The sequence below is a fragment of the Oncorhynchus tshawytscha genome, linkage group LG08 (genome assembly GCF_018296145.1).
Source record: "Oncorhynchus tshawytscha isolate Ot180627B linkage group LG08, Otsh_v2.0, whole genome shotgun sequence".
Lineage (NCBI taxonomy): Eukaryota > Metazoa > Chordata > Actinopteri > Salmoniformes > Salmonidae > Oncorhynchus > Oncorhynchus tshawytscha.
In genome coordinates, this window is record NC_056436.1 from 43277413 (window position 1) to 43349501 (window position 72089).

At 42.3% G+C, this 72089-nt stretch overlaps 2 protein-coding genes across 3 annotated transcripts; one reads left to right on the forward strand and one right to left on the reverse strand.

Annotated features, from left to right (window-relative positions):
* Positions 1-992: 992 nt before the first annotated feature.
* Positions 993-34222, forward strand: wdr25 (WD repeat domain 25). 2 transcript variants are annotated; one of them, XM_024429711.2, is made up of 7 exons: positions 993-1129; positions 13998-14648; positions 25453-25600; positions 30115-30245; positions 30909-31079; positions 32652-32792; positions 33619-34222. In XM_024429711.2, the coding sequence occupies exons 2-7, from the start codon at positions 14016-14018 to the stop codon at positions 33838-33840; spliced, it is 1446 nt and encodes a 481-aa protein (XP_024285479.1). In that variant the 5' UTR covers positions 993-1129; positions 13998-14015; the 3' UTR covers positions 33841-34222. The 2 variants fall into 2 exon arrangements, with proteins under 2 accessions (XP_024285479.1, XP_024285480.1); XM_024429712.2 differs by lacking the exon at positions 993-1129 and adding an exon at positions 12475-12864.
* A 6741-nt stretch (positions 34223-40963) lies between these two features.
* LOC112255722 (brain-enriched guanylate kinase-associated protein-like) lies at positions 40964-54312 on the reverse strand. Its single transcript, XM_042326289.1, has 4 exons — positions 53743-54312; positions 48576-48683; positions 45794-45877; positions 40964-43338 (listed from the first exon to the last, which is right to left on the reverse strand). Exons 1-4 carry the CDS (start codon positions 54310-54312, stop codon positions 41839-41841), a joined length of 2262 nt encoding a protein of 753 aa, XP_042182223.1. The 3' UTR covers positions 40964-41838.
* Positions 54313-72089: the final 17777 nt, after the last annotated feature.

A 72089-nucleotide genomic window follows, 5' to 3' on the forward strand; every position in this document is an offset into this window, starting at 1 on the left:
TGGTGCTCCGTGTTAAATGAATGGGGGCAAGAAATGTGAATTGTTTCACTCTCAAGAAAATGGCGCCATTGAAAGGAGTGATTACTGGGGTAGCAGTAAATGTTAAAAGTTTACCAACTGAAGGGGAAGATTCCCGGTGTTTGTGATGCTCATTGTTTTTTGTGACGCAGATAGGGTGGTGAAACATCTTTTGAGTTTTGATGTTGAGTCTTTGCCAGACAAAGTGATGTTAGGATATATACGTTATCCTGTACAAGCTTTTGTGCTGAATACATTATGTTGTTATAGGTGTCAAGCTTAAGGGGGTGTGGCAGCAGTGTGTTGGAGCAAGGTTCCTAAGTGTGAGAAATATGCAGAAGGGCATGAAACAAAGGAATGTGTAGCATTGGGGAGAGTAGTGGTATGTGGTAATTGTAGGGGTGCCCATGGGGCTGGGGATCAGAAATGTCCCGTGCGAGAGAGGCAGGTTGAGGTTTCCAAGGTTAGAGTAGGTCAGAAGTTGTCATGCTGAGGCAATGAAGAAAGTATAGGAAGATGGGTCAATGGGGAGGGATCCTGTGAGGAGTGGTGTGTGTAGTAGATCTGTACCAGCACAGAGGGGTAGGCCAACAAGTGATATATGTGTCAGTAATGGACTTTTAGCATTTATAGCAATGTTATCAACTGTACTGCAGGGTTGGGACATAAGTCGCAGAAAATTGAGGTTGTGGTGGCAGCTGCAGAGAGATAATTAGGTGTGCGAGACTTGACATCAGAAGAGTTACAGGGTGTGTTAAGTGGTGATGTCCCATTCTTTCAGGTTGTTGACATGAGGTAGGGTTGAATATATTTAAATAGTGGAATAGGGTGGTGTTATTATATATATTCAAAATATATATATATATGTGAGTGTAGTGTCAGATGGTAGAGTCATATGTTATCGTTTAAATTTTTTCAAGCGAAGTATAAGGGAGTTGTACTCCAGTCTAGTAGGTGGCGGTAATGCAACATATTGGATGTCAACCGCCGTTAATCCTCATATCAAAGAAGAAGTTAAACTCCATCGAAGAAGAAGGCATCCAACATTTTTAGCTGGACGCATTGGTTACATGCATTTACTCTACTTTCTCCTTAACTACTTCACTGAATCGTAAGTAACGTTAGCTACAGCTACCATTCCCGTAACGGTATATCTGTTATAGATACAGGAATATGGATATTGCTAGGCAGCTTCTTGCTAGCTAGTTAATGACTGTGTGACTAATGTTATGCGATTGTCTCTGACTTCAGCACATAGCTATCCAATTTGCCCATGTAATGGACTAATAGCCAGCTACCCCATTCATTGACCCTAACTGCTTTAGCAGATAAAACTGCCCCGGTCAGAAGATACTAAGACCCCCGAAGCTTGCTCTAAACTTTAAGACGCGTCCCTTGCGGTATGGTTTTGGAAACATAAGACACGTATCATTCATATTAGATAAATACTTAAAAAAATAAATAAAAAGTTAAAATTACTACACTTTTAAATGATTACGGTTCGGTACACCGCCATATATGTCCATGTTTACAGCGAAGACGGAAGCCAGTAATAATGACTGTAGGCTGCAACTGTGTTAAACCGGGTCACTCAGTGTACAGTAAGTGGTGTGTTTTACATTTGTGATGTGAAAGTAGAGGGATGTATGTTTCTAGGACCGTTACCGCAATTGAGAATCGTTTCACGTTTAGATGGAGTACGTTTTGGTTTCCAGAGAAAATTATCCTTTAAACAGAACATGGAAGGGCCTTGGACTAAAATTAGTACAGTAACGTTAGGCTCCTTTAGTCCGTTATTGGGCTAATAGCCGTCTAGTGAATGGTGCAAAACGCATTTCCTCATGGGTGGGTATAATTTGTGGAACGTTCCAACAGGAATAGGTTCCAAAAACTTCGTAAAACACGTATACAACTTTGTATAGCGGCAGAGTAAGATACCAGGTAGGGAGTGAGCAATTTTGTTGTTTTTTCCACGAAAAAAAGTCTGTCCTCACACCGGTAGCCTATGGACAAGCATTAAGAATAAGCTACGTGGTGAGTTGATGCCTATTCGGCAGCTAGTTAGTTAGGTGAATTGATCATGCTACGTTGTATGCATTGTTTGTTGACATCCTTGTTATTTATGTAGTTTTGGGAACATATTCCTGTTGGAACGATCACAGGGCCCAATGTGTTGGCAGGATTTGTAACAAAGCAACATTTGAAACATTGCTACCAGTGACATTATGATTAGACCTACTCTGACAGAAAGCTAATAAATATCTATTGCTAATAATGTCTATAAGAGGACCAATTACTAGAACTGTTGTGCACTTTTAAGTGTTTAAATTTAGGAGCACCACTGCACTTAGAGCATAGAATCATGACCAAAAAAACTGCTTGTTACATTAAATTTGTCATTGTGCTCCTACATTTCTTTGTGTGCTCCTACATTTTTCAACTTAAACAAACACATGTGCTCCATGTAACAAAGTTCAGTGTAGAGCCCTGTTAGGCTAGCAGCTTTTCAGCTGCCAAGATAGCTACAGATTGTAACACCAAGTAATGTTATTTGGTGTTAAAAATTGTTTTTTAATCAAATCAAATCAATTTTTATTTGTCACATACACATGGTTAGCAGATGTTAATGCGAGTGTAGCGAAATGCTTGTGCTTCTAGTTCCGACAATGCAGTAATAACGAGCAAGTAATCTAACTAACAATTCCAAAAAAAACTACTGTCATACACAGTGTAAGGGGATAAAGAATATGTACATAAGGATATATGAATGAGTGATGGTACAGAGCAGCATAGGCAAGATACAGTAGATGATATCGAGTACAGTATATACATATGAGATAAGTATGTAAACCAAGTGGCATAGTTAAAGTGGCTAGTGATACATGTATTACATAAGGATGCAGTCGATGATATAGAGTACAGTATCAACGTATGCATATGAGATGAACAATGTAGGGTAAGTAACATTATATAAGGTAGCATTGTTTAAAGTGGCTAGCGATACATTTACATCATTTCCCATCAATTCCCATGATTAAAGTGGCTGGAGTAGAGTCAGTGTCATTGACAGTGTGTTGGCAGTAGCCACTCAATGTTAGTGGTGGCTGTTTAACAGTCTGATGGCCTTGAGATAGAAGCTGTTTTTCAGTCTCTCGGTCCCAGCTTTGATGCACCTGTACTGACCTCGCCTTCTGGATGGCAGCGGGGTGAACAGGCAGTGGCTCGGGTGGTTGATGTCCTTGATGATCTTTATGGCCTTCCTGTAGCATCGGGTGGTGTAGGTGTCCTGGAGGGCAGGTAGTTTGCCCCCGGTGATGCGTTGTGCAGACCTCACTACCCTCTGGAGAGCCTTATGGTTGAGGGCGGTGCAGTTGCCATACCAGGCGGTGATACAGCCCGCCAGGATGCTCTCGATTGTGCATCTGTAGAAGTTTGTGAGTGCTTTTGGTGACAAGCCGAATTTCTTCAGCCTCCTGAGGTTGAAGAGGCGCTGCTGCGCCTTCCTCACGATGCTGTCTGTGTGAGTGGACCAATTCAGTTTGTCTGTGATGTGTATGCCGAGGAACTTAAAACTTGCTACCCTCTCCACTACTGTTCCATCGATGTGGATGGGGGTGTTCCCTCTGCTGTTTCCTGAAGTCCACAATCATCTCCTTAGTTTTGTTGACGTTGAGTGTGAGGTTATTTTCCTGACACCACACTCCGAGGGCCCTCACCTCCTCCCTGTAGGCCGTCTCGTCGTTGTTGGTAATCAAGCCTACCACTGTTGTGTCGTCCGCAAACTTGATGATTGAGTTGGAGGCGTGCATGGCCACGCAGTCGTGGGTGAACAGGGAGTACAGGAGAGGGCTCAGAACGCACCCTTGTGGGGCCCCAGTGTTGAGGATCAGCGGGGAGGAGATGTTGTTGCCTACCCTCACCACCTGGGGGCGGCCCGTCAGGAAGTCCAGTACCCAGTTGCACAGGGCGGGGTCGAGACCCAGGGTCTCGAGCTTGATGACGAGCTTGGAGGGTACTATGGTGTTGAATGCCGAGCTGTAGTCGATGAACAGCATTCTCACATAGGTATTCCTCTTGTCCAGATGGGTTAGGGCAGTGTGCAGTGTGGTTGAGATTGCATCGTCTGTGGACCTATTTGGGCGGTAAGCAAATTGGAGTGGGTCAAGGGTGTCAGGTAGGGTGGAGGTGATATGGTCCTTGACTAGTCTCTCAAAGCACTTCATGATGACTTAGCTTTCTTGGGAACAGGAACAATGGTGGCCCTCTTGAAGCATGTGGGAACAGCAGACTGGTATAGGGATTGATTGAATATGTCCGTAAACACACCGGCCAGCTGGTCTGCGCATGCTCTGAGGGCGCGGCTGGGGATGCCGTCTGGGCCTGCAGCCTTGTGAGGGTTAACACGTCTAAATGTCTTACTCACTTCGGCTGCAGTGAAGGAGAGACTGCATGTTTCCGTTGCAGGCCGTGTCAGTGGCACTGTATTGTCCTCAAAGCGGGCAAAAAGTTATTTAGTCTGCCTGGGAGCAAGACATCCTGGTCCGTGACTGGGCTGGGTTTCTTCCTGTAGTCCGTGATTGACTGTAGACCCTGCCACATACCTCTTGTGTCTGAGCCGTTGAATTGAGATTCTACTTTCTCTGTACTGGCGCTTAGCTTGTTTGATAGCCTTGCGGAGGGAATAGCTGCACTGTTTGTATTCAGTCATGTTACCAGACACCTTGCCCTGATTAAAAGCAGTGGTTCGTGCCTTCAGTTTCACACGAATGCTGCCATCAATCCACGGTTTCTGGTTAGGGAATGTTTTAATCGTTGCTATGGGAACGACATCTTCAACGCACGTTCTAATGAACTCGCACACCGTATCAGCGTATTCGTCAATGTTGTTGTCTGACGCAATACGAAACATCTCCCAGTCCACGTGATGGAAGCAGTCTTGGAGTGTGGAGTCAGCTTGGTCGGACCAGCGTTGGACAGACCTCAGCGTGGGAGCTTCTTGTTTTAGTTTCTGTCTGTAGGCAGGGATCAACAAAATGGAGTCGTGGTCAGCTTTTCCGAAAGGGGGCGGGGCAGGGCCTTATATGCGTCGCGGAAGTTAGAGTAACAATGATCCAGGGTCTTTCCACCCCTGGTTGCGCAATCGATATGCTGATAAAATTTAGGGAGTCTTGTTTTCAGATTAGCCTTGTTAAAATCCCCAGCTACAATGAATGCAGCCTCCGGATAAATCGTTTCCAGTTTGCAGAGAGTTAAATAAAGTTCGTTCAGAGCCATCGATGTGTCTGCTTGGGGGATATATACGGCTGTGATTATAATCGAAGAGAATTCTCTTGGTAGATAATGCGGTCTACATTTGATTGTGAGGAATTCTAAATCAGGTGAACAGAAGGATTTGAGTTCCTGTATGTTTCTTTCATCACACCATGTCACGTTAGTCATAAGGCATACGCCCCCGCCCCTCTTCTTACCAGAAAGATGTTTGTTTCTGTCGGCGCGATGCGTGGAGAAACCCGTTGGCTGCACCGCTTCGGATTGCGTCCCTCCAGTTAGCCATGTTTCCGTGAAGCAAAGAACGTTACAGTCTCTGATGTCCCTCTGGAATGCTACCCTTGCTCGGATTTCATCAACCTTGTTGTCAAGAGACTGGACATTGGCAAGAAGAATGCTAGGGAGTGGTGCACGATGTGCCCGTCTCCGGAGTCTGACCAGAAGACCACTTCGTTTCCCTCTTTTTCTGAGTCGTTTTTTTTTTTTGGTCGCTGCATGTGATCCACTCGGTTACACTGGTTGTAAGGCAGAACACAGGATCCGCATCGCGAAAAACATATTCTTGGTCGTACTGATGGTGAGTTGACGCTGATCTTATATTCAGTAGTTCTTCTCGGCTGTATGTAAAGAAACCTAAGATGACCTGGGGTACTAGTGTAAGAAATAACACGTAAAAAAACAAAAAACTGCATAGTTTCCTAGGAACGCGAAGCGAGGCGGCCATCTCTGTCGGCGCCGGAAGTACTAGTAAATATACTGTAAATAATAATGTAAATATACATTATACTGGGAGTTACTCTCGAGGGGCGCAGCGGTCTAAGGCACTGCATCTCAGTGCTAGAGGTGTCACTACAGACACCCTGGTTTGAATCCAGGCTGTATCACAACCGGCTGTGATTCGGAGTCCCATAGGGCGGCGCACAATTGTCCCAGCGTCGTCCGGTGTAGGCCGTCATTGTCAATAAAAATGTGTTCTTAAGTGACTTGCCTAGTTAAATAAAGGTTAAAAAGTTACAGGTTTCCATTAGGTACAGTTTGCTGTAGCACAGATCATTTTTCGACCAACCTTAGCGATACCGTATTCTAACTTGATTTGTGGAAACCGGAGTCTCGTAAAATGGACTGGTCCAGTTGTAGGGGTTCCGTTTGAATTTAGAAAATGCTCCGTTTATTATTATTATTTTTTTGCTCAATGAAGTAATCCAACAATTATGCTGCCATCTTGTCTATTTCAAGTTTTCTTTCATAGATTGAGACGTGGGTCCACCCTGAACTAGAATTCGTCCTTCCAGGAGACGTTGAATATGCCAATTCTACTTTAAGCCCAGGAAGCAGCCATTCAACTTGCCATTCACCAACTTGTCAAGCTTAATAATGTCAAAATACATTAGGTACTTATCAAATAATGAAGTTTCCCTGAGCAACTGTCGTCATTTCTGTTGTCACAGCCGGTGTACTTCCAAAAAAGGTCTAAATAAAAAGTTACATTGGACGGTAGCCTAGTGGTTAAGAGCGTTGGGCCAGCAACCGAAAGGTCACTAGTTTGAGTCTCTGAGCTGTCTAAGTGAGAAATCCTCCGTCTGTGTCCTTGAGCAAGGCACTTAACTCAAATTGCTCTTGTAGTTCACACTGGATAAGAGCGTCTGCTAAATCACTGAAATATAAAGTAAGAGTTGTTCTTCTGGCCTGGCTGGTCTAGCGGTATTGCTGCAGCCTCCGGCACGCGTCTACAGTGTTATAGGTTCGAATCCGGCCTACTTTCCTTTGACACAACCGCGGTCATCTTCTCTCTAATCCCTGAAACACATTTTGGTTTTTGTATTTTTTATTTTTTTTGTACCGTGCGGTTGTCTGGGTGGCCCATATTATGCCTACTCATGAAAAAAAAAAAAAACATGTTCAATCTCTATTGAAAGTGCTCTTTAGCCCAGGAGTAGATTGTGATCTGATGTAGACTGCAAATGATGTAGATTGTAGTGTGGTCTGCAACACTTCAATCCAGCCGATGTCACTAGTATCTCTTATGAAGTGAATTGTTATGCAGAGTGGATGGAAGTGGAGAGGGAATTGCATATGGACAGAGCTTAAGCCTCAATGTAATAGACAAAGGGTGTGTTCAGTTCACGTCAATGTTTATGTAGCATGATTGTTTTTACTGAAACTGGCACCGTTCTTCAACAGCCTTTGTGGTACGCATTAGAAAAAAAGGAAGGGAAGCACTCCTAAGGTACACGATAGGTCTTTGTAGATAGGAGCTCTTTGGTAAATTGGTCATCAAAAAGGAAGGAAGACCAAGGCACTCTTCATATAATTAACTAATGTCTTTATTTGTATGGCATGTTCAATTGAACAAATCTTTTTAAAACGGTTTTGTTTCGGCTGCATGGCCTTTGTCAGGGAGTACAAAGATACTTTGTTCAAAAGACATTGTATTTTCCCCAATCAATGCGGATTGAAGAGGGGATGGTTACAGAGTAGTTGGTCAATATTCATGAGACAACACCTAGTAACAATATTGTACATTCAAAAGTGAAATGGATAAGTTATAAAAATGAATATTAAAGTTAGAAGTATTAGAAAAGTAGTTCTAGCCTTGAATAGGAGTGGGTGTAGGAGAGCTATACATTTCATAGTGCACTAGATGACAGCAAACATGGACCACAGCTTTCCAAACAGAGGGTAGTTGGGCAATATGTCCACTAGATGACAGCAAAGGGACCACTAAGACCCTACAGGAATGGGGAGAAATCGATATCTTCATTTTTAACCAGGGTACTTAGTGGCCTGCAGTTTGTAAGACCAAAAATGTTCCCTTTGGTTTAGTGGTTTAAGGCGGTCCCCTCTTCTGATTGAGGCCGGTACATGATCAATACCCATAGCTTGTAGGGAGGCAGGGTTACCATGGTGTAAGGACCTGTAGTGCCTTGCCATGGGGTAGTCTTAGTTGCCTACTCTTTTGGGGCACTTGTCTTCTGTTAGGCTGCTGGTTTTACAGTTAATTAAATGTTTGACTTGATATTCTGTGTCAACAAAATACTTTTTCCCTGCAATATTTCTACAATGGTTGCATTTGAAAGAGCCAGCTGGGTTTGTGGTTTAGTCTTTTGAGAGTCACCAGGAAGGTAGCTGTGGATGAGTTTGTCTCTTAAAGCTTATGACTGGTGGCTCTGGGAAGACTTTGCGTATTAGCGTATCACTTTGGATGATTCCCCAATTCTCTTTTAAAGACTAATGTTCTGTGCTATATTTAATCAACAAGGCCCGAAGGGGTGTGGTTTATGGCCATTATACCACGGCTAAGGGCTGTTCTTACGCACGACGCAACAAGGAGTGCTTGGATACAGCCCTTAGCCGTGGTATGTTTGCAATATACCACAAACCCAAGGTGCCTTATTGCTATTATAAACTGGTTGCTAATGTAATTAGAAGAGTAAAAATAATTGTTTTGTCATACCCAAGGTATATGGTCTGATATACCACGGCTTTCAGCCAATCAGCATTCGGGGCTCGAACCACCCAGTTTATAATTTGTAAAAAAGTACACGCTCTCTTGTGCATCACAAGGAACTCCCCTCCCCAACAAGTCCTCTCTGTCAAGTCATCCGGCCCTTTTAGAATTTTGAACCCCGACTCAAGAAGCGATTCTCCAATACAGCAAATTTGACACTGTAGTCTGTTTTCTGATTGCAAATTCTGCAGGCTCTTTAGAATTGGCTATAAGGAATTTTCTATTTTAGCCTTTTGGGATGGAAACTGTGTGCCCTCAATGGTATACCCATCTGTAGGCTTCTTAAAGTTGTAGGTGTGCAAAAAGCCTTTGTCATTTTTACTGATGTCAAGATCCCAAAAAATGTAGGTTCTCTTTGGTGTACTCAATTGTCAGTTTGATGTTAGGGTTAAGGTGTTGGTGGAAGGAAATAAGTGAATCTTCTGAGCCAGACCAGAACAGGCAGACATCAATATAGCACCCCCACCATATAATCTGGTAAAATATTTTAAATTTTTTTTTTTTAGAAGGATCCAGAAAGAAGTCATTTTCCCATTTATCGAAGTACAATCCAACGTAGTAAGGGCTGTAGCAAGCTCCAATGGCACATGCTTTGACTTGTTTAAAGATGAGGTTCTGGAAGACAACATTTCTATTATTTAGAGTCCACTCAGTCAGTGAGAATGAATTCTGAGGGAGGCGTGTCAGGCCGAGTACTCAAGAATGGTGCATAGCTGCCAATCCTTCATATTCAATGGTGGTGTACAAAGACTCCACATCCAAGGTGACTGAAAAGGAAGCTGTGCCTCTGAAACTGTGCCTCAATTCCTTGATTTTATTCAACACATCTGTGGTGTCTTGAAGAAAGGCTAGAAGTGATGGCAGAAAAGGCTTAATAAAGTAATCAATGTACTTGAAGATGAGTTCTATCAGGCTTTCTGCCTAAGGGGGCTCTCTTATCTGAACTCATTATCTGAAATATAACTCTGTGAGGACCCCTTTCAATTGGGGCGGCAGGTAGCCTAGTGGTTAGAGTGTTGGACTAGTATCCAAAAGGTTGCAAGATCGAATCCCCGAGCTGACAAAGGTACAAATCTGTTCTCCCCCTGCACAAGGCAGTTAACCCACTGTTCCTAGGCCGTCATTGAAAATAAGAATTTGTTCGTAACTGACTTGCCTAGTTAAATAAAGGTAATAACAATCTGATTTTAGGGCCTCTAAGGATGAAAGTAAGAGATTGGTAGAATTCATCATTGTATAATTGACGGTAGGCTTCTGTCACATTTTGTTCTTACCCCACACTACTGTAGCACCACTGTCTGCTTTTTTTAACCACATTCTGTTCATTTTTGGACAAGGATTCAATTGCATCCCGCTCTGTCTTTGAAAGGTTACATTTTGTTTTTATTATGGATCCCATTCAGCTACTCTTCCTGGGGTCCAGCAAAATTAAGCCAATTTTAAAACATTACAATACATTCACAGATTTCACAACCCGCTGTGTGCCCTCAGGCCCCTACTCCACCACTTCCACGTATCTACATTACTAAATCCATGTGTATGTATTAGAGGTCGACCGATTATGATTTTTCAACGCCGATACCGATTATTGGAGGACAAAAAAGCCGATACGATTAATCGGCCGATTTTTGAAATGTTTTTGTAATTATGACAATTACAACAATACTGAATGAAGACTTATTTTAACTTAATATAATACATCAATAAAATCAATTTAGCCTCAAATAAATAATTAAACATGTTCAATTTGGTTTAAATAATGCAAAAACAAAGTGTTGGAGAAGTAAAAATGCAATATGTGCCATGTAAGAAAGCTAACGTTTAATTTCCTTGCTCAGAACATGAGAACATATGAAAGCTGGTGGTTCCTTTTAACATGAGTCTTCAATATTCCCAGGTAAGAAGTTTTAGGTTGTAGTTATTATAGGACTATTTCTCTCTATACCATTTTTTTTCATATACCTTTGACTATTAGATGTTCTTATAGGCACTTTAGTATTTCCAGTGTAACAGTATAGCTTCCGTCCCTCTCCTCGCTCCTACCTGGGCTCGAACCAGGAACACAACGACAACAGCCACCCTCGAAGCAACGTTACCCATGCAGAGCAAGGGGAACAACTACTCCAAGTCTCAGAGCGAGTGACGTTCAAAACGCTATTAGCGCACACCCCGCTAACTAGCTAGCCATTTCACATCACATCGTTACACCAGCCTAATCTCGGGAGTTGATAGGCTTGAATTCATAAACAGCAGAGCTGCAGGCAAAACGCATGGAAGTGCTGTTTGAATGAATGCTTATGAGCCTGCTGGTGCCCACCATCGCTCAGTCAGACTGCTCTATCAAATCATAGACTTAATTATAACATAATAACACACAGAAATACGAGTCTTAGTTCATTAATATGGTAAAATCCGGAAACGATCATCTCAAACCCCAAAAAATTATTTCAGTGAAATATGGAACAGTTCCGTATTTTATCTTATCGGTGGCATCCATCAGTCTAAATATTCCTGTTACATTGCACAACCTTCAATGTTATGTCATAATTACGTAAAATTCTGGCAAATTAGTTCGCAATGAGCCAGGCGGCCCAAACTGTTGCATATAGCCTGACTCTGCGTGCAACGAACGCAAGAGAAGTGACACAATTTCACCAGGTTAATATTGCCTGCTAACCTGGATTCCTTTTAGCTAAATATGCATGTTTAAAAATATATACTTCTGTGTATTGATTTTAAGAAAGGCATTGGTGTTTATGGTTAGGTACACGTTGGAGCAACAACAGTCCTTTTTCGCGAATGCGCACTGCATCGATTATATGCAACGCAGGACACGCTAGATAAACTAGTAATATCATCAACCATGTGTAGTTATAACTAGTGATTATGATTAAGCTTAATGCTAGCTAGCAACTTACCTTGGCTTCTTACTGCATTCGCGTAACAGGTGGGCTCCTCGTGAGGCAGGTGGTTAGAGCGTTGGACTAGTTAACTGTAAGGTTGCAAGATTGAATCCCTGAGCTGACAAGGTAAAAATCTGTCGTTCTGCCCCTGAACAAGGCAGTTAACCCACCATTCCTAGGACGTCATTGAAAATAAGAACGTGTTCTTAAATTACTTGCCTAAAGATAATCGGCAAAATCGGCGTCCAAAATTACAGATTTCCGATTGTTATGAAAACTTGAAATCAGGTGTAAGGTCAGTCAGTTTTTGTGGCCTCAAACACATTTTAAGCCTAAATCCACTTTGTCCAGAATGCAACAAAACAAATGTACACATTTTGATGTGGAGAACCCGTTTAAAGGGTAAAAGTGACACAAACCAAACATAATGTCTTAACACTATCAACAAGGCAGGTCCTACAGGCCCTAGTTTTGTCGCACCTTGACTACTGTTCAGTCGTGTGGTCAGGTGCCACAAAAAAGAACTTAAGAAAATTGTAATGGGCTCAGAACAGGGCAGGACAGCTGGTCCTTTGATGTACACAGAGAGCTAATATTAATAGTATGCATGTCAATGTCTCCTGGCTGAAAGTGGAGGAGAGATTGATTTCATCACTACTTTTTATTTATGAGAGGTATTGACATGGGGAGGCATACAGTACTACATAGAGCCATGACTACATGGAACTCTATTCCACATCAAGTAACTTGACCAAGCAGTAAAATTAGATTTAAAAATAAATAAATAAATAAAACATTGGCACAAAGCAACACAAACATTAGCACAGATACATGCATATGAGTTAAGTTAATTAGTTGAGTATGTGGGAGCAAAAGACATTCGTTTAGACGACCCTTACACTGTCATCAGAAAGGGGTTCTCCAGAAATGTTGATCACAGCCTTGTTCTGGTCCTGCTCCATGTGGTTGGATAATCTTGCATTCTTCCTTCTCCTCTGTGTTGGCCTCTTCCGCATCCTCTCCTCTTTGTGAACCTTGCGTGGCTCGTCTTTCTGGCCTAAAAAATCTTGGGAGGAGCCGGCCTCGCAGAGTGTCTTGGATGATCCTCATCGTCACTGCTCGTAAAGTTGAAAGAAACAGATGTGGGTGTGATCTGAATTCTTGCAGGTTGGTTTTCTCCAGGAAAATACCTTGCCATCTCTGTAGTTGACTTCACCTCTTCTAAACTTCCTTAGCTTGTCCAGCTTCAATTTAAGAGTGAATGTGTCTATGTTGAGGTATTACGCTTGCTCCAGTTTGGTGGGTGTGGTGAATTGTGGCCTGAATCAATATGGGTGTAGCCATTTTTTAAATCGCAAAACTTGTGCAGCACACTATACGGTAAGCACGATCTGGGCAACCATAATCAACTTTTTTCCCAGCTGGTAAATCAGTACTGTTTCTGTTAATTCAATGTTACACACTTTTGTCAAATGTTCTGTTGAACTGAACACAACCCAGGATTGTTACTAAAGCACCTTATACCATCCACCACTGCGACCTGTATGCTCTAGTCGGCTGGCCCTCGCTACATATTCGTCGCCAGACCCACTGGTTCCAGGTCATCTACAAGTCCATGCTAGGTAAAGCTCCGCCTTATTTCAGTTCACTGGTCACGATGGCAACACACACCCGTAGCACGAGCTCCTGTGGGTGTATCTCACTGATCATCCCTAAGGCCAACACCTCATTTGGCCCCCTTTCCTTCCAGTTCTCTGCTGCCTGCGACTGGAACGAATTGCAAAAATCGCTGAAGTTGGAGACTTTTATCTCCCTCACCAACTTCAAACATCTGCTATCTGAGCAGCTAACTGATCGCTGCAGCTGTACATAGTCTGTAACATGGGTCCATCGGTAAATAGCCCACCCATTTTACCTACCTCATCCCCATACTGTTTTTATTTATTTATTTTCTGCTCTTTTGCACACCAGTATCTCTATCTGCACATGACCATCTGGTCATTTATCACTCCAGTGTTAATCTGCTAAATTGTAATTATTTGCCTACCTCATGCTTTTTGCACACAATGTATATAGACTTTTTTTTTCCTTTTCTGTGCTATTGACTTGTTTACTCCATGTGTAACTCTGTTGTCTGTTCACACTGCTATGCTTTATCTTGGCCAGGTCACAGTTGTAAATGAGAACTTGTTCTCAACTAGCCTACCTGGTTAAATAAAGGTTAATTAAAAAATAAAATAAAAAATTGAACACTGCTTTAAACCTGTCTCAATAAATCGTCTTTAATTGACATCCCACAGGGTTCTGGGGAAAGGACAATGACCTCGTTAGTGGCCTATGATGATTCTGACCAGGAGGATGATGACGGAGCACTCCCTCTTCTTGCCAACTGTCCCATGGATGATATCAGGCAGTCCCAAGGAAACCAGAAATGGTTGGATTCTAACTTCTATGGACCATTATTACCCAGTCCCCATTACAAACAACTGGAAATAGGACAATGTGGTGATGGTAGAACAGTGTCTGAACCTCACAGGGAGATTTATCCCCTTCCATTGGGTCTCTCAGGGGTTGTGGAGAACAGCTCAAACTCAAAACCATACTCTGCTCCACAATACTGTGTTAATTTGACCACAGCGAAGAGGCATCCGGCTGCACCACCTGGTGTCTCGCCATACATTCCTAAGAGACAGAGGTTGGCCACACAAGGAACGAGAGAAGAACCAACCTCTTTGGAAACGAATGATAAGTCCACTGTCTCCAGGCTGCTGACCGAGGTCTCTGAGCGGGTGCGTCCGTACCTGGGGCCCAGGCCTGGCAGGGCAGCGGTGCCCAGGTGCATGCAGCTCAGCCTCCAGGCCCACCAGGCTCCAATCAACATGATCCAGTGGTGCCCAGTGCCCCAGCTCAGCCATCTCCTACTGTCTGCCTCCATGGACAAGACTGTCAAGGTAACCATGATGATGTGTGTGAGCCATTGAGTGCTCCATGTTTTCGGTCATGCATGTCGTAGGGTAAATCATAGCATACACACAGGCATACTTTTACACTTGTCAGTCCTAGGGACAGGTAAGTGGGTAATTAGTGTACAGATCTGACGTTCAATGTAAGTGGCTCACCAGGTTAGACAGAGTGAGACATGCTGCCTTTTGAAACACCTGTGTCACTGTCAGAGCAATGTGTGTCAGAACCCATGGGATTTCCTTTCCTCCAATACTACTTACTATTGTTGTCACGATACCAGATTTTTGACTTAGATACCATGTTCAGTATCACAATACTCGATACCATCACGATACTACATACCAAAACAATGCCCAAATGATACCACAGCAACAACAAAAAAAGAATGCGTATTAGCCAAAGTCACAGGATGGCACTTGATCCAGATATCTTTTGAGTTCAATATAATTCCATAGATTTTTGAATGTATGCTTTAATTAATAAATGATACAATCATACAATTAGTTTTTTTTTTACCAGTCTAACTACATAACAGCATAATGGTAATCATTTATTTGAATGGTAAATCTCTATTGATAGACTGGGTAAATCAAGATGTAGCCTAGGCCTGTTCACAATACACGTGAATGCATTGAGCTTGTTTTTCATGAGGCTACAGATGGAAAACAATCTGTTTTACCTTCCATTTGGGACATATTTTACTGATCAACAACATTTACATAGAAGCAGACTCTTCTTTTATAAAAGTGCCATGATGTCATTCACACACAAAGAAACTCCCAGTGGTGAGCACATTTGCATGCACGCAAATAATTTGATATTACATTGATTTACGGCAGTAAGCAGAGTATGGAAATTGTCATGTAAACATCTTACTCTGCTTATCTTAAGGTCAAAATCAAAGTAGGCATAGCATACATACACCAATTAAAATCCCTGGTTTTCAGAGCAATCTTTCAAATTATTAGGGCATGTAAGCGGCTTAATCTGCACATGTGCCAGCAGCAAGCCTCCCTGTTATGCTGAGTGAAGAGTTCAGGAAACACCTGTAAGTATGCATCTTAGAAATAGTTTCGCATACAAACTTTAAATGTCTGAATTCTGAATCAAATTGAATTCGATTGACATGGTCTCTGATAGAATGTTTATTTTTATGGCCTGATTTCAGATGTGAACAGGATTATTAGGGAAAATGTTTTAAACTATTTATATGAATTCTGTGCAACTTCAGACGCGCGTTTACTGTGAACACTGAAGCTGTACCCGCTTTAATTTACTGTTTTAACAGTGACCAACTAGGCTACTGTGGCTATTTGATTAAAATGTAGGCCTACCATGAGAAAATGCATCAACATTTTAACATGGAAATAGCAGTTCTATCATTGTCTACAGTAGCGGCCAATGTGTGGTGTTCAATGTAGGCCTACATTCCATGAGACTTTTGGAAGAAGAAAAAAAACACGCAGGGTCTGACATTAACCTGTTTATCCACTTGTCCTTCAGACAAGAAGGTGACTGAACATTTTGTTTTGGTGTTTAATGTAAGAAACCACTTTCATTATTCCCATTACAGAGAATCAGACAAATTATAATACCCCCTGCCTATTGGCTACTTAGCTTATTCAAGCCTGTCTCAAAATACAACCCTGACCTTTTTTTTAAGACATAAAAAAAAAATCTCTGTACCAGACTTGCTTTTCAAAGATCGCTTCAAATGTACACACTTTGCTCTTGTTGGAAGCAATCACTCCCACATTGCTGACTACAAAGTAGCTATAGCTCGGCCAATAACGCACTAACTAGCAAAGAATATGAACAAATGTGCACACGTGGCTACATGCAGCGCCCGCTTTGATCTCAAAACAATTGTGTAATAATCGTGACTGCTCATGCTGTAAAATAGTCCAGTTCAAAGTGAATGGCATATCCATATATGGCAAGGGTCTATTTGCATATAGGTCTACTGCAGCTCTGATTGGTTATGGCTCACCGGTCTGTACTCTGTGTAGAGTACTGGCCTGAGTCATGCCTGTCAATGCAATAAAATCTGATGCTCTATGCCTACAACTAAATCTCTTGCATAGTTTTACATAAGTCTTGCATAGTTAGTTTTGTTTCGGTATGTTGCATTGAAAGTGGTTAATATTGCATTGATTTGATCACATAATCCCACAGTAAAGGGAAACGTTGATGGTGTTAACTACCGGGGGGAAACTCCTCAACTTTCTAATCTCCTGCTTCTCTGTGCTGGCTGTTATTTCTTCTGCAAGGCTGTCCTGGCAGAGCTGCACCCACAAACAGCTTAAATGGAACATTTATATGTAACCGTGCTCAGTGTTTCCTCATGGCAGGCTAGAGTTAGCAATGAGTGCGCTATGGGAATATCAGCTGTGCTGAAAGACAGACTTGATCCTCTCTCAATCAGTAGATGACATGGGACACATTTGACAGAAGTACCCAAAAGTATGTTCTAGTATCGAGAAAGTACTGACGTTTCGGTGTACCATGTAACACTACTACCTACCACATTTCACCAGGGTCGTATGGCACCAAATGCAAGAAAATTGAATGAAACTGTGAGGGACTACCTTAACTTGCCAGATAAGAATTTGTTTTAATTTTCTGTTGCAAAATGTTTTGCTACGGTGTGCCCCAATTAAAACGACCCAGGAAGACCTAAATTTACCCAATGTAACCTAGGTTCTATGATATGAGTGATGTCTCTCACTTTGGGTAACACCTCTTAGGGATGGAGTCTAGGAAGGTCCAATCACACAACGTCTGTCGGACAGGCACAATAACCAATAGTGGACCAACCCACTTTCCATATAAGGAGCCGTAGTCTGCTCCCATCTTCACTTCTAAGTACGTTCATCTTCCTTACGCAAAGCATGAAGAGTAATGCGGTGAGAGACCTCACTCATAATATCATAGAACCGGGGTTACATTAGGTAACCTAAAGTTCTATTTCAATTACTCGTTCGGTCACTTTGGGGATATAGCCAAACCGAGTAGCGCTCATATACTCTCCGAAGCCATGTCTGGATCGGATCAACACTCAGAAGTCCGGACAATAAGCACTATATGCTCTAACGAGGGTGTAGTGACGTCCAGTTCGTAGAACCTCACAAATGTATGGGGGGTACCCCAGCATGCCACATTATAGATATCTTGAACAGAGATGCCTTGGAACAATGTCCATGATTTAGACAAGATTCCACTATACAATGGGATAAAGCACTACTAACACAAGGGACAAACCTTGGATATCTCTGGGGCAAATCATAGGTAGTTGTGGCCTGACGGTGCATGCAGCTCTCCAACCTGTTTTGCTAATGCAATGCTTGCTTGAAACTGCTTTACCTTTAGCCAATCTAAATTTCACGCTTTCCAGTGACTCGAACTGCAGCTGTGAAATGGACTCAAGCACCACAACGATTGTAGGATGGGTCTAGCTGTTTGGGTACTGAGCGTAGACTACGCTAAAATGTGAGGTTGTCGTACTTGGGATCAGCTAGCCACTGTTCACCCAGGAGATTACTATTCTGACTCAGGCTTCCACCATGTTATCCGGGGCGAGCATTGTTGCGCCTCATTTGACCGTAGTGCTGTGCGGTGTAAGTGGTCAGTTTTAGCAGTAGCTAGCTAATAATTCCAGGTATCTGAGTGCTTGGTTTAGTTCGTCCAGTACGGGGAAAACAATAGCCATAATGCTGAGCGAGAAGGTTCTGGCAGCTGGTTTATATGTGAGCTACTCAAAGCCTGGCCGTGGGTTCTGTACAACTCACCTAGCTAAACACATAGCTGTAGTTAGCCGCAGAACACTATTGCTCTTTACAGGCTGAAACATCTCCCACGACCATAGTACCAAGGAACAACTGGTCAACCTAGCCAGCGAGGGCGCTGGTAAGCTACATAAGGGGGAAAGTAACACTACCCAGTGTAGGTATAAGAGCTAGCTCAAAGTGTGTACTGGCGGACGGTAGCTGTGGTGCTAGCCCTGGTATTAGCTGGCTGGCAATTGCCTAGCTATTGCTTGCACACTGATAGCTGAAGAACGTGAATGGCATACTTCTTAGTGAGCTTCGCCTAGTAGTGTTGCGTGGGCTAACTGCATCACAACAGGGGACTCGCCCTGTGCAGTGGTAAAAGTAGCCATATCTCTGGTATGGAGACCCGGGCTATGCATCTGCTATTCGAAGCTTAGCTGTATAGCTAGCGAGTCCGTTCGCCCAGTGGGTCAGTAGTCTAGTTATATCAAGCATACTTCCCGGGGAGGGAGATCTTCACCAATACTTAGCTGTGCAGCCAGTGTTCCCTGGCGTTTAGCTTAGCTAACTTAGTGTTCACGTCGAGGGTTAGTAGCCTCGTCCCTAAAATAGGAAGCTTGGGGAAGTTCCATGGCAGAAATTAGCTGAAGAAGGGTCGTTTAGTGCCGTAGGAGCAACAGTGTGCGAGGGCTGAAAATGTCAACAAAATGAGCACTTGGTGACCTTTTAGAACTAGACATTTTTTGAAGGCCAAAAAAATAGCTAGCCACAGTGAGGTTCATTTTGAGAATTCGCCTAACCTTGAAGACAACCTAGTTAACTAGCTAGCTGCTTCTCAAAACAAACATTGTGGCTAGCTATTTTTTTTTTTTTTTTTTTTTTTTTTGGGGGGGGTCTTGAAATGTAACATCCAATCAAAATCTCCAGACCTCCAAGGGAGTACGTGATTTGAGGTATGGGAACGCGAGAGACTAGTAGCCTAGCTATAGCAAGCACACCACTAACTGAAGAATGTGCGTTCTTTCTTAGCAAGCAAGGTTAGTTTATAGTCTGGCTAACCGAAATCTCGAGTATATTTCCTTTCTTCCACTTTGGTGGGAATAAGCAACACGAAGCAGGTATCTGGGCTGGTAAGGCGAGAGCTGTCATGTGAGGGCAATCCTCAGCACGAAGCTTCTGTCCTGCGCTTGGCGGCCCCGTGAAGAAGACGAAAGAAGTTAAGATACTACGACCCCTTATATGGGAAGTCGATTGTTTCTCTATTGGCGGTTGCACCCGTCTATGACCGACTTTGTGTGACTGGATATTCCTAGACTCCGCCCCTAACAAGGCGTTACCCAAAGTGAGACACTGAAAGAGTGATTTTAAATAGAACCACCAGCTAGCTATTCATCTCATCCATAGGTCAATTGGTGCAGAAAGCGAAATATTTTGATCCAGAGCAAAAGTGCGTTTCCTGCACAGCGCCAGAGAGCATTAGCTACCTGCTACCAATGGGCTCGGTATAATTAACAATTTAAATATTCATGATGAAATTTGCCTATTCATGCAGGAGTGCAAGTGTACTGCTGCTAGGCTCCCTCTGTCACTTGGCAGACTAACTCAGACGGCAGGGCTTGTGAGTTAGTTGTCTGTTGCTGGGGATTAGATCAGTTAGTAACATTAGATTCATAATTGTTTTCCTCATCCAATTACTTAAATAAAACCTATTTGAGGATGCAAATTAATTGAGCCCTTAACAATATTTATTGTTTGTATAATAATCTGTCTAAAGTCGATCAATCTCACAAATAATTTGAATGGTCCACCCAATTGGAATATGCAATGCAAAGTTAATCCAGGGAAACCCAAATAAAAATTAGTGCCAAGCTGAGGAAGGGGTGACAGGTCAGTAGGGGACACGGGTAGGTCAGAAGAGGACCCTATGTCCCTGGCCAGCCCTGGTCTTTTGTAGGCTACTATTTGTCATTTAGCTGCAGTAGAGAGATGTTTGTAGCTGTACACAGTCACCATGGTTACAGCAGGTGTCTCGCAATAGTGTTTATGTTGATAACATGAATACAATTTTTACATTTTTTGTTACTTAGAAACATTTAAGAGGCTGATTTTCATTTGCGTGGACTTTAAGTGACCAGTGAAATGGAAAATGTTGCAAACATTCATTTTCTACATTAGGCCTACACATTTTACAGCCTACTGTCAGAATTTTTCCTTTAGAGGGCAGTGTTGCTCTTACAATGATTATTTAGCTGAACTTGTTTAGATGTTGCTGTTGTTCATGATAGACGGAAATAGTATTGTACAGTTCACCTACTCCAGTATATTTAATTTTCAGCTCTTTTTTTGTTGTGTTGCTCTGGCATTCCCTCAAATGTCTTCACTGCTTTACATTTCCAAAATATTTGCCTCTAAGCTTCTAGGGGATTCTGTTTGGTACAGAGCAGCGAAGAAAGAGCTTGTTCCTGAATTGACATGTCACACATTCCTGTCGACTCTCTGTGGAGTATGGGGGCTGTCATACTTCTCCATGCTCTTTCATGCTCCGTGCAGTACAGTGTTCAATAATGAAATAGAGGGAGACGGATCTGGCTCACAGATCTTCAAAGACCCTCTGTGGGTCTGGATATGCTATGGCATAGAAACTTCTCATCATTAGTTTTGGCCTTCACACATGAGACCACCCACTCAATTTCCGACGTTTCCTGAGGAGACTTTTCCAAAGGGAGTGGCAGACGCTTTCTTTTGACACTGAGATGTCTCCCATGGCACCAACAGTAGGCACCATTGCCACCTACTTGAATCAGGGTTTGTCAGGTTCAGCAAGCCTCTAATCTCCAAAGGGTGAAATTGACTTATTTCTGTTGTCATTGGGCTGTTTTTGCAGCCTTCTTCTTGTCAAGTAGTAGAAACTACCTAATCACACTCGTGACAGGCTGGTGCACTATTCCTTTGTTTCTTCACGACTAGGATCAGAGAAGCCTGCATTCAAATCACAAAATCATTCAGCTATTTCTTGCTTGAGATCGATTTATGGCACTCCAAGTTAATTAGCTAGATAAATTAATTAGCGAGTGCTGTCTTGCTTTTTTTAAACCCTCAAAATAAGCCCTAATCTACAACTGAATTAAAGCCAATTTTTCAGTAAATAAAATAAAACGCCTTTAAAGGTCCAATACAGGATCAAATCATTTCTGGGTGACAATTAAGTACTTTATTGTGATTTGTATTCAATGTAAATTGTAAAAAAAAATGAGCAAAGAGCAATTTCTCACGAACTTCGCTAGTGCTGTCAAGGGAGTGGTCTGAGAGGGGGGCAACTGAAAACTAGCTGTTATTGCCAAAGAGGTTTGGAACTCTCTCTCTTATTGGTCTATGAACTCGGGAGGCTAAAACTCCCTCCCACCAAAACAGGCTAACAATTCTGTCGGCCTTCTCAGACAGCCATTACACTAAAAGGGCATCATTTTCACAGTATTATTCCAACCTCAGTGTGGAAATATACGTGGAACAAAAATATAAATGCAACACGTCAAGTGTTGGTCCCATGTTTCATGAGCTCAAATAAGAGCCAAAACATTTTTCCATATCCACAAAAACTTATTTCTCTCAAAGTTTGCACAAATTTGCTTATCCCTGTTAGTGAGCATTTCTCCCTTTTCCAAGATAATCCATCCACTTGACAGGTGTGGCATATCAAGATGGTGATTTAAACAGCATGATCATTACACAGGTGCACCTTGTGCTGGGGGAAATTAGAAGGCCACACTAAAATGTGCAGTTTTGAGAATGCCAAGAGTGTGCAAAACTGTCGTCAAGGCAAAGGGCTACTTTGAAGAATCTCACATATACAATTTATTTAGATTTTGTTTAACACTTTTAAAAATATTTTTTATTGGTTACTACATGATTTCACGCGTTGTTTTGATGTCTTCATTCTTCTACAATGTAGAAAATAGTATAAAGAAAAACCCAGGAATGAGTAGGTGTGTTCAATCTATTGACTGGTACCCTGTATATATAAAAGACAGAGAAATCATGTTTTTTACTGCACTGGGACTTTTTAAAGGGATAGTTGACTAAAATGTTTAAAAAATCCAGTAACAAGGAGAGACTGCAATCCAGACCTACGTTCATGACGAGTACCATTTTAAATCTTTACTTCCATATTACTTTTTGTGTTTGCTGGCTCCTCTATGGGAGGAGTTTGCAGTTTTGCAACTAATCTATTATTTCCATTTCGCTAGGGCAGCTCAATCTCTCCCAACTAAACTTTTTGAAATGATTTCAAATAGTTGTTGACCCAAGGTCTGCTGCAATCCATTAATTTTCTGTGTTAACCTAGACACTGTCTTCAACCGCTAAAGTTGTTAGTATGTTCTAAGTTCTATGCCCAAATTAATGCAAGCATATCAGTTTTTGGTGCATATGCACTTGTTTCCCAGCCAAAGTGAGAGGTGAACACAGAGCCTCAGATTACCGTTTCTCCCCCCTCAAAAGTAATTCAATGCCATCCTAAAGGACTGTGTGGCTGCCAGGGGCCCCAATGTGGGTGGCAGCAAATAGTATGTGAGATTGTTTACACGTACAGCAGCCCAGGGATTTTACTCTGGTTTCAATTTCGCCGCCAGATCATTATCTCAGCGTGATCCTACTAGTAGATATGGATTGCCGGCTTTACCTCAATTGCCTTGTCACATTGACATTTATTCACACAGTCTGAAAATAGCATTCCTGTTGGCTCTGGAGGTGACTGTAGAGCACCAGGATGTATTCGACCAGTGGCCCTGTCATCATGTCACAGGCTCTGTCTCACTCAGGGGAGAGTGAAATATCCTTCACAAATAGCTCTAGTTCTCCACCAAAGCCATTGATCTAGGCGGACATGTTTTGTAGTTTGAGTGTTTGCTTGTGGACTTAATTTAGCACAAACCCTTGATCCAATGTGCTATTGGATGCAAAATACTTTTTTAAATTAAAGATGTTTGATCTACAGTTAAAATAAAAAATAAAAAAAAGATCCCTCCTGCATACACTTAGCAATATGATAGTGGGGGAGGCAACTTTTTTTATTTAGGCTAATTTATTTGAATTGAGGAACCGTGAAAGAAACCGATGAGTATCTTTTCCCCTGTAATCTATAGGGAAATTGTCCAATTTGAAACGCCCCATATTACCAATTTTACTTAGGCGAAGTGTGAGTGTAGCACCCTCTTAAAGAACCATACTTTTTTCTGATACAGAATAAGCCTCTGTGCTCTCTCTGGGGTGTATGAGAATTCCCATTACAACCTTTAAAGTTCCTCAAAACATGACTCTGTAATTAACTGCTGCACTGTATCCAGGGGTCTATTCACTAGGAACCAAACAGAAGCAAATGGGATGAAATGGGGAGCAAACTACCTGAATTTGTTTGCACTAGGGGTGCGCAGGTCAGCTGTTTGTTCACCTGCAATTGCTAATAACCCGTCCGTAACCACCTGACTATGTGAATCTGAGGCCCGCACCCGACCGACCCTAACTCGCAAATATAGACTAGTAGACTAGATGTTTTTTGTGAGCTGAAGCTCCAGTGCAGCTGGACAGTGATCCAAAACACATAATCAAGTCTACATGAAAATGTCTTAAAAGTAACATTTGAAGTTTTGGAATGGCCTAGTCAAAGTCCACATCTAATCGCACTTGAGATGTTGTGTGCAAAACTCACATTTTGCAGAGTTAAAGCAGTTTTGCATGCAAGAGTGGGCAAAAATTCCTCCACGGGGATGTGATACTAATCAAAATGACAGGAAGCATTTGGTTGGAGTCATTGCATCTACAGGTGGCACAACCAGTTTTTGAGTGTAAGGGGGCAATCGCTTTTTCACAAGGGAATTGGGCGTTGCATAACTTTGTTAATAAAATAAATAGAATAAGTAAAAACAATAAGATTACACTTGTAAACTCGGGTTCCCTTTTATCTAATATTAGGTGTTGAAAATCTGATAACATTCAGTATAAAAAAAACACATTTTAAAGTGTAAAAATAGAGAATCAGAAAGGGAGCAAATACTTTTTCACAGCAGCTTCTCTTCTGTCATATGTTGCCTTAAAAGACACAATTAACCCTTGCTCACCAAAATATCATAAATCGTTAGACTGAATGCTTCAATCTATTTGAAGCATCGGTAAAGTTTCATCTCTTCTTTCGCGTTCGCAAAGACATTTAGGGATGGGAGAAAGTGCAATAAGAAAATAAAAAACTGAGATATAATATTGTTTTGACCATTTGTAAGGAAATAGAAAGCTTTGAAAACAACCCAACATGTTTCTGTTAAGATTTCAGTTCAGCTTGGATGTGGATGCATATTTTGTGGTTTAAATACTATCAGCTTTGATGCTAATAATGATGGCACCTCTACAGATGGTATCTAACTGAGCATTTGCATTCTCTCAAGATGCTGAAAGAAAGTAATCATATTTCTCAACACTTTGCCTACATTTGGCATATGACTTTACTGCAAGAAATGCTTTAATTCTGCAGGAGTTAATATGAAGGCTGTGAGAGGTTATGGACCTAAAGTCAGTGTCCAGATTTCAGTTTCCATTTAACCCATCTGAACAGGAGGCTACAGTGCCCTTGACGTGCCATAGGCCTATTTGAAGACCTCATCTTGTGACTGTCAAATTTATATAGATCTTCACAACATCCTCATTTACCACTTCACAATTTTTTTCCCGAAACATTACTTTTCTTGCCATCCGTCTCCTTACTTTCAACTCTCCTTTTGCGCGTTTTCTTCCTGTTACCAAAAGCATTTGGCAATTGACGCACGAACAGTTAGGCCATGAAGGTATAGTTATACATTTCACAAGAATAATATATTTGGATTTTAAGATATTGTTCTCTCTTTATTCAACCCGCATGCCACCTTTCATCCACATAATATTTAATGACCCTAAACCTGTCCACCCCACTGAGACTGTGGGTTCTGAGTCAACCCGCATCACTAGTTTGCCCTAATGAATACACCCTGTTTTGCAGATTTGGGATGGTGCAGAGAGTGGGCAGTGCCTGCAGGTATACTCCTCCCACTCGGGGGCGGTGCGAGATGCCTGTTGGTCCCCCTGTGGGCGACGCCTCCTCACCGGCTCCTTTGACAACACGGCCATGGTGACGGATGTGGAGACAGGTGAGCAACACTCTCTGGAACAATCCAAGTCACTTGTATTTCATATTGGTGACCAAAAATGTTTTGTGTGTTTTCTTGATTAGTTTAGGTCTGCTAGTATCCCTTTTACATGTATTTCAAATCAGCTTTAATTGGCCACATACACATGGTTAGCAGATGTTAATGCGAGTGTGTAGCGAAATGCTTGTGCTTCTAGTTCCGACAGTGCAGCAATATCTAACAAGTAATCTAACAATTCCACAACAACTACCTAATACACACATCTAAAGGGATGAAATAAGAATATGTACATGTAAATATATGGATGAGCGATGACCGAGCGGCATAGGAAAGATACAATAGATGGTATAAAATACAGTATATACATATGAGATGAGTAATATAAGATATGTGAACATTATTAAAGTGCCATTATTTAAAGTGACTTCTCCAAGATTTGAAAAATGCCATATGTAGAAAACTATGGATAATCGTTGAGACAAATAGCATTTGATATAAGGCTGATTGTGCCCTTAAACTGGCATAGCCAACGTAAGTGAAAAATCTTGTAAAGTCCGTCCCCTTAATCCTCCTGTAATGCATATCCTATTTTCTTAAGTGTTTTTTTCCAACCGTAAACACATGTAAGTACGTGCGTTGATTTAAAGCTCTCAGTGGCTCTCCATCTTTTAGGTCACCACATGATTAGTCGTTGCAGTGTGCACTTCCTCTCCCCGCGTGGCTGTCAATTCTGCCAATAAAGCCCTTGGATAATTGCTTCACCTGCCCATTAAATAACCTGGCAGCTCGGGGTAAGTGATCGATAGCAGATCCACAGGCAGAATCCAGCATGCCCACACACCGCCAACCCTCAGGCACCAGACTGCTGTGACATTACCTTCCTGTCGTTGGTCACGGAGTGTGTTGACTCATTTAGAGGACTGACCCAGCAAACAGGGGATGTCCTTAGGACATAAGAGGATGCTCCCGTTGGGCTCCCTTTAGGGTTTTATCGGAACAATGTCCCACAGAGCGTTCTTGAAAAGTTACATGTTTACCTCAGTTTGGTTTGAAAATAACATTACAGTAAGGACTCTTCATGACCATTTGGAATGACAGTTGGGCTCCATCAGTCAAATTTTACACTGGCAGGTCAGCACTCATGAATACCAGTATGCGATGCTTCTTTATCTGGCAGGCAGGGAGACTAGGCTCACTTGCTCCCTCTACCGCCATGACTAGATTTATATCCCTCTGGATGGCGCATTTTGGTGAGGCATTGAGATAATTAGAATATCAATGCAGCAGCGTTTGTTGTCCACGCTGACAGTCACAAATGCATATATGTTAATAGCAGGTGGACTGAGGAGCTGGGGTGGTGTGCTTGTGTTTGGAGCATCAGCTCGTAATCAATAGATGCGATTCATTGGCTCTTGATGCTCTTCAATAAATCAGAGGCTCTCAGCTGCAACACGAAAGGCTGTGTTCTTTAGATGATGGGCTGTCAATGTAAACAGCACAGCCCTTGGCTGTCTGGCTGGCTTTTGGAGAGCCTGCACTTAGTGCCTTCAGAAAGTATTCATACCCCTTGACTTATTACACATTTTGTTGTTACAGCCTGAATTCAAAATGGATTAAATAAAATAAATTCTCACCCATCTACACACACTACCCCATGATGAAAGTGAAAACATGTTTTTTTATTGATAATGAAATACTGAAATATCAAATTTACATGTATTCATACCCCTGAGTCAATACTTTGTAGAAGCACTTTTGGTAGTGATTACAGCTGTGAGTCTTTCTTGGTAAGTCTAAGAGCTTTCCACACCTGGATAGTGACAACATTTGCCAATTTAAAAACAATTATTTTCAAAATTCTTAATTTTAAATTTTTATTATTATTTTTTACCCCTTTTTCTCCCCAATTTCGTGGTATCCAATTATTTTAGTAGCTACTATCTTGTCTCAACGCTACAACTCCCGTACCGGCTCGGGAGAGATGAAGTTTGAAAGTCAAGCGTCCTCCGATACACAACCCAACCAAGCCGCACTGCTTCTTAACACAGCGCCATCCAACCTGGAAGCCAGCCGCACCAATGTGTCGGAGGAAACCGTGCACCTGGCAACCTTGGTTAGCGCACACTGCGCCCGGCCCGCCACAGGAGTCGCTGGTGCGCGATGAGACAAGGATTTTCAAAATTCTTCAAGCTCTGTCAAATTGGTTGTTGATTGTTGCTAGACAACCATTTTCAGATCTTGTCATAGATTTTCAAGGAGATTTAAGTGAAAACTGTAACTAGCTTATGGTAGATAAATTAACATTAAATTCTCTGGCAACAACTCTGGTGGACATTCAGTCAACATGCCAATTGCACGCTCCCTCAACTTGAGACATCTGTGGCGTTGTGTGACAAAACTACACATTTTAGAATGGCCTGTTATTGTCCCCAGCACAAGGTGCACCTGTGTAATGATCATTCTGTTTAATCAGCTTCTTGATATGCCGCAGGTGGATGGATTATCTTGGAAATGGAGAAACGCTCACTAACAGGGATGTAAACACGTTTGTGAATTTCTTTTTATGGGTATAATAATAAATATTAATATTATTTTGCAAGGCATTGGAAAACCCCTATGGTCTTTGTGGTTGAATCTGTGTTCAATATTCACTGCATTACAGATAATTGAGGGACATTACAGATAATATTTATTAATAATAATATATATTTTTTCCTGTTAGTAGTTACCATCTTGTCTCATTTTAATTTGTAAACGCAATTTTTTAAATGCAGGCAAAACTCCTTGCGCTGTGCTCGGGAGATTATCTGACGGACGGTCGAGAGCCATGTATCCTCCGAAACCCAACCAAGCCGCACTGCAGCGCGCATCCAACCCGGAAGCCAGCCACACCAATGTGTCGGAGGAAACGCCGTGCACCTAGTGCACTGAGTCCTAAAGCAGTCATATTTGGCCTACAGAATGACCGTCACAGTTCAGTAGCAATCGAGAGTTGGAGGGATGGATTAAATGCATTTTATTTGAAGGGCGTTAGTGAGAAGTGGCAGCTGCTTTTTGGGCTTTTTCAAGCCTGTTCTTGGGCCTGTGTGATTGGAAGCCACTGGAAGAATATTCACAGGCAGTGGTTTACAACAGAAGCTGTAACTCCACGTTGAAAGCATCCACTTTCATACATTTATGCTTTTGCCTTCAGCCATTCATCGTGTTTTTGGACGATTCTTCCTTCTGGGAGGAATGTATGTGAAGTGGTCATAATATCATATGTAGCTCAACCACTAGTGTCCTGCTTTTTGTAGTTTCTCTAATGAAGAAAGATTTTTTTTGTTGCTCCATCTATCTTCAATGTCCTCCCTCTCTCTCGTATCATGTAGGCCAGGGCTGTGGATCATATGGCTAGGAGTTCAGAGACCAGCTCTAGCACAGAGATCGGTCCCCTCCCCTTATCTTCAAACTCCGCTAAGCTAATCAATGTTTCTTAATTAAAACCAGAAAGGCCTTATATGTTATGCAAACGAGGCTGGTTTCTCATAGTCTCCCCAAACATTAGCTTTGAATCTCGATGACAGATCTCAGATCCCTCCCAAATCACAACCATTAAAGGCAAAGATGTGAAATGTACCCCGCCTGGCCACACGCCTGAAGAAATATTCCACAAACTTTGCTGATCAATAGGACGGGAACTCGCTCTCCCCAATAAATAAGCGAGTCCGTTATTTGTGGTAACACTTTATCATTTAAACAAATTTGTGTGGAAATACACATTTTAAATATGGGGTGGTGTTTTGTCGGGCACTTACTAGAATTTAACACTTGAGGGAGTCTTTAACACTGCTTATAGAAGTCTTGGTTGTGTGTGGGATTGATTTTAGAGGAGTCGCATGGCCCTGAGGTACATTTCACATAGCCTTTGACTGGTCTGCTGACTGGGTATAGTCTGGAACGGTCCCCATGCAGGTTTGTGCTGTACGTTCTGACGGAAACATTGGGCTGTTGCACCCTTTTCAGGCTTGATTATATTTAAGCCCTGAAATGTTTGTTTTGAAGCTCAACATCACTATAATTTAATAAGGAAAAGCTTGTTGACACTTGCTGGCCAAAATAGTGGATTATTGTTTATTTTTTTATCTTTATCATTTCTTTGTCTGTTTTAAATGAGCTTTTTATCTGGACTTCTTTTTTACGTGTGTGTGTGAGAAAAGCTGCTTTTGGTTTTCAAATACTAATTTGTTCTGCATAGTTCCAAAAATATCACAGGACTTTCCCAAATGTCTCGTACTTTATTTGGATATCACTGATTCATTGTGCCAAAACATTGTGCTAACTGGGTTTGTCATATATGATGTACATTATGGGGTGGTGCAGGACCTTCCTTGATCTGAGGGCTCCTTTGACTTTGAATTGGCTCTGTGTCCAATTTCTCTGTCATGTATGCTTTATCCAAGCCGTTATTTTTCCGTACTCCTCTCCTGTTTGCTAGAGGTTTGTGGTGGTGGTTTCTGTGTTTGGTTCCTCAGGACAGCAGATCGTGAAGGTGGGGAACCAGTTCAAGGTGATGTGCTTGGCAGTGCAGCCCAACGACCCTGAAGTGTTCCTGTGTGGGGGTTACAGCGCAGAGGTCAAGGCCTGGGACGCCCGTACCTGCAAGGTCAGCCGCATCTCTTCTCTCCAGCACCGTAGGCCTATCCCTGTTAGACCTGGATTCAAATAGTATTTGTTTTCTTTGAAATACTTCTGTAATGGAAACAATAGAATAGTCCCAAAAGTGTAAACCTCCTCCACCTGGCACTCTAGGCAGGCTCTGACAAACACTCAATTTGATATTTGTTCCCAGATCTGATCTCTCGCTGTGGCTGTCCGTCACCGAGAGTCATCTGAGCTAACAGCACTGTCGAGGCATGCTAATCTACACTGTGGTACACTGCACCCCTTCTGGCATGAGTTCAGACTGGCATGTTCCCAATTGCCTAGCCACTAGTACATTTTAATGACAAAGTAATTTTTTCTGCCAGTAGGTGTCAATGTACACTACTGTTCAAAGAATTTTGGGGTCACTTAGAAATGTACTTGTTTTTGAATGAAAAGCACATTTTTTTGTTCATTTTAAAATAACATCAAAATTGATCAGAAATACAGTGTAGACATTGTTAATATTTCAAAAACAAGGACATTCCTAAGTGACCCCAAACTTTTGAACTGTAGTGTATGTTGCAGAGGAATTGGAGTAGTCATATCTGCTAGAGGATCCAAGCTTCACAACATGCAGTATTTATTCAACCTTCAATTTATGCCCTATCTTCTGTGTTCCCAGGTGGAGAGGGTGTACAGGGCACGGATCCAGCAGACTCTGGCCATCCTGTTCCTGACCGGGGGCAGGGAGTTTGTGACCAGCAGTGACTCGGTCAGCCGGGACTCTGCCGAGCGCACACTCATTGCCTGGGACTTCCAAACCACCGCTAAGGTCTCCAATCAGATCTACCATGTAAGTAAGAACCGGGTCGTGTTCAGTAGGGCATATCCAAGCAATTTGCAACAGAAAATTTATATGATAGTTTCTTTTTGGACAATTTCAGTTAGTACCCCCCTAGTTGTCTCTCAACAGGACAAGGCCTAGATAGCTTGTCTCATCCCAGCCATGTTGTCCCTGCTATTGCAAACACACTGTGCCTGTAAGAAGCAAAGAAAATCTCTTAACTAGTCATAAAGTACTTAATCAATCTACGATTGGTAAATCATTTTAAAAAACTTTTTAATTAATTAATTATATATACTGTAAATACCCATTGGTTCTTGAAGAATATAACATAGAAATGTAGCTTAGTTTATTTGTCATACCCCATCAGAACTGAAAATATTAGATTGTTTTTCTCCAATGTTGGTCGTAAATGTAAATAAACACAATATAGCCTCAAAGCATGAATAAAACTATACTGTACAAAAATATAAACGCAACATTCAACAATTTTACTGAGTTACAATTCATATAAGGAAATCAGTCAATTGAAATAAATTCATTAAGCTCTAATCTATGGTTTTCACATGACTGGTCAGGAAGCCATGTGTGGGGCCTAGAAGGGCATAGGCCCCACCTACTGGGGAGCCAGGCCTAGACAATCAGAATGAGTTTTTCCCCACAAGGGCTTTATTACAGAAAGAAATTCTGTTTCATCAGCCTTCCTGGTGGCTGGTCTCCGATGATCCCACAGGTGAAGAAGCCGGATAAGGGGATCCTGTGCTGGCGTGGTTATATGGTTGTACTTACAGCCAAATTCTCTAAAATGACATTGGAGGCGCCTTAGAAATTAACATTCAATTCTCTGACAACAGCTCTAGTGGACATTCTTGCAGTCAGCATGCCAAATGCACACTCCCCGAACTTGAGACATCTATGGCATTGGGTTGTGTGACACAACTGCACATATAGGTGGTCTTTTGTCCCCAGCACAAGGTGCACCTGTGTAATGATAATGCTGTTTAATCGGCTTTCTTGATATGTCACACCTGTCAGGTGGATGGATTATCTTAAAGGATAAATGCACTACATTTTTGTATAATAAGCCATTTTACCAGATGCACAAAAAGCTTATTTTTTATTTCAGCTCGTGAAACATGGGACCAACACTTATGTTGTTTTATATTTTTGTTCAGTATATAATGTTGATATCATGGATGGTAAGTCCTTGCATCCATAACTATGTTTATGAATTTGAGTAGTTACGTTTTTCTAGCCTCTATCCTTCAGCTTTTTAGCTATATACACGTGTGTGTGTGTGTGTGTGTGTGTGTGTGTGTGTGACAGGATGCGCTGTTTGTTTCAACTGCAGATTGCCCCTTTAAAGCTCTTGTTTTTGTTTTCCATAATAGTTGGATACTACATTTTTCCTCTCCCTGTAATGTATGTAAATGTCGGTCCATGCAGCCCTATGTCTTATTGACTATTTAAGTGCATGTGGGTGGTTTGTATGGCAGAAAATACAGATAGTATCATTTGAGTATGAATGCCAAGCCAGTTGAATGCTTTCTGACCTTCTCCCATTCACTTGATTGAATCCAGGAGCGGTACACGTGCCCAAGCCTAGCCCTTCACCCCCAGCAGGACTCCTTTGTAGCGCAGAGCAATGGCAACTACATGGCCCTATTTTCTGCCCAGCGGCCATACAGAATGAACAAGAGGAGGCGGTATGAAGGACACAAGGTCAGTGGTGATGAGGCTGTGCGGTTGCATGGGAGATCCATACACTCTACAAACCGCTCTATAGCTAAAAGCAGTAGTCCCTCTGGTCTGTCATTTACAGTCCTCTACAAACGCACATGGTTAAACAAAAACAATTACACCGATGAGTTACATATAGAACGTGACATTCAGATATGTTATACAAATATTAAAGGGACCTGCTGAGGTTTTGCTGTCAATATTTGTCTTACGAGTGAGTAGCCTTCGGCTAGCTATAGAAAGCAGCTGTAACTTTAGTGTAGTTTCAACGTTGGTCCTTTGTGTAAAAACATGGTCTGTCTGCTAAACGGTGCTAATATATATCTATTTTTTTTACATTCCAATTAGAATAAACATGTCATTTATTTGTTTATGCATGTTATTTCCCCTGTGTGAGAATGATATGCTAAACAGTACTGAGATGTGTATTACTAACAATAGACATAGGTGGTCTTTATCTTAAATCCTCTCATGTGCATGACGGAGGTAATAAAGGAAACAGTGTGAATATGAAATGCATGCAAAGCAGTAATAACAATAATAATTGTTTGGGCTTTTCCACCAGGTGCTCTAACTACTATAGGGGGAGTCTCAAGCAGACAGCAGAGGATTGCAACCTCAATGTAATCTCGAGCTGCATTATTGTAGACTTGTATTTCATGAATAGCCCATTCCTATCTGCATTTTGATAATTTTTTGCACTGCAAGTGTCCGAATAGAAGTGGAAAATGTGGGCCCGGGTCATTTGCGTTGTGTGTGTATAGTGTGTAAATTGATTTCATTGCTAATGTAAGGTGTGATGGTTTAGGTTGAGGGCTATGCGGTGAGGTGTGGCTTCTCTCCGGATGGGTCCATACTGGCCACGGGCAGCTCCACAGGCTCCGTCCACTTCTACGACCAGCAGAGTGCTCGGACGCTGCACACGCTGCTCGCACACCAGCAGGCATGCATGTGTGTGTCTCTGCACCCTGTGCTGCCCGCTGTGGTGGCAACGTGCGACTGGGGTGGCGAGCTCAGGATCTGGCAGTGATTGGCACAAAGAAGGGGAGGAATTATAACACCCAGACACTACAAACATCCAGGCATCCTTCCTATCCGAGCTGCCGGAGAGAAAGGAAACTGCTCAGGAATATTTCCATAAGGGCAATTTACTCTTCATACTGAAATTCGCTTCCATTCAAATACATACCTGTTGACCAAACTGCTGGCAGTTGTCTATTGCTTAGCTTATATCATAACTTCAATCAAATGTCAAGGCAAAAATGTAAAATTGACTTTTTTTGGTTGTTTGTTTTGGTACCATAGCTTACTCAGGAATTAGTGTACAGGATTCTTACTCGCATTGTAAATGAACGACGTGATGACCCTGTTTGTCACAGCTATAATAAAAGTACTGACCTATTCTACATTCATTGTCATGTATGTGGTGTGTGGTCTTTGTAGAAGATGATAATTTGCAGTCAGGGGCACATTACAGTGCAGAGGATCAAAGACAGGTTTTCTTAATTAACATTTCAAAGGGTACATTTTTAAAAGCTTTGAGTTTATTATCATCAGACAGTAGTGGGTATGGATGCAGCTCTAGCCCGTCTGCCATATTAAGTCACTGACCGAATTGCGAAGCAAGTCAGAATTATTCTCTAAATTCAGCAGCTTGTATATTTCCTCTACCAATAGTAATTTGGTAACTAAAGAAACTTTTCAAAGGAATGTCCATGCCTGTCAATCATAAGTATTCCCCAAGGCCAGGTAACAATGATTAAATCAACTGAACGTGTAAATATTTTTGAATATTTGTGTGCCTAAATACATCTAGCTGTTGGTAGTGAGTGACATCTAAATACCTAAGATTAAATGTAACGGATAATGTCAAATGCAACAATTTACATTTTACAAGATTATAGTGTATTTTACTTTAGATTACCTCCATTTTAACTGCTGATATTCCGTTTGTCCTCCTCTTCTCACCTGTGTATGTCTGAGCGAGGCAAGGCTCGCACTCCAAACTGTTCAGTCTGGTCGACCTGCCACCCAGTTTACTTCCCTTAATCTAGGGCCGATCCTGGACGTGCCCCCAATCTAGGACCAGAAATTGTCTTTGAGGGCAGGACGGCCAGAACGGAACAGTTACTGCAAATATAATGGATCAGAGCCATATATTTCGAAGAGTACAGACAACTTTTAAAATGTGGAATATTGTTCTAATTCTAAGCATTGTTTTAATATTCCCCCATGTAATATTATTGGGGGAGCTAACATGGCTGCCATATAATTTTGAAGTGTTATATACAGTTGAAGTCCGAAGTTTACATACACCTAAGCCAAATACATTTAAACTCTGTTTTTCACACTTCCTGACATTTAATCCTAGTAAAAATTCCCTGTCTTAGGTCAGTTAGGATCACCACTTTTATTTTAAGAATGTGAAATGTCAATAATAGTAGAGAGAATGATTTATTTCAGCTTTTATTTCTTTCATCACATTCCCAGTGGGTCAGAAGTTTCACATACTCAATTAGTATTTGGCAGCATTGCCTTAAACAATTTAAACTTGGGTTAAACATTTCAGGTAGCCTTCCACAAGCTTCCCACAATAAGTTGGGTGAATTTTGTTCCATTCCTCCTAACAGAGCTGTGGTAACTGAGTCAGGTTTGTAGTCCTTGCTCACAAACACTTTTTCAGTTCTGAACACAAATTTTCTACAGGATTGAGGTCAGGGCTTTGTGATGGCCACTCCAATACCTTGACTTGGTTGTCCTTAAGCCATTTTACCACTGCTTTAGAAGTATCCTTGAGGTCATTGTCCATTTGGAAGACCCATTTGTGACCAAGCCTGAACTTCCTGACTGATGTCTTGAGATGTTGCTTCAATATATCCACATAATTTTCCTACCTCATGATGCCATCTATTTTGTGAAGTGCACTGGTCCCTCCTGCAGCAAAGCACCCCCACCACATGATGCTGCCACCCCCGTGTTTCACGGGATGGTGTTCTTTGTCTTGCAAGTCTCCCCATTTTTCCTCCAAACATAAAGATGGTCATTATGGCCAAACAGCTCCATTTTTGTTTCATCAGACCAGAGGACATTTCTCCAAAAAGTACGATCTTTGTCCCCATGTGCAGTTGCAAACTGTAGTCTGGGTTTTTTATGGCAGTTTTGGAGCAGTGGCTTCTTCCTTGCTGAGTGTTATGTGGATATAGATACTTTTGTACCCGTCTCCTCCAGCATCTTCACAAAGTCCTTTGCTGCTGTTCTGGGATTGATTTGCACTGAGTTTGACTCAAATGATGTCAATTAGCCTATCAGAAGCTTCTAAAGCCATGACACAATTTTCTGGATTTTTCCAAGTTGTTTAAAGACAGTCAACTTAGTGTATGTAAACTTCTGACCCACTGGAATTGTGATACCGTGAATTATAAGTGAAATAATCTGTCTGTAAATAATTGTTGGAAAAATGTGTCATGCACAAAGTAGATGTCCTTAACCGACTTGCCAAAACTATAGTTTGTTAACAAGACATCTGTGGAGTGCTTTAAAAACGAGATTTAATGACTCCAACCTAAGTGTATGTAAACTTCCAACTGTAAATGCATCATAATGCTCATTCTCTTCTAGACATTATATTGCCCATGTATTAAGGTGGAGCTAACAATGACGAGACAGCTTACAGCGAGGAGGTGAGGGCCCTGGCGGAGTGTTGACAAGAAAATAACCTCCCTAAACGTCAAAGGAGCTGATCGTGGACTTCAGGAAATAGCCGAGTGAGCACGCCCCTATTCACATCGCCCCTATTCACAAGCTTCAAGTTCCTCTGCGTACACATCACTGACAAACTGAAATGATCCACCCCCACCGGCAGTGTGGTGAAGAAGTCACAACAGCGCCTCTTTTGAGGCTGAACAAATTGGGCTTGGCCCCTAAGACCCTCACACACTTTTTATAGATGCACAATTGAGAGCATCCTGACGGGCTGTATCACCGCCTGGTACGGCAACTGCACCGCCCGCAACTGCAGGGCATGCCCTCCAGGACGCCTACACCACCTGATGTCACAGGAAGGCCAGAAAGATCAACGACATGAACTTCCTGAGCCACGGCATGTTCACCCCGCTATCATTGAGGTCAGTACAGGTGCATCAAAGCTGGGACCGAGAGGCAAGGCCATCCGACTGTTAAATAGCCATCACTAGCCGGCTACTCAACCCTGCACCTTAGAGGCTGCTGCCCTATAGACATGGCATCACTGGCCAATTTAATAATGGAACACTAGTCACTTTAATAATGTTTACATCCTGCTTTACTCATCTCATATGTGTATATACTGTATTCTAGTCATTGCCACTTCGACATTGCTCGTCCTAATATTTATATATTTCTTAATTCCATTATTATTGATTTTTGTGAATTGTTAGATACTACCGCAATGTTGGAGCTAGGAACACAAGCATTTCGCTAAACCTGCAATAACATCTGGTAAATGTGTATGTGACCAATAACATTTGGATTGATTTGACGTGGCTGCCAAATAATTGTCATGTTAATGCATCATAATGCAGAAACCTCCTTTATTAATAAGTAAATAAACATACAGCAAAAATATAGAAACATGCATCAAACAACCAGCTGGCCTGTTGGTCCTTAAAGTTATTTGTCGTACATAGTCTGAGGTAGAACAGGACAGGAGGACAATTTATTCAGGGGTCAAAGTCAAGAACATCAACATAACCAGGATAAAAATATAAATGGTAACGATTGTATATATTCTTATTACATCCACAATCAAAAATACTCTGTCTATGGGGGATCAGAATCTGGGCCCCTTCTGTACAGTAGTTTCGATTTAGGGAAACCATCAGGTCTGCAAAAAAAATTGACAAAGTACCAAAATGGCCGCCTGGTGGAAGAGGTACAGTGATGCCAGTGCACAGAGGGGGGCAACTGCCTCTGTGTTCTCTCTGTCCCTGGCTTTAGCAGCATTGTGCAGGTGTCCACCTCCCCCAGATGGTATCCTGAGACCAGGGCATGAACAACGTGTCCTGGTCTTAAAGTTTTGGGGAAAGTTTATAAAAAATAAAATAAAAATCCACAGTGAGAGGACTTGTCAAAGAATGAAATGCTTTGTTTTGGTTAAAGATCCAATGCGGCTGATGCCAACAAGATTCTAGAGTAGGAAACCTGGCTGGTATATTAATTAACATTAATACCATATACATACACACCACTGTCAGAAGTGTAGAAAAAAAGAAGACTTGCTACTGAACAGAATTAAGGCAAAATGTACTAGCTAGTGGTTGGGAATTCATGCAACAGCATTGAATTCATGCTCTTTTCCAATTTGGACAATCAAAACTGCGAAGTTGAGACATTAGGTGCTCGGGCCAAATTCCTACATGTAATATTTAGACAGAATAAAATTAGCCCAGGTACATGGAATATTTTACACCCTGCTGTGCAACCTTTTAAATCCTTTATCAGTATCTCACTTTTTAACAAAAGGGTTGTCAACGTCTGTTCTGTGGGGATATTTTCCTAGAAATAATATTGTACATATGTATTCCTTATTTTCAGTATTATTGGAAGGAAAATACCCCATACTGCTCCACCAACTTGTTACATTTGTATTACAATGTACAATATGTCTTTGAAATTATTTAAGTCAGTTTGATTCATCGAATTCCAGTGCATGACATTTATTATTCAGACGTCTTCCTCCTAAGTATCAATATGCATGTAAATTGGATAAGAGACATTTAACAATTATTTCTGTAGTCTCTCCCCAATGTTCAGGTGCTAACCATGATTTGCTGCCTAGAAGAAATCACTCTAGGGTTAAAAAGGTTAAACACTTTTCATACAGTGCATTCGTAAAATATTCAGACCCCTTCCCTTTTTTCACATTTTGTTACATTACAGCCTTATTCTAAAATTGATTAAATAGTTTTCCCTCATCAATCTACACAAAGCAATAACTTTTCTTGAGGTGCAATTTTTTTTGAAATAAAAAAAAACAATACCTTATTTATACACCTTTTCAGACCCTTTGCTATGAGACTCGAAATTGAGCTCGGGTGCATCCTGTTTCCATTGACCATCCTTGATGTTTCTTCAACTTGATTGGAGTTCTCCTGTGGTAAATTCAATTGATTGGACATAATTTGGAAAGGCACATACCTGTCTATATAAGGTCCCACAGTTGACACTGCACGTCAGAGCAAAAACCAGGCCATGAGGTCGAAGGAATTGTCCATAGAGCTCAGAGACAGGATTGTGTCGAGGCACAGATGTGGGGAAGGGTCCCAAAAAATCTCTGCATCATCAAAAGTCCAAGAACACAGTGACCTCCATCATTCTTAAATGTAAGAAGATTGAAACCACCAAAACTCTTCCTAGAGCTGGACTCCGGCAAAACTGAGCAATCGTGGGAGAAGGGCCTTGGTCAGGCTGTTATCGCTGTCCAAAATGCTTCAGCAAAGTACTGAGTAAAGGGTCTGAATACTTATATAAATGTAATATTTCAGTTTTAAATGTTTTTAGAATTTTGCAAACATTTCTAAAAACCAGTTTTTGCTTTGTCATTATGGGGTATTGTGTGTAGATGATGGGGGGGGGGGTTCAATCCATTTTAGAATAAGGCTGTAACGTAACAAAATGTGGAAAAGGTCAAGGGGTCTGAACACTTTCCAAATGCACAACATGCAGTTTGTACATGAGAAAATGAGGCCTTAGAAGTTAACAGCTTTCGAGACAGCAGGATACATAAACTCAGCAAAAAAAGAAACGTCCCTTTTTCAGAACCCTGTCTTTCAAAGATAATTCATAAAAATCCAAATTTCTTCACAGATCTTCATTGTAAAGGGTTTAAACACTGTTTCCCATGCTTGTTCAATGAACCATAAACAATTAATGAACGTGCACCTGTGGAACGGTCGTTAAGATACTAACAGCTTACAGACGGTAGGAAATTAAGGTCACAGTTATGAAAACTTAGGACACTAAAGAGGCCTTTCTACTGATTCTGAAAAACACCAAAAGAAAGATGCCCAGGGTCCCTGCTCATCTGCGTGAACGTGCCTTAGGCATGCTGCAAGGAGGCATGAGCACTGCAGATGTGGCCAGGGCAATAAATGGCAATGTCTGTACTGTGAGACGCCTAAGACAGGGAGACAGGACAGACAGTTGATGGTCCTCGCAGTGGAAAACCACATGTAACAACACCTGCACAGGATTGGTACATCCGAACATGACACCTGCGGGACAGGTACAGGATGGCAGCAACAACTGCCCGAGTTACACCAGGAACGCACAATCCCTCCATCAGTGCTCAGACTGTCTGTCATAGGCTGAGAGCGGGCTGGACTGGGGGCTTGTAGGCCTGTTGTAAGGCAGGTCCTCACCAGACATCACCGGTAACAATGTCACCTATGGGCACAAACCCACCGTCGCTGGACTAGACAGAACTGGCAAAAAGTGCTCTTCACTGACGAGTCGTGGTTTTGTCTCACCAGGGGTGATGGTCGGATTCGCATTGATCTTCAAAGGAATGAGCGTTACGCCGAGGCCTGTAATCTGGAGTGGGATCGATTTGGAGGTGGCGGGTCCGTCATTGTCTGGGGCGGTGTTTCACTGCATCACCGGACTGAGCTTGTCATTGCAGGCAATCTCAACGCTGTGCGTTACAGGGAAGACATCCTCCTCCCTCATGTGGTACCCTTCCTGCAGGCTCATCCTGACATGACCCTCCAGCATGACATTGCCACCAGCCATACTGCTCATTTTGTGCGTGATTTCCTGCAAGACAGGAATGTCAGTGTTCTGCCAATCGAAGAGCCCGGATCTCAATCCCATTGAGCACGTCTGGGGCCTGTTGGATCGGAGGGTGAGGGCTAGGGCCCATTCCCATTAAAAATTCTGGGAACTTGCAGGTGCCTTGGTGGAAGAGTGGGGTAACATCTCACAGCAAGAACGGGCACATCTGGTGCAGTCCATGAGGTGGAGATGCACTGCAGTACTTAATGCAGCTGGTGGCCTCACCAGATACTGACTGTTACTTTTGATTTTGACTCCCCCTTTGTTCAAGGACACATTATTCCATTTCTGTTAATCACATGTCTGTGGAACTTGTCTCAGTTGTTGAATCGTGTTATATTTATACATGTTAAGTTTGCTGAAAATAAACGCAGTTGACAGTGAAAGGATGTTTCTTTTTTTTCTTTTTTGCTGAGGAGTTTATGTAGCCTTTAGTTGGTTTTATGCCATTGTAATGAAATTCTCAATAGCAGGGGTTTGATGGGAACTTGGAGCGCTCAGCTCTCACAGCATAGGTCTGCCTGTCTGCCAAAATGAATGGTAGACATTATGCTTGTACTAAATTATGTTGTGTTACTGACATACTTCAAATGCTAATAGCTTATGTATTTAGTACAATAGTTACTGCCTCAATACTGTCATAATTGTTAAGCGATAATTTGTCTTGTGAGCCTTCTCCAAAATAGCTTTGAGCTTGCTGAATGGCTGTCTCGGAGAATAAGGGATGATATACTGTAGGAAATCTGGTGTCTGGTCTCTCTGATAACTACACCGTATCATGACATAAACAGCCCCAAAAAACCCACAGCTGTGTAGCATCTGACAGCTTGAAGCTTGCCTTCCCCGGATTACAAAAACATCTCAAATCCACACCAACTGTGTGTTTGCCACAGGAAACATGATGTACATAATCGTCACGCATAAAAGGAAGAGCTATTGGTAACACTACTTCAAGCTAACCGGTATAATTGTATTTTTTTTTTTAAATTACTTGTCATAAGCACTCATGAGCTTTTTATTTCTTATTACAAGGTTACAATATGTTATGGCTTTTTATGAAGTATATTTTCAACTTGCTCACAATTGCTGTTATTTGGCCATTGAGATAATATTAAGACTTTTTATAAGGGGTCATACGTGCTTATGACAAGTCTTACAATTAATTATAACCGCATCATAATGCATTATACCTGTCAAGTCTAAAGTGTTACCGAGCTGTTCAGTTCAGGAGGGTGCCGTACAGCTGGGCCTTGGTAAGACTGTCCTTCCTGTTAAGTCCTGTTCCTGTGCTTCCAAATTTTTGGTGGTGCTGAGAACTCTTCCTGGGAACAGCTAGGCTTAGGCTGGGCCTCACTCTCTCCCTCTGGTAGTGTTGCTGCTGCAGACCGGGGGCTTCCAGGGAGCTTTGGTGGTCTAAGGACTCGGCCAAGCTGTTGGGGCTCGCATCCACATGTTCCTTGTTCATGGTCCCCCGTGCCACTCCAGCTGCCCCGCTCTCCTTGTCCTTCAAGCTTCCTGAGAGGAACTGGCTGCACTCTGAGTCCTGGCTGTCCTCCTTGGCTCTGTAAAGGGGCTGGTGCCTGCCCCGCAGGCCCATGCTGGGGTGTTTGGGACTGGGTGAGAGTCCGCCACCACCGACTGCAGCGGCCAAGCACTGGTCCAGCACATGGCTGTGGAGAGAGACGTTCGCGTCCCCCTCCTGGAAGGTGAAGTGCTGCTCAGAAAAGCTGTAGGGAGACATGCGGCCCGGATTGCAGTTGTAGGAGTACGAGTTGATGTCCTCTACACTCAGCTGCCTCCAGCTTCCAGACAGTTCTTCTTCGGTGGGGACAACTATGCTGGCCTGGCTATCCGAGCGCTCCACCGCCCGGGGTCCTCCTCCACCTTGGGCCGAGCCCTGGCTGTGCAACAATGCTAGGTGGGGCGAGTGGTATGGCTCACTGTAGCCGCAGGACGGCGTGTGCACGTACGCTGGCGAAGAGCCGCCACCGCCTTTCGCCGGGTTGGGGGAAGGCAGCATCGCCATGTGCTGGAAGCTGTGGGACTTGGGTAAGAGGCTGAGGCTGGGAGGGCTGTCCTTCTCATAAGAAGAGGTGCTCTTGTGTTCACCGTACCCCCCATCCCGCCAGTCCATGTAGAGCGCCTGGTGGGAGGAGGACATGGCGCTGCTGGTGCCGCCGCCGCAGCCTTCTCCTCCCTTCTCCTCCTCGGAAGCCTGACTGAAGCTGGAGTAGGAGCTAGAGAGCGGCAAGGAGCCCACAGTAAACTCTCCGTGGAAGGAGGGGGCCCTGTGTTGGGAGAAGTTACCTGAATGGAAGACCACCTCCTGAGGGTTGGAGTTCTGGGCCTGGAGGAAGAGATCCTTGGGGAGGCCGTGGACCTCTACGCTCTGCCTGCGCTCCTGCCAGCGCCCGGGGCAGTAGAGGGCCGTGTCGCTACAGTACAGGTCGGCAGTCCGGAAGGCGGTACGGCGCTGAAAGATTTCACCGCCCACGCTATTGGTCACGAAGTCATGGTCATGGCCCCCGTCCACCAATGGCTGGGGGCTGGTTGAGTGGGTGACTGGGCAGCTGCTGCCCGGCTCGGGCTTCTCTAGCACCTTGGCGATGACGGCGGTGGGCACAGCATCGGAGTAGGATGAGTGGCACAGTGCCATTGTGACGTCGCATCCGTGCTTCTCTATGTGGGAGCTCACCCGCTCCTGGAAGTCAATGGGCAGCTGGAAAGAGAGAGAGCGGGATGGTGAGGAAAAATTCTAAGAGAGAAAGGAAAGAAACCTGGATAGCCAAACAAAGGAAGAAATGGGAGTGAATTTAAGAGATGGATTCAGAAATTACAGCAATCAATAACAAAGGAGGACTACTACTGCTCTAACAAAGTAATGTTTTAACTATTTTACCAGCATAACTTTTTCTACAACAAAGCATTCCTAAAAATAGACCGCATATAGATTCATACAATGCTGACGATCACTATCAAAACTCCCCATACATATTCACAACCACACCATTATCGAATGCTTGCCACATCCGCACAGCTGTTTTTGTCAATGCTGTTCCCTAGACTCCAGTCTAGAGTTTGAGTTTGGAGAAGTAAATTATTATTGTGTGTTTACTCAGGCCAGCTCGGACACCCGTTGGGACCCTCTAATGAACTTGTCAGAACTTTGCCGACCACAACCCCTCCGTTTACTGTGCTTTGGCCCTTCTTTTTCTAATTTCTCAGTTTACAATCGCTAAGTTGTAGGATACACACATCCGCATGGACAAAGGTACATCAAGACACACACTTTCATCAACCCTCACTTGTACAATGCCTTCAAACTATTCATGCCCCTTGACTTATTCCACATTTTGTTGTCACAGCCTGAATTCAAAATGTTTTTTTTTTTTAAATAAATTGTTCCCACCCAGCAACACATATTACACCACACCAAAGGTTTGCACATTTATTGAAAATTAAATCCCAAAATATCTCATTTACATAAGTATTCGCACCCCTGAGTCAGTACTTTGTAGAAGCACCTTTGGCAGAAATTACTGCTGTCTCTCTTTCTGGGCTTTACCCATCTGGATTGTGCAACATTTACCCACTATTCTTTAAAATGTTCAAGCTCTGTCATTGGTTGTTCATCGTTGCTAGACAACCAATCAATTCTTGCTGTAGATTAAAGTTGAAAATGTAACTTGGCCACTCAGGAACATTTAACTGTCTTCTTGATAAGCAACTCCAGTGTAGATTTGGCCTTGTTTAGGTTATTGCCCTGCTGAAAGGGGAATTCATCTCCCAGTGTTTGGTGGAAGCAGACTGAACCAGATTTTCCTCTAGGATTTTGCCTGTACTTAGATCCATTCCGTTAATTATTTTGAACAATTAACATCATACCCATAACATGATGCAACCACCACTATCCTAAAAATATGGAGAGTGGTTTAATAACTTCAAAATGCTCTAAAGGGGATATTCAATGTCTGCTTATTTTTTGGGCCATCTACAAATATGTGCCCTTTTTGGATAACCTCCCTGGTCTTTGTGGTTGAGCTGTTTGAAATGAAATGCTCGACTGAGGGATCTTACAGATGTGTGGGGTACAGAGATGAGGTAGTCAATTTTATAAAATGATGTTCAACACTATTATTGTGTCCATGCAATGTATTATGTGTCTTGTTGAACACATTTTTACTCCTGAACGTATTTAGGCTCCTGAACATATTTAGGCTCCTGAACGTATTTAGGCTTGCCATACCAAAGGGGTTGAATACTTATTGACTCAACACATTTCAGCTTTTCATTTTGTATTAATTTGTAAACAGTTCGAAAAACAATTCCACTCTGATATTATTGGGTATTGTGTGTAGGCCCTTAATAAATAAATAAAAATAACCGGGAGCAGCTTCAATTTAAATTAGACCAGTGCTCAAGGTCTCCAGCTGAGAATAAAAAAAATCTAAAATAGCCACTGTTGTTTTTTGTTGTTGTTGAAAATAGACACCTAGCAGAAATAATACCTGTGTTTTGAAGTATGGAGCTATTTTTTTATTTTTTTTTGCAGCCTTGCTTTCCCCATTTGAGAATTGAGTGGAAAAGTAGGTGAGACTGCAGGGTTAATGCGTCTCACTCCAACACGCCGTTTTCAGCAGCTTTCCCGAGGGGCTCCTCTGTACACTATACATTTTCTCTGGCTGGGTAGCAGAGTTAAGTCCCAGTGCAAATCATACCGCATCCCTTTGATCGCACTCGGCTATATTCATCGCTGCATTTGTGATGGATTCGTCAATGCTCTGGAATTGGTCACTTTGTCGACTCGAAAGGAGGAATGTGCTTTCAAAAGCCAATCACTGTTATTTCATCGGAGTATGATTATGGGGAGCCGAATGAGTCAGCAGCTGTGGATGCTGATATCCTACAGTACCTCAATAACTCTGTCAATTTCATACCAGAGCTACATTACTACTTCATCCATATATGCGTGACCTTATGTTTAAAAGGTAGTCCCACGTCTTTTGAGGATTTTTTTTTTAATGAGGAACTGTGACGATTTTTCTCTCTCATACCTCATTTCCTACTCCCCTTCGAGTGGACTAGATGTTGTCTTAGGCGGTTTTGCACGGTGAAATCAACAGAGGAAATGATACGTGGGGCTACTTGTGAGTGTAGAGCAGCGCAGAACTCACCTCAGATAGCTTGTGGGCTCTGTGATGTGACTTGGAGCACTGGAGGAGCTGCGCTGCCAGGTTACAGTCCTTCCTGTAAAGGTCCTGGGAAATGGGAAAGATTAAACACTGTTGAGTCATAGGTTGGGATGCCATGTAGACTAAGAAGTGTATAAATTGTAGTGGGAGTAACTGACCAACATTTGTTTCAAATAGGTTGCTACATGTAATGACATGGTATTACTACAACCAAGTAGAATGGGACCAAACAGTCATTTCAGCATGTGGCGTTGCTAACCTACCAATGCTTGACAAACAGAAAAGAATGCCCCCGAAAATGTTTTATTCCAGATTGATTGCTACATCCTGAAGCTGTTTTCCCCCTCAACCCTCTTGTGACAACCCCAAATGTTTACTTCAATATAAAGCTCTGAGGGTCTAACACTTTGGGAGAACCCAATTGTAGTAACAAACGCATCATCGGCCACGGAACAAATCCATCCACCCAGAAAATAGTGCTTGTTTTTCTCATCAGGCCCCTGTGGCGCTGACAATGGCATTAATGATCCGCAAAATCGTATTAACTCTGAGGGACTTTTTTCAATTGCAATAAAGCTCTTCACTGTAATTTCATTACGGGGCTTCTGAAATGGGCTCTTCTCCTCTGATCTAGAGGCTTGGTCTAGTAAGCTTCCTCTCTGTCAGTCTGTATCCATGCTCTCGCTTTCCCACTGCAACTCCTCTGTGACACAGCAAACTCTGACAGCCCTCTCATAAACATCAAAGGCATTTCTTTGATTCTCCTTCTAGTTAACTGTGTGCAATTTTTTTTCTCACATACAGAACAATTGGGACTGTGGTAGTTTGAAGGCAGCACAAAGGCCTGTCTCATCCAGTCATTGATGTCTCAATGTCAGCCATGTTGTTTTCTCTCAGGACTCTGATTTGAAGAAGTTCCATGCTAACTGAGAGAATAGCTTTTGGCTGCAACCAGAGGAAAATGGCTAGCTGTGAAAGCTGTTGCTAACAGAAGTAGGTACAACAACAAAAAATAGGTGACAAAAGACACATTTACCGTTACATCCAACTCTTCCTTCCACATCTGTAAATGCAGCCAGAGTCAACCTAATGACTTTGGTCTTCCTCATATTAGAATCAGTTCGCCATCTCCAATTAATTCAAAGCATTCCCTTAAGACAAAATGTCTGCCTACTCCTGCTAACAGATAAAGTTCTCCTGTAAGATCTAATTCTGACCCCAATCAGCCTCCCTGGATTCAAGGGGATTCTCATCATGCCCAATGGCTCAGATGTGTCTTGCTAACACAGCAGCCCTGCAGAGAGCTAGGTAGAGTGCAAAGCTAGGCAGATGCTTGGGGATTCACATCAACGAGACTAAGACCGTAGATTGACACAGTAGGTCCCCAGGGCCAAATCCAGACTAGCTTTAAACCTGCTTACAGTCTCAAATCCCCTATTGATTTAGGAGTAACTACTGTACACAGAGTACAAAACATTATGAACACCTTCCTAATATTGAGTTGCACCCCCTTTAGCCCCCAGAACAGCTTCAATTTGTTGGGGCATAAACTCTAAATGGTGCGTTCCACAGGGATGCTGGCCCATGTTGACTCCAATGCTTTTCACAGTTGTCAAGTTGGCTGGATGTCCTTTGGGTGGTAGACCATTCTTGATACACACAAGAAAATGTTGTGTGAAAAACCCAGCAGCATTGCAGTTCTTGACACACTCAAACCAGTGCACCTGGCACCTACTACCACACCCTGTTCAAAGGCACTTATCTCGCCCACACACACACAATTCATGTCTCAAGACTTAAAAATCAGTATTTTAACCTGGTCTCCTCCCATTCAGCTACACTGATTTGAAGTGGATTTAACAAGTCACATCAATAAGAGATCATAGCTTTCACCTGAATTCACCAAGTCAGTCTGTCAAGGAACGAGCATGTACTGTATGCTGTGAAGAAGTAATTTGCCACCTTTTTGCTACAACGACTCCAACCAAACGCTTCCTGTAGTTGTTGATCAGTCTCTCACGTCGCTGTGGAGGAATTTTGACCCCCTCTTCCACGCAGAGCAGCTTTAACTCCGCAACATTTGTGGGTTTTCAAGCATGAACTGCTCGTTTCATGTCCTGCCACAACATCTCAATTGAGATTAGGTCTGGGATTACCACCACCATGCTTGACCGTTGGTAGAAGGTTCTTACTGTGGAATGCAGTGTTTTGCTTTTCGCCAGGCACAATGGGACCCATGTTATCCATGAATGAGTTGAAGCAGTGCTGCATGTAAGAGTGGGCCAAAATTCCTCCACAGCAGTGTGAGAGACTGATCAACAACTACAGGAAGCATTTGGTTGGAGTCATTGCATCTACAGGTGGCCAAACCAGTTATTGAGTGTAAGGGGGCAATTACTTTTTCACACAGGGGAATTGGATGTTGCATAACTTGGTTAAAATTCAATAAGTAAAATAAGTACAAAACATTTTTTATTTGTGAACTCGGGTTCACTTGATCTAATATTAGGTTTTGGTTGAAGATCTGATAACATTCAGTATCAAAAATAGGGAATCTGAAAGGGAGCAAATACTTTTTCACGTGTCTCTCTCCAGACAGCAGCACTTCAAAGAATGTACTATCAGCGCAGGTTTTTATGTTGGGTTCATGTTATAGGTGGCACACGTGGCAAGGCCGCCACCAGGCATTGGTCGTCTAACTGGCCGTTTTAGTTGTTTCAGTGATTCTCCGATGCGCAACGACGGACTTATACAGTATACTCACGTTGTCTCCCCTGAGCTTTTCAATGGTGATCTTGGCCTCCAGGAGGTGATTGTTGAGGGCGATGATCTCCCGGCTCAGCGCTCTTTTCTCGTCCTCATGGTGCTGGGACTAAAGGAGTGAAGGGAGCGCGGGCGGAGGAATTGAAAGACCAGGAAGAAAAAGGAGAGTGAGAAGAGGTGTCGAGCAGTCAGTCAGTGTTCCTGCTCTCTATGCCAGTAGCAGGTCTTAATTAAAATAAGACTTCACTGGCCAGTGCCCAAATAAAATCAATTACTCTGCCAGGGGGTGGGGGGGGGTGGGGGGGGAGCATCGATCATAGTCCTGAGAAATTAAAGCGGTTAAAGCAATGGTCAATGTTTGACACCTTAGTATTTCCTGAGATTTAGCCTCAAACAATTACATGCCAACAAGATCCTTTCCCCCTTCACCCAATAATTGTCAATCCCCTGTTGTGTGATAGGATTTGACAAAGGATGCATCATTTTTTAAAATAAAATATTTTATTTTTGCATTTTCCAATTAAGAACATTCAAAACAAAAGTGAAAAGATATTAGACAACGATAGGACAAAGTGACAGTAACAGACGAGCGTAACAAAAATAAATAATAATAATTATATAAACAAACATACAATAAGAAAATATATATAAAAAAATAACGAGACATTGGATCACCTGCCGTAGGCTACATATTATACATTACATGTGAAACATTGTGAGGAGTATATATAGATTCAATCAATGAGATGTGGGGGGAGATTCTCCATATAGTCAATAAAAGGTTGCCAAATTCTGTAAAATGTCTTTAACTTATTCCTCAAGCAGTAAGTGATTTTCTCCAAAGGGATACAACTATTAACTTCCGATAGCCACATTGCAACTGGCAGGGAGGAATCCAATTTCCATTTCAAGGCAATACATTTCTTGGCAATCGCTAGCAATATTTCTGTTAGCTTTATAGTATGGCTTTGCCTAAGATTGGTGTTAGTAAAGTTACCCAGTAGACAGACCTCCGGGTCTAAAGGGAATGCAACCGCGTGAATTGAGGATATGGTATCGCATACCCCCTGCCAGAAACCGTGTAGTTTTGAACACTGCCAAGTGGAATGGAGGAATGTTCCTTCATCTGAGCCACATCTAAAACATAGGGAGGAGATATCTGGGTTGAACTTGTTTAGTCTAGATGGGGTGATTTAGAGCTTATGGAGGAAATTATGCTGGATCCGTCTGTATCTGGAGTTCAATGTGGATGTAACGCCATCCCTGCATAGGTCACTCCATAGATCCTCATCAAGATCAATACCCAGATCTTTTTCCCATCTAAGTCGGGGTTTATCTAGCCCAGGCAGTATTAGTCCTGACATAAGAGCATCGAATACACGGGAAATGGTCTTGAACAGTGGTTGGTCTGCGTGGCAGAGTTGTTCAATAGGTGACATCTTAGGTAGGTTCTATTGTCCCTTGAGAGTCACCCTAATAAAGTTTCGTAGTTGTAGGTAGCTAAAGAAGTCCCTGTTAGGCAAGTGGTATTTCTGTTTCAGCTGATCAAAAGACATAAGAACTCCCTCCTCGTAACAATGTTCCAGAAGAGTGATCCCCTTATCAGACCATGGTCTAAAGTTACTATTCTGGAAAAACATAGGGATCAATCTATTGTTCCATAAAGGGGTTTTAGGGGAAAGGAATCCCCCTCGTCCGAACAGCTCATGCAGTTTGCACCATGCCAGGACAGAATGTATGATTAAAGGGTTGTCTGTGATGGTTTTTATAGATTTTCTGTCCCATTTGTAAAACAAATCTGCCCCAGTGTCATCATTTACCTCAAGCTTTTCAATGTTCAACCATGAGGGAGAGGGACCATTGTCAAACCTCTGAGCCAGAAACCTAGACTGTGCAGCCCAGTAGTACATTCTAAAATTGGGGAGGTTTAAGCCCCCTTGACTGTAATCAAGGGTCAGTTTATCCAGGCCAACCCTAGGGGTTTTGCCGTGCTAGATAAACTGTCTGGTCAGCTTGTTGAGAGAGGAAAAAAATGCTGCGGGAACAGGGATAGGGAGAGATTGAAACAGATATAGAAACCTGGGCAGGACATTCATTTTAATTACATTGATTCTACCCAGTAGAGTGAGAGCTAAGTCCATCCATTTACAATGGTCAACCTCCACCTTTTGCAACAAACTGGCCAGATTGAGTTTATAGAGGTTGTTCAGATTACCATCCACCATTATGCCCAAATATGTGAAGCCCATAGGCGACCATCTAAAAGGAAACTTGTGCTTGATGGTATGATGGTCAAAGACAGACAACGGTAAGATTTCGCTTTTGTCAAAATTGACCTTATATCCAGAGAAAGAACTATAACACTAGTAGGATCTGCAAGTGAGAGAGGGAGTGTTCTGGGTTTGTTAGAAATAAGACAAGGTCGTCCACAAAGAGTGATAATTTATGGGTATGGGGGCCCACCTCAAAGCCATGTATGTCAGGGCACGTTCTAATAGCCTCAGCCAAAGGTTCGATGGCGAGGGCAAAGAGGTGGGGGCTAATTGGGCAACCTTGTCTGTTCCCCCTATAAAGAGGGAAAGAGGAGGAAGTAATCCCATTGGTAGCAATCCTCGCTTTAGGAGATTTGTAGAGTGATTTTATCAAATTTACAAACACGGTACCTAAACCGAACTTTTCCAAGACGCGAAAGAGGTATGGCCATTCAACCCTATCAAAGGCCTTTTCAGCGTCGAGGGAGACTGCGACACTAGGTATTTTGTTTTTGTTAGCAAGGTGAATTATATCAAAGAACCTTCTGAGATTATTGGAGGACAATCTATTAATTATGAAGCCAGTCTGATCTGGGTTGACCAACAGGGGAAGACATGACTCCAGTCTCTTAGATAGCATCTTGGTGACCAGTTTACAATCTGTGTTAAGGAGAGAGATTGGTCTATAGGAGGTGCACTTTAGTGGGTTTTTCCCTTTCTTGTGGATTACAGTAATCACTGCTTGAGAGAAGGACTCTGGAAAGCAGTTGTCTTCTCTAGCTTTTTTAAGTACCTCCATAAGGTAGGGGACCAACAGCTCCCTAAATTCTTTATAGAACTCTGGAGGGAAGCCATCCTCCCCAGGAAATTTATTAGAAGGTAAGGATTTAATGGCCTCCAACAATTCAGGAACTGAGAAGTGTTCACTCAGGCGCTCGCTGTCTTCCCCTGACAGGCATGTGAGGTTGAGAGAGGAGAGAAAGGAGTCAATCTCTGATAGATCATCGCTTGATTGGGAAGTGTAGAGGTCTTCATAGTATTTCTTAAAAGTATTATTAATTTCAGTAGGGTCGAAAGATATCTCATTAGTAAGAGTTTCTATGGCATTAATTGTCCTCTTACTTTCCTCTGCTTTCAGTTGCCATGCCAATACTTTGTGAGCTTTCTCTCCAAGCTCGTAATAACGCTGTTTTGATTTAGTGATGGCCCTCTCAGCTTGATATGTGTTCAGAATATTATATTTAAGTTTTTTATTTACCAAAAGCCTGTATAGATCTTTAGTCGGGCCTCTCTGGTAGGTTTTCTCTAGCTCAGAGATTTCAGATTCAAGGGCACTCAGTTCCGCACCGTGTTTTTTCTTCAGCCCTTTAGTATAGGAAATAATCTGTCCCCTCAGATAGGTCTTCAATGTGTCCCAAAGAATGAAGCTGTCAGGAGCAGAGGGTTTGTTTGTCAAAGTAAAAATATTGATCTGCTCTTTGATGAATGCAAAGTGCTTTAAGAGTGTAGAATTTAGTCTCCATCTATATGCTTCATTTACCTTGGTAGGAATGGAGATTGATAATACCAGAGGAGAATGCTTAGTGACCAATCTGGGGAGATACTCGACATCTAACACTATGAAACAGTTGTGTCGAAAGTAAAAAGTTATCTATGCGTGTGTGTCTTGTGTGGGTGTGAATAAAAAGAGTATTCCCTATCCTGTGGGTGCAACTGTCTCCAGATGTCTAGTAAATTGAGATCTTTCATGAATGACATGGTGAGCTTGCCGGCTTTGGTAAGAAGTGAGGGTTTATCAGAAGACCTATCAAGAACTGTATCTAAGCAAAAAATAAAATCTCCTCCAACCAGTAGCCATCCTGGTGGTGCTTGAGCGACCTGAAGGAAGACATTCTGAATAAACATGTGGTCATCGAAGTTAGGAGCATAAATATTCAATAAGGTCCAAGACTCTGAAAACATATGCCCCTGCACCAAAACAAACCTGCCAGAGGGATCAGAGATGGTGTTGTTGACACAGAAGGGGATGTGTCTACTTATCAAAATTTCAGTTCCTCTTGCTTTGGAGTTAAAAGAGGATGCAAAAACTTGTCCTACCCATTCCCTCTTCGATTTCTTGTGTTCACTGGCTGTAAAGATGTGTTTCTTGTAAAAACACAATGTCAGTCTTTAATTTCTTAAGGTATGTATAGACTATTTTCCTTTTAATCAGGCTGTTAAGACCTTTTACGTTGAATGTGACATATTTTAGTGGATTAAGCATAGGTTGGGTTTCAAATATGTAACTGAATAGAAATCTATCATATGCAGATAATTAGCAAATGTTTCAACTTTGGTTTGAGCACAAAAGTGACCTGTGTGTCTCTTTAGGAAGGAAACAATAAACATAGAAAAAAGGAAGAAAAACATAATAAAAATCCCACCCACCCCGATTGTCAGACTAAAACAACAATCCCAACAATCAAACACGAATACACTTGTAGAGATACGTTGCTGCTCGCTTTCCATCTTGCTCTTACTAGCTAAACCTTGGCGTAAACTAAAACCTGCGAGCTCTCTAAATTGAAAACAAACATTGTGAATAGATATTTATGGCTGAATATTTACTGCCCACGGTAAGGGATGCTTGAGTCTCTTTTCGAAAGATTAACATAAATGAGGGGGAAAGCAGTGGGCCTAAGCCCACTTATTGCTTCGCCCAGTAGATATGGACTAAACCAAAATATACTCTCCTGTAAATGTAATAGAACTCACCCCGGGAAGATACGGTTAGTTGAAAATGTACAAATCAATTATAGTGACCGGGAGATACCAGCAGTTCTATCCGGATAAGAGAAAACAAACGAACTGCATTTTATCCCCCAGAGAGACCGTCCTGGCTCAGACGTTGCTCAGTTCTTTGAGAAAAGTGTGCACTTCTCCCGGTGTGTTGAAGAGATGGCTTCGGCCTTTGTACTGAACTTTCATCCGCGCAGGGTGGATGAGGTAGCCGGTGATGTTCTTCTCCTTCAGTGCTTTGGCGGCAGGTCTGAACTGCTTGCGACGTCTGGCGAGATCCGCGCTCATATCTGGGAAAAGGCGGACCCTCTTTCCATCGATGGTGATGTCCCCTTTGGCTCTTGCAAGTTGCAGTATCTTCTCTCTGTCTTGGAAACGGAGGAACCTGATCAGGACGGCTCGTGGGAGCTCATCTGGCCGGGGTTTCGGCGCTGATGTTCTGTGGGCGCGTTCGATTTCTGGCGGCTTGGTGAAGTTGATTATGCCTAGGACCTCCGGGGTCCATTGAGTGAAGAAACGAACCGGGTCACGGCCCTCGCTGTCCTCTTTCAATCCCACCACACGGATATTACTACGTCTACTCTGGTTCTCCATCTGATCTACCTTGTTTTTGAGGTAGGCATTGTCCTTTTGCAGTTGTATCAAGACCTGGTCATATCTAGCGATGGTATCTTCAACTGTGCTAATGCGCAACTCTGCCTCAGTCATTCTCAAAAGGAGATCATTCATGGAGGATTTCAGGTCGTCAATGGAAGAATGGAGTTCAGCCAATTTCTTATCAATTTTCAGAGAAAGACCTCTGTTACGATCCTGAATTTCCCGGAGGAGAGTAGCCAACAGTCTGGAACTGTCGTCTGGGCTTATGAGGGCTAATGCTAATCTTGCTAGCTGTAGCGTCATCGTTATCTTGGGAATCAACAACATTTTGGTCGTCCTTCTTGCCTCTTGGTCGGAGGTCCATGGCTCTTTGGGAAGGTAAGTACTTGACAATTTATCAGCCGATGTTAGAATATTGTTTCAACGTTGTTATTTAGATAAAAATAGAATAACTTTGAAGAGCTCGGTTTGTCAACGTCTGCTCAGCTCCGCGGCATCACGTGCCCCCCGACAAAGGATGCATCATTGAGTCTCCACCGCAAAAGGGTCGTGATTGTTTTTGAAACACAGGGTGGGGGAGCAGTTTTAATAGAAGTCAATTATTGTCAGTTCAAGCAACAGGTTGGCATTGATATTCAAATCCATTCTGTAAATCTCTCATTAATCTGCTCTGGCATGTTGCTTTGGCGGTCTCATTCAGGCACATTATGTGCCACATTGTAATCACTTTTCACTCTGGGGGAAGGTGAGTCTTGCTATAGGCCTCCGACATAGGAGACTGACATGAGTCTCCTCCTGACACGAGTCTCCAAAGCTGCTAACGCCTTGTCCCTGGCTTTTTTCAGAGATTTTCACATCCCAAAACCACCTCTCACAAAACTAGCCCTTCCTAACGTGGAATGGGTTTGTAAAGTTGCCAGAAAGGTATTGACAGTGTCCACTCCAGGGAAGGTGGAAATTGTAAAAATGTGAGTTGTAGCCAGTACATTTAGCTTGAATTTGAATGACCCACTTCAACTGTTTCTTGGGTTAGTTGAATACCCTAATCTGCAACCTGTTTGGATTGACATTCTGCCATGGGCTGATTAACATCTGAATATTAGAAATCGTCTAGAGGTTGCCCATAGATTAAAAGAGTGAAGGATATTATAGATTTGCATATGATGACTGACATGGTCATATACCATCTTGCAGTACAGTTTGAGGCTTTATTTAATTACAATTGTTGGGGTTGAGAGTGAGTAATGGCCTCCACACATACAAGCACCTTTGGAACATCTACATTTAAAAAAAAAAGTCTAATAAATCAATTAAATATACACCATCACAACATTCATTATTTATTTTAGGCAAGTTTAAAGAAACATGATGATGTGAAGAACATTTATTTCAGAAGAACAATATGAGTCGTCTTACTGTACGTAATCTGGCTATGTGCCTTGCCACAGGCTGTAGGCTTGTTCATTTAGCAGACAAGATATGTTTCTAAGTCCCGTGCCATTAATTTAATACTATATACTTTTATAGTAAGAAGAATATAATTGAACTTAGCTGAATAAAATAGAAAGGCTTTTTTTTCCCAGTCTGGAGAGAGTGAGAGTGCGCATATGAAGTGGCCAGTAGTGGAAAAAGTACCCAATTGTCATACATGAGTAAAGAAATTGACTCAAGTAAAAGTGAGTCACCTGAGTAAAAGTATTTGGTTTTAAATATACTTAAGTATATTGACTCATGACTGGCGTTGTGGTGGTAATATGGTCACCGCAACAGACCTAGTCATGGCCATCCAGTGACTGACTTGAAAACTTTTTTTGTTCCCCATAGTCGACAGTGTAGCCTACTGTACTTTCATCCACATCCAGCCAAAGTTAGATCATTTGATGTACCAATGCCTCACACAATGGGGCAGCAAGGCAATTTACAGAGGTTAGAGTACTTTTTAAATCATAGACTGCAGAATACGACTGGGTTTATGTGAATATTGAAAAATCATATTTGTACATGCAGATGCAATCCTTGTCCCTCACTTTAGCCTCAATTTGGAGCTAAATTGTCTATTGCAGTGTTCTTATTATTTATTTTTATATCCCCCTGCCTGTCTGTCTCCACTGAACTGCTGTCTTCACCTGACAACAAACGGAGCCCCCCCCCCACACGAGACGCAATTACTGTATACTAGAGTTGGGGAAGGGGAGAGATTTACAGAAATACAAGATTTACAGGCTTCTGAGAAAAAATACAATTTATAACCTGAAAAAAAAAGAAGGATATCAGCCTCTCAAGAAATAAATAACTACCTGCTCAAAAGTTTTCAATGATCAATCGGTGTAAAATTCTCTGAAATGCCTACAAGTCTCTAAAGGATAGGGCTGGCCATATGTGACTTGAAAGCCAATTAATCTAAAGTTTGATGTGCTTCAACTAAATATTTTAGGTTTTCTTTAGCTCCTTTTCCCTTCTGGCCCCAGTTCAATTCTTAGGGTGAGAGACAGTATCTTTTGAAGAAGCTTTAGTTCATGTCTTTATCTAGGACAAGTTTGATTGCTGTTTGAGATTTTTTACATCTATCCGTGACAAGCCTGGCTAATGGATAACGGGTAATGCATGTTGGGTACGTCAAATGCTGAGAGAACTAGCAAGACCATAATAAACGGCTCTCTATACACCGGATGTGTACCAAACTCACTAAAAGTGGCAGTAATAAAGCCTCTCTTGAAACAGCCAAACCTCGACCCAGAAAATATAAAAAATAAATTAATAAATTAAAATAGGCCTATATCGAATCTCTTATTCCTCTCAATTTTTTCTGAAAAAGCTGTTGTACAGCAACTCACTGCCTTCCTGAAGACAAACAATGTATACGAAACGCTTCAGTCTGGTTTTAGACCCCATCATAGCACTGAGACTGCACTTGTGAAGGTGGTAAATTAACTTTTAATGGCATCAGACCGAGGCTCTGCATCTGTCGTGCTCCTAGACCTTAGTGCTGCTTTTGATACCATCGATCACCACATTCTTTTGGAGAGATTGGACACCCAAATTAGTCTACACAGACAAGTTCTGGCCTGGTTTAGATCTTATCTGTCGGAAAGATATCAGCTTGTCTCTGGATGGTTTGTCCTCTGACAAATCAACTGTAAACCTTGTTCCTCAAGGTTCCATTTTAGGACTGCTATTGTTTTCACTATATATTTTACCTCTTGGTGATGTCATTCGGAAACATAATGTTAACTTTCACTGCTATGCTGATGACAAACAGCTGTACATTTCGATGAAACATGGTGAAGCCCCAAAATTGCGCTCGCTGGAAGCCTTTGTTTCAGACAAGGAAGTGGCTGCAAATGTTCTACTTTTAAACTCTGACAAAACAGAGATGTTTGTTCTAGGTCCCAAGAAACAAAGAGATCTTCTGTTGAATCTGACAATTAATCTTGATGGTTGTACAGTCGTCTCAAATAAAACTGTGAAGGACCTCCGGCGTTACTCTGGACCCTGATCTCTCTCTTGACGAACATATCAAGACTGTTTCAAGGACAGCTTTTTTTCCATCTACATAACATTGCAAAAATCAAACTTTGTCCAAAAATGATGCAGAAAAATTAATCCGTGCTTTTGTTACTTATAGGTTAGACTACTGCAATGCTCTACTTTCCGGCCACCCGGGTAAAGCACTAAATAAACTTCAGTTACTAGCTGCTAGAATCTTGACTAGAACCAAAACATTTGATCATATTACTCCAGTGCTAGCCTCTCTACACTGGCTTCCTGTTAAGGCAAGAGCTGATTTCAAGTTTTTTTTTTTGCTAACCTACAAAGCATTACATGGGCTTGCTCCTACCTGTTTTTCCGATTCGGTCCTGTGGTACATACCTACATGTACGCTACCGTAGAGCTCCATTTTTATGGAATGGTCTGCCTACCCATGTGAGAGACGCAGACTTGGTCTCAACCTTTTAAGTCTTTATTGAAGACTCATCTCTTCAGTAGGTCCTATGATTGAGTGTAGTCTGGCCCAGGAGTGTGAAGGTGAACGGAAAGGCACTGGCGCAACAAACCGCCCTTGCTGTCTCTGCCTGGCCGGTTCCCCTCTCTCCACTGGGATTCTCTGCCTCTAACCCTATTACTTGGGCTGAGTCAGTGGCTTACTGGTGCTCTTCCATGCTGTCCCTAGGAGGGGTGCATCACTTGAGTGGGTTGAGTCACTGACGTGATCTTCCTGTCTGTGTTGGCGCCCCCCCTTGGGTTCTGCCGTGGCAGAGATCTTTGTGGGCTATACTCTGCCTTGTCTCAGGATGGTAAGTTGGTGGTTGAAGATATCCCTCTAGTGGTGTGGGGTCTCGTGCTTTGGCAAAGTGGGTGGGGTTATATCCTGCCTGTTTGGCCCTGTCCGGGGGAATCGTCGGATGGGGCCACAGTGTCTCCCGACCCCTCCTGTCTCAGCCTCCAGTATTTATGCTGCAGTAGATTATGTGTTGAGGGTATAGGGTCAGTCTGTTATATCTGGAGTATTTCTCCTGTCTTATCCGGTGTCCTGTGTGAATTGAAGTTCTCACTCACTCACACACACACACACACACACACACACAGTTTATCACAGTGCCATCGGTTTTGTTACTAAAGCACCTTATACCACCCACCACTGCGACCTGTATGCTCTAGTCGGCTGGCCCTCGCTACATATTCGTCGCCAGACCCACTTGCTCCAGGTCATCTACAAGTCCATGCTAGGTAAAGCTCCGCCTTATCTCAGTTCACTGGTCACAATGGCAACACCCACCTGTAGCACGCGCTCCAGCAGGTGTATCTCACTGATCATCCCTAAAGTCAACACCTCATTTGGCCGCCTTTCCTTCCAGTTCTCTGCTGCCTGTGACTGGAACGAATTGCAAAAATCACTGAAGTTGGAGACTTTTATCTCCCTCACCAACTTTAAACATCTGCTATCTGAGCAGCTAATCGATTGCTGCAGCTGTACATAGTCCATCGGTAAATAGCCCACCCATTTTACCTACCTCATCCCCATACTGTTTTTATTTATTTACTTTTCTGCTCTTTTGCACACCAGTATCTCTACCTGCACATGACCATCTGGTCCTTTATCACTCCAGTGTTAATCTGCAAAATTGTAATTATTCGCCTACCTCCTCTTACACACAATGTATATAGACTCTTTTTTTCTTTTTTTTCTACTGTGTTATTGACTTGTTTATTGTTTACTCCATGTGTAACTCTGTTGTCTGTTCACACTGCTATGGTTTATCTTGGCCAGGTCGCAGTTGTAAATGAGAACTTGTTCTCAACTAGCCTACCTGGTTAAATAAAGGTGAAATAAAATGTAAAAAATAAAATAGCTAGGTTCCTTTCTAGGTTTCTTCCTAGGTTTATGGCCTTTCTAGTTTTTCCTTGCCACCTTGCTTCTACACCTGCATTGCTTGCTGTTTGGGGTTTTAGGCTGGGTTTCTGTACAGCACTTTGAGATATCAGCTCATGTAAGAAGGGCTTTAGAAATAAATTTGATTTGAAGAAGCTTGGTAAACAAACAAAAAAGCAGAACGGTGGCAACAATAACCCAATTTGGTGAGCTGTATGTTCTGTGATGCCTATCCCCTGGGTGTAATTTACACATTTCATTGAAAAGCATTGACTAATGAGTGCACTGCGAATAGCACATTGAGAAATGTACGGCTCAGAAAACAGGCTCTTCTGGCACACTGGTGAGCATGGCAGAAAGGCAGCACACCCTGATGAGAACTCTAATTAGAGTAAGAGTGTCAGCACCGCTCACTGCAGTGCCAGTAGGGCCGGGAGCTGCCTGCTTTGCCGGGATCTTGAAAGGCATACACACCCCTGCTTGTGTGCAAGCACACACACAAACATCTCCTTGATCACAAGAGCAATATTACCCTCAAGGTGCCATACTGTATGTGAATCATTCATTAGCTGTTAGCTATTTCGCCCCCAGATCGTGTGTGGTGACTTTGGACAACAACAACACTAACAAAAACAACAACCACTCCAGGGGCCTCAGCCCCACTAATGACCTTGTTCACTGGTGTCATGAGGAGGCAAGCTAACCCTTCCTCATAGAACCATGGCTTCATTAAGCTTTCCACTCTATTCTGATGGGCTAATTAAAGTAGTCATTAGAGTACACATTTGTTCTGGGGGCCTTGTATTCTACTAATCCATATACAGTTCAAAATGGTATTCTACGAAATACTATTTTGATCTATGTAGAGCTAGAAAAGTGTTAGACATAGTTAAGGTACAGTTAATATGATATTTAATATGGTTCAGTGTGCTGCTGGCTGGGCAGCACTAGTTCAGCACCCTGGAGAGGGCTCTTTCCACTGGCCTTCGCCCAAATGGCTTTTCAGCACTGACCAGGCAGACAGCTCCACAGCTCTGTCAACACTGGAGTCGCCACAGCCAGGGTCCAGGGAGGGTTTTTCACTGACCGTGTGACCTGACCAGGTTACACTCTGGGCCCTAGTTGAGTAACATGGTCTGAAACAACTCTTGTCCCGATGCAAAATAATAGAAACCCTTGTGGAAATCCTCCCACTCTATTCTCTTACTTGGTTGTTTTTAATCGTTTGGTTTGTAGTTTTTTTTCTAATGACCTTCCCTGTAGTTTCTCCTCCAGAACTTTTTAATTGCATGATTTGATAGACACTCGGTGACAAAGAGGTTCAATCTAAGACCATTTCCTGCTCGAGAAATATTTTGCCCTTAAAATGCCATTTCGGGACATCAAAAGGAATGGCAATCACAATGAGGTATGCTTCTGAAGCAATCCTGTACTACTTCCTGCCATGAATGGTGATTAGTTACACCAAGGTCCAAGGAAGCTAATTCCTTTGAAAAGCCAACCACTTAAAAAATAAATAAAAAATCACATGACTGGAATACAGTAGAAGTGTGTGACAGAATATGATTCAGGATACATTTTGTGGCTGTTGTCTTTTGTGACAATGCAATTCTGATTACTCAGACGTGCTAAAGAGCGATGGGTGAAGAAACAGCGAATAATACACATACTGTAGAACTGGTGTAAATAATATACAGTACTTTGCCTGGATCAATGTTCGAAATTTGTCTTATAACGACATGTAATAGATAGGCTATTGGTTTTCTTATACCTCAGCACCAATGGATATAATAGGCCTTCAAAACATGTAGCCCACAAATAGGCATATCTAGGGTTAATGTTGAGACAATGTTGTATGAACAGTGTATGAACATCACCACAATCTCTTGCCTGAGGCAATCATCTTAATCATCTAAGAAGAGGTGGTTGGGAAAATACATTAATTTCATACAGTCGTATTCTATTAAAATGGCCACGAAGAATCAGCCATTGACTCAAACTTCTGTTTTGATGAGATTAAAAATCTCTTTTTAATCATGATACAGTACGTCTTAAATATGGACCCGAGGCCTGACCGTGGACTCATTTTGAACAGTAATGACAGTGTCTTTGGGGTCTGAAGGAGGAACGAATGGAAAGGGGAGCTCTTGTCGGGGGAGATTGGGAGAGATATGCCCAGAAAAATAAGTTGTAGTAGTTTTCTAACAAGGTTCTATGGCAGGTTCTATCAATTTGGACATGGATTGCGCTCCGTCTCTGATCATGTAATTGCTTTTAGAGTGGTGAGAGGAGCCTCTCACCAAGGGAGACCGCATGTTCGGATCAATTATACTGGAGTTCTCATCTAAGATCTCAAACCACAGACCAGATCACAAAGAGAGACAGCACCTCAATTCAGGAGGTGTATGGATAATCAATATACCCATTTTTAGGTGTTCTTACTTTTAATATTTTCATGATAGACGTTCTTGTTATAATTTTTACTGTTTGGACTATGTTATATTGGCTCTATTTTACAAAACAAAGCTGGTAAGCCTCTTTAGCAGTCTGTCGCACACGTCTTCAAACAAACACACACACTCACTCACTCACTCACTCACTCACTCCTAGAGCCCATCTGTCCAAGCTCCAATTACAGGGGCCAAGGTGCCTCAGAGCCGTGTGTGTGCACGTGCGTAAGTGTGTGCGTGAGATTGTGTCAGATGCTCGATCAGGTTCTGGTGGGAGATGTATAAGGAAAATATACTAACAAGACTAACATAGTTTCAAACCCCCCTAAACGGAAGATCTCAGACAAAGCTCCACCCCTTCCAATAACGTTCTGCTTCAAATCATTGCTTGAAATCCCCGCCCCCACGTTAAGTACCATCTTCACCCAATCCTGATAAGTCAAAATAACCAGTGACGGGAAACCAAAGCACCAGAACTACGTTTGCTCGTTAGTCGTTGCATTCAGCAGTCTTTTGACAGACGTGACGCTACCATTTCTGTTATGTAGTCTCTCCATGAGGGACGAGGGTGTGTGTGATGCAAGCGTGCATGCATACGTACGTGTGTGATGCTATGCTCTATGTGTTGCTTTGTGAAACAGAGCTGGGGCTTTCCCCTTTCATGCACTGACGCCAGACCCTGACCAACAGGTCAGCCTTATCAGCAACATTCATATTCTAAAGCCTTTTTTATCTTAAAGGATATGAGACATTAAAATAACTCCATTGTAAATGCAACATAAGGTGCACGGCGGAGGTGTAACTTATCAAGACATCGACTTGACAACCATCATTGGAATGGTTGCAGGGGAAGTAAACGTGATTTCTCAATTCACTGGAGTGTGGTGCAATGGAGCTGCACCCCAGGCTGCCCTAAATAGAGCTTATTCCTTAGATGCTGTATTCACCAGGGGCCCCAAGGGTGCCACCGGAGTGGCCGGTGGGGAGCGTAGAGCAAACCTCCATCCACCTCCTACATTATTTATGAGAACAAAGTGAGAGCTGAGGTACTTACAGGGAGCATTAGGACGCAACAAATCTCTCCCTGCAATGTCAATACCAACATCTTGGTAATGCCCCTCCGCCACAACTGTGAAGAGGTGGAGACTCTTAGGAGTGAAGAAGTGCTTAAGGGACAGGACTTTATGGGCACACTAGGTGATGTACTGTAACACAGAGTAATGAAGGTAGGAATGCCATTTTAAGGTTGAAATGTTGCCAATTCAAATGGTCTTCTCGCAGGTCTCGGGAAGATTCCAGGAGACCTGAGGGTGAGATGCTGTTTCTGAGTTTCTTCGTTGACACAAGCATAGACTGTCAGAGGCAGACACAATGCTGTTTGGGAGTCTTGCAACAAACTGCCAGGAATAATAGTTGTTTTTAGGTCATTTCACTGTACACTGGCTCAGTGGAGTCAAATGTGAAGGATGGCGTTACTTCAGTTCTGCTTGATTGAGCTTACCCGGCGGAACAAATCAAAGTGTCAAAAGTGAAAACATTGTGTGGCATTGGAAGTGGGTGTCAGCAGAGTGTATGGCTGAAGCAGCGGAGTGTATGGCTGAAGCAGCAGCAGAGTGTGTGGCTGAAGCAGCAGCGGAGTGTGTGGCTGAAGCAGCAGCGGAGTGTGTGGCTGAAGCAGCAGCGGAGTGTGTGGCTGAAGCAGCAGCGGAGTGTGTGGCTGAAGCAGCAGCGGAGTGTGTGGCTGAAGCAGCAGCGGAGTGTGTGGCTGAAGCAGCAGCGGAGTGTGTGGCTGAAGCAGCAGCGGAGTGTGTGGCTGAAGCAGCAGCGGAGTGTGTGGCTGAAGCAGCAGCGGAGTGTGTGGCTGAAGCAGCAGCGGAGTGTGTGGCTGAAGCAGCAGCGGAGTGTGTGGCTGAAGCAGCAGCGGAGTGTGTGGCTGAAGCAGCAGCGGAGTGTGTGGCTGAAGCAGCAGCGGAGTGTGTGGCTGAAGCAGCAGCAGAGTGTGTGGCTGAAGCAGCAGCAGAATGTGTGGCTGAAGCAGCAGCAGAATGTGTGGCTGAAGCAGCAGCAGAGTGTGTGGCTGAAGCAGCAGCAGAGTGTGTGGCTGAAGCAGCAGCAGAGTGTGTGGCTGAAGCAGCAGCAGAGTGTGTGGCTGAAGCAGCAGCAGAGTGTATGGCTGATCAGGTGTCTTACTGTCCTGTGCACCTTGTCCTCCAGGTCTTGATTGATCCTCTGCTGAGCTGCATAACTGCTCTGGATCCTGCAGGACAGGAAAGAGTATACATTGATGAAACAGTCTTGAGTATGAATATGCTTTCAAAACCAAATAATTCATTGCCCTTTAATTCAAGATGATGAATATGAAAATCCCAAAACAGTTATTTGAATTTCAAGATCATTCAATGGATATATCTGATTTACTGTACTATACTGTACAGTAATACTTTTTATGCATTTCATGTGATGAAAGCAGAATTATTATTTTTTTTTAGGAGAGAAAAGGTGATGGAAAATGCAGAATCAAACCCATAGGACTTATGCATGACTCATGAATGAGCTGAGGATTTTGGCAACATTTCAGCGCGGGTCGAGGTGTGTTTCCCAGCACAAAACACTGTCTGGTCGGCTTCCAAAACATTAGTGGGATTAATGGAATAAGCTGTTCTTTCACCTTCCATTAGTTAAATCATTACCAGCATTAGGCTACTATCTCTGTCAGCACACAGTGCTTTCTGCATGTTATTATCACTGGCCCCGGTCTCTTGGGGGTTTGGATACAAGCATTTGGAGATTCATTGTAAAAAATGTCTGTTATAGAAGAAGACGGTGCTTTTAGAAGTGGATTTGGAGGTTATATTTCAGGCTGCTCAACAATGATTGATCTCATAACACGTTCTATATTTTTTTTAAATATATTTTTCTTTGTTTCCTGTCAAGTTAAATTGTAGGCCAAAAACATTTGGTATTGCAGGGAGAGACCGGGGACAATTGTAACACGGGTTACAGAATAAACAACTCCAATTAGAAGCCACTTAGAAAGGTGTTATTCAATGAGCCGATATTTGGTTAGTGTCTTTACAAACATGACTATGAAGATTTTGAAACTCAAGTGATTATTGATCTGTGGAACATTCTCCATATATCTAACATACAGTATATATTTGTTATCAGTAAGATAAGGTATTTAGATGAATATAGTTCATGACAATAATATATTTTTCTTCTTACAAGCCTTTAATTAGTATACTTGGGGTTAGTTGTAACACAGTGTTACAACTTACCACTTACCTAAAATGATATAGTATATAGACAAATTAAGATTTTTACACAAATGTTGGCAGTGCAACTAAGATAACACCGTTTGTGTGACTTCGAAGTGAGGGGCATTGTACAAAACAAATTCATCAGCGATTGGATCGTCTCTAACAAATCTAACCAATCAGAGTATCATAGTTCATAACTTCCTTATGTAGTAACCAATCGGTTTCTGGGACCAACCAGAATGTCAGAATGTGTTGGCATTATAGAAATTGTTGGGGAGGGAGAGAAATCCAGACTAATCTTGGAAGAAGAAAAATCAGTTGGCCAGAGCAATGTGGAAGGGTAGCCGGGCAATGTTACTGCAGGGATAGGATCATAGACAATAGTTGTAGAACCTTGCATTAGATTATTCCCAATGCAGACTCAGTTGAATTAGTCGATTTGTAAATCCATTGACTCATTTGGTTGAAGTGAAAGATGGCATAGTCACGCTTTGTTAGACACAGGAGCTCTGGTAAGAGAATAAAGATGGCATAACGGGACTGACATGGAGTAACGGGAAGGACATGAGGTAAAGGAACTGACATGGTGTACCGTGACTGACGTCATGTAACAGGGCTGACATACCTGCGTAGTTTGTCAGTGAATTTCTCCAACTCTTCTTGGGCTCGACGGAGTTCCGTCTCCAGGTACTGACGGGTGGAGTCAAACTCAGACTCCACCATCTCTAGTTTGTGGGTGGTGTAGGACAGGCGCTTGTGAAAATCATCCTTGTGATCATGTAGAGAACTAGACAGGAAGTAGAGTGACGGGCAGACAGACAGGGTCAAAACAGCTCATGGTATCATGAGGTCTTCATTTAGGCTGTGCCCAAACTGCTGAATATTCTTTTAGGTAATTGAAGTGCATGACTAGACATAATGTACATTAGATATGAATGAACAAAACAACATTTCACAGTCATTTAGAAAAATAATATATTATTTATTATCTATGCATGTATCAATATACAATATGTAATCTACATATCTACTATCTTCTGAATTGTGACTAAATTCTCAAAAGGTACTAATTGTTCACAGTACTGTTGCATAACCTGAACACAGTCAGACTTCGATAAGAGCAAAAGAGAGAGGTATGAAATGGAGATTAAATCTAATTAAGCATGGTGTGAAAAGTCCCAGCCAAGGAAGGCCCGTGGGTATGTATTGATAGATGGAGGCTCGAGCGGTAATGATCTTCCATTGATAGCTATAGTGGGGAGAACAAGTATTTGATACAATGCCGATTTTGCAGGTTTTCCTACTTCCAAAGCATGTAGAGGTCTGTAAATTTTATCATAGGTACACTTCAACTGTGAGAGACGGAATCTGAAACAAAAATCCAGAAAATCACATTGTATGATTGTTAAGTAATTAATTGGCATTTTATTGCATGACATAAGTATTTGATCACCTACCAACCAGTAAGAATTCCGTCTCTCACAGACCTGTTAGTTTTTCTTTAAGAAGCCCTCCTGTTCTTCACTCATTACCTGTATTAACTGCACCTGTTTGAACTCGTTACCTGTATAAAAGACACCTGTCCACACACTCAATCAAACAGACTCCAACCTCTCCACAATGGCCAAGACCAGAGAGCTATGTAAGGACATCAGGGATACAATTGTAGACCTGCACAAGGCTGGGATGGGCTACAGGATAATAGGCAAGCAGCTTGGTGAGAAGGCAACAACTGTTGGTGCAATTATTAGAAAATGGAAGAAGTTCAAGATGACGGTCAATCAACCTCAGTCTGGGGCTCCATGAAAGATCTCACCTCATGGGGCATCAATGATCATGAGGAAAGTGAGGGATCAGCCCAGAACTACACGGCATGACCTGGTCAATGACCTGAAGAGAGCTGGGACCACAGTCTCAAAGAAAACCATTAGTAACACACTACGCCGTCATGGATTAAAATCCTGCAGCGCACGCAAGGTCCCCCTGCTCAAGCCAGCACATGTCCAGGCCCGTATGAAGTTTGCCAATGACCATCTGGATGATCCAGAGGAGGAATGGGAGAAGGTCATGTGGTCTGAAATAAAAAAATACATAGCTTTTTGGTCTAAACTCTACTCGTCGTGTTTGGAGGAAGAAGAAGGATGAGTACAACCCCAAGAACACCATCCCAACAGTGAAGCACGGAGGTGGAAACATCATTCTTTGGGGATTTTTTTCTGCAAACGGGACAGGACGACTGCACCGTATTGAGGGGAGGATGCATGGGGCCATGTATCGCGAGATCTTGGCCAACAACCTCCTTCCCTCAGTAAGAACATTGAAGATGGGTCGTGGCTGCGTCTTCCAGCATGACAACGACCCGAAACACACAGCCTTGGCAACTAAGGAGTGGCTCCGTAAGAAGCATCTCAAGGTCCTGGAGTGGCCTAGCCAGTCTCCAGACCTGAACCCAATAGAAAATCTTTGGAGGGAGCTGAAAGTCCGTATTGCCCAGTGACAGCCCCGAAACCTGAAGGATCTGGAGAAGGTCTGTATGGAAGAGTGGGCCAAAATCCCTGTTGCAGTGTGTGCAAACCTGGTCAAGAACTACAGGAAACGTATGATCTCTGTAATTGCAAACAATAGTTTCTGTACCAAATATTAAGTTCTGCTTTTCTGATGTATCAAATACTTATGTCATGCAATAAAATGCTAATTAATTACTTAAAAATCATACAATGTGATTTTCTGGATTTTTGTTTTAGATTCCGTCTCTCACAGTTGAAGTGTATCTATGATAAAAATTACAGACATCTACATGCTTTGTAAGTAGGAAAACCTGCAAAATCGGCAGTGTATAAATGTTCTCCCCACTGTATAGGGAACCAGGGCAGCTCACAATGTAATGGTGAGTCCCATTACACACATCTCCAGCGTGTCATCACTGGCAAACCAGAAAGAGATTCTGATTCTATCAAGATACAATGCCATAAGGGGTTTGTGGGAAGAGGGATGTGACTGGGGTCGCTCAGTTGGTGAATAAGTTTGGTCTTATAAAGTACTGTATTATACAGGAGAATACTGACAAACTCTGGAGAGTTTCTCTAACGTGCAAACGTTTTTCTTTGGTAAATGATTAGAGAGAATGTGTGCGTGAGTGCTTGCGTGTGTGTGAGAGAGATAGGTACACAGACAAAGAAAAAGAGAGAGGCTGGAAATAAAGTAGGTCGGAAAGGGAGCGTAGAACAGGGAGCAGTTTGCTCTGGGGATTTAGAGGAGACTGATACAGCGCCTTGCAAAAGTATTCAGACCCCTTGGATTTTATTGTGTTACAAAGTAAATATAGTTGTTTGCTTAATTATTCAGTCCTTTTGTTTAGGCAAGCCTAAATTAGTTCATTAGTAAAATGTGGCTTAACAAATCACATAAGTTACATGAACTCACTTTGTGTGATTTTTTTGTTTTTACGACTAAACCTCTGTCTCCCATACATACAATATCTGTAAGGTCCCTCGGTCAAGTAAAGAAGGGCAGTGATTGGTAGATGGGTAACAATAAAAAATCAGACAATTGGATATTTCTTTAAACATGGTCAAATTAATAATTATGCTGTGGATGATGTATTAAACCACCCAGACACATCAAAGATACAGTCATCCTTTTGAACTGAGCTGCAGGACAGGAATGAAACTGCTCAGGAATTTTATCATGAGGCCATTGGTGATTTTAAAACCGCTACAAAATTCAATGGCTGTGATGGGAGAAAACTGATGGATTGATCAACAACATTGTAGTGACTCCACAATAATGACCTAAATGACAGTGAAAAGAAGAATACGAATGTACAGAATAAAACTATTCCAAAACATGAAGAAGAAAGGAATACAGTTTTTGGTCTACTTGCAAAGCCTTATGTTAAAAAACACAACACATCACTGAGTAACTGCCTCCTTATTTTCAAGCATGGAGATGGCTGCATCATGGTATGGGCATGCTTAACATCGGCAAACACTGCAGAGTTTTTCAGGATAAAAAGTAACGGGATGGAGCTAAGCACAGGCAAAATTCTAGAGAAAAACCTGCTTTGCTCTGCTTTACACCAGACTGGGAGAGGAATTCACCTTTCAGAAGGACACATCTACACTGGATACTTACCAAGAAGACAGTGAATGTTCCTGAGTGGCCAAGTTACAGTTTTGATTTAAATCTGCTTGAAAATCTATGGCAAGACTTGAAAATTGCTGTCTAGTCATATTCCCCAACATCTTGACAGAGCATGAATAATTTCGAAAAGAATAAATGGCCAAAAATTGCACAATACAGGTGTGCAAAGCTCCTATAGACTTAACCAAGAAGACCAAAGGTATTTCTAACTTGTATTGACGCAGGGAGCTGAATACTTATGCAACAATTATATTTTAGTTATTACATTTGTATTAATCTTAGATATATATGTATAAAAAACGTGCTGTTTGACATATTTTGTGTAGATTGACCAAAAAAATACAATTAAATCAATTTTGATCCCACTTTGTAACACAATAAAATGTGAAGAAATCCAAGGGGTCTGAGTACTTTTGCAAGGCACTATAGATTCTTACTCCGAGACAGTACCCCTGTAGAGGTTCAATATCAAGCTGCCAGTGGCACACTGATCTCACTGACTGTCATAACAGACCGAGGACGGCCCATTTTAAGGAACCATGTGACTTTCTCACAGCCTGGTTGGCTAGTGCAGAAACAGCTTGACAAGATTTGTATTTTTTAATTTTATTTAACTAGGCAAGTCAGTTAAGAACAAATTCTTATTTTCAATGACGGCCTAGGAACAGTGGGCTAACTGCCTTGTTCAGGGGCAGAACGACAGATTTTTTTACCTTGTCAGCTCAGGGATTCAATCCTGCAACCTTTCGGTTACTAGTCCAACGCTCTAACCACTAGGCCACTTACTCACGGTACCAATTTCTCAGTCATTCACAGTTATCAGTATTCTATTTAAACTTTTAGACATAACCTTCAAAACCTGATGTATTATACAGTACCAGTCCAGGGTTTTTCTGATGTATTTTCTATATTGTAGAATAATAGTGAAGACATCAAAACTATGAAATAACACATATGGAATCATGTAGTAACCAAAAAAAGTGTTAAACAAATCAAAATATATTTCATATTTGAAATTCTTCCAAGTAGCCACCCTTTGCCTTGATAACAGGTTTGCACACTCTTTGCATTCTCTCAATCAGATTCACCTGGAATGCTTTTCCAACAGTCTTCAAGGAGTTCCCACATATGTTGAGCACTTGTTGGCTGCTTTTCCTTCACTCCGCGGTCCAACTCATCCCAAACTTCGAAAATTGGGTTGAGGTCGGGGGATTGTGGAGTCTAGGTCATCTGATGCAGCACTCCATCGTGCTCCTTCTTGGTCAAATAGCCCTTACACAGCCCGGAGGTGTGTTGGGCCATTGTCCTGTTGAAAACAAATGGGATGGCGTATCGCTGCATAATGCTGTGTTAGCCATGCTACAGAGTCACCAGCAAAGCACCATCGCACCTCCTCCATGCTTCACGGTGGGAACCACACATGCGGATATCATCCGTTCACCTACTCTGCGTCTCACAAAGACACGGCGGTTGGAACCAAAAATCTCAAAGGACAGTTTTCCACCGGTCTAATGTCCATGGCTCGTGTTTCTTGGCCCAACCAAGTCTCTTCATCTTATTGGTGTCCTTTAGTAGTGGTTTCTTTGCCTGATTCAAGCAGTCTCCTCTGAACAGAGGATGTTGAGATGTGTCTCTGTTACTTGAACTCTGTGAAGCATTTATTTGGGCTGCATTCTGAGGTGCAGTTAACTCTAATGAAAGTATCCTCTGAAGCAGAGGTAACTCTGGGTCTTCCTTTACTGTGGCGGTCCCCAAGAGAGCCAGTTTCATCATAGTGCTTGATGGTTTTTGCGACTGCATCTTCAAAGTTCTAGAAATGTTCTGTATTGACTGACCTTCATGTCTTAAAGTAATGTTGGACTGTAGTTTCTCTTTGCTAATTTGAGCTGTTCTTGCCATAATATGGACTTGGTATTTTACCAAATAGGGCTATCTTCTGTATACCACCCCTACCTTGTCACAACACAACTGATTGGCTCAAACACATTAAGGAAATACATTCCACAAATTAACTTTTAACCAGGCACACCTGTTAATTTAAATGCATTCCAGGTGACATGAAGCTGGTTGAGAGAATGCAAAGAGTGTGCAAAGCTGTCAAGGCAAAGGGTGGCTATTTTAAGTATATTTTTATTTGTTTAACACTTTTTTGGTTACTACATGATTACATATGTGTTATTTCATAGTTTTGATGTCTTCACTATTATTCTACAATGTAGAAAATATAAAAAATTCTTAAAACCCTGGACTGGTACTGTATAATACATCCAGGTTTTGAAGGTTATATGTCTAAAAGTTTAAATAGAATACTGATGACTGAGAATGACTGAGAAATTGGTACCGTGAGATGGTCGTACAGGTGGTGTATAGTTGAAAAGACAATTGGATTATTTTGGTAGTATTGAGACAAAATCTTTTGGAATGGGTTCTCCAATGAATATGATTGATTCACATGAAATCACTGGCATTTATAAGTCAAACCACCACTCTTACCTTCTTTTCTGATGCTTGCAACCATTTCTCTGGGCTTTGAGAGCTGTTTTCCCAATATATATCTTTTTCATATTTTTCGCTGTGCATTCACCTTCATTTGTTTTCTAGTTGCTGATGACGCTGATGCAGAGTGTGACCTCTATCACCAACCACTCAAGCTGTAAGTCTTGC

What these genes read in the sequence shown, in the direction of transcription:
- wdr25 (XM_024429711.2), top strand. Translation starts at nt 14,016, where the DNA reads ATGACCTCGTTAGTGGCCTATGATGATTCTGACCAGGAGGATGATGAC. An exon ending in GGTGACGGATGTGGAGACAG is followed by an intron (nt 25,601 to 30,114) that starts GTGAGCAACACT and finishes TTGGTTCCTCAG; the next exon opens with GACAGCAGATCGTGAAGGTG. An exon ending in GGCGGTATGAAGGACACAAG is followed by an intron (nt 32,793 to 33,618) that starts GTCAGTGGTGAT and finishes GTGATGGTTTAG; the next exon opens with GTTGAGGGCTATGCGGTGAG.
- LOC112255722 (XM_042326289.1), bottom strand. Translation starts at nt 54,312, where the DNA reads ATGACTGAGGCAGAGTTGCGCATTAGCACAGTTGAAGATACCATCGCT. An exon ending in TCTTCAACACACCGGGAGAA is followed by an intron (nt 48,684 to 53,742) that starts GTGCACACTTTT and finishes TCACTCCTTTAG; the next exon opens with TCCCAGCACCATGAGGACGA. An exon ending in AAAAGCTCAGGGGAGACAAC is followed by an intron (nt 45,878 to 48,575) that starts GTGAGTATACTG and finishes CCCATTTCCCAG; the next exon opens with GACCTTTACAGGAAGGACTG.